The 70308-nt window shown below is 40.9% G+C and overlaps 5 protein-coding genes across 9 annotated transcripts in view; 1 reads left to right on the top strand and 4 right to left on the bottom strand.

Annotated features, from left to right (window-relative positions):
• cep83 (centrosomal protein 83) overlaps positions 1–5224 on the top strand; it is a 6305-nt gene extending 1081 nt beyond the window's left edge. The window contains exons 2-16 of the mRNA XM_029160398.3: positions 1–175; positions 254–404; positions 509–601; positions 693–824; positions 946–1197; positions 1297–1428; positions 1854–1968; positions 2055–2199; positions 2288–2437; positions 2602–2677; positions 2754–2911; positions 3011–3140; positions 3262–3365; positions 3488–3677; positions 4575–5224. The exon at positions 1–175 is cut by the window's left edge and continues 61 nt beyond it. Of these exons, the coding sequence (XP_029016231.1) occupies positions 1–175; positions 254–404; positions 509–601; positions 693–824; positions 946–1197; positions 1297–1428; positions 1854–1968; positions 2055–2199; positions 2288–2437; positions 2602–2677; positions 2754–2911; positions 3011–3140; positions 3262–3365; positions 3488–3677; positions 4575–4712 (2141 nt within the window). The 3' untranslated portion in view covers positions 4713–5224. The remainder of the gene's footprint in view (positions 176–253; positions 405–508; positions 602–692; positions 825–945; positions 1198–1296; positions 1429–1853; positions 1969–2054; positions 2200–2287; positions 2438–2601; positions 2678–2753; positions 2912–3010; positions 3141–3261; positions 3366–3487; positions 3678–4574) is intronic.
• An 11108-nt stretch (positions 5225–16332) lies between these two features.
• plxnc1 (plexin C1) lies at positions 16333–30436 on the bottom strand. 3 transcript variants are annotated; one of them, XM_029160354.3, is made up of 32 exons: positions 30088–30204; positions 29380–29563; positions 29051–29182; positions 28269–28403; positions 28096–28196; positions 27891–27996; positions 27648–27813; positions 27375–27477; positions 27134–27209; positions 26845–26886; positions 26613–26746; positions 26299–26478; positions 25136–25244; positions 24870–25049; positions 24628–24795; positions 24438–24537; positions 24219–24320; positions 23675–23778; positions 23513–23554; positions 23309–23433; positions 23025–23223; positions 22403–22549; positions 20983–21151; positions 20809–20909; positions 20124–20199; positions 19665–19699; positions 19449–19544; positions 18956–19119; positions 18725–18872; positions 18494–18634; positions 18339–18413; positions 16333–17775 (listed from the first exon to the last, which is right to left on the bottom strand). In XM_029160354.3, exons 1-32 carry the CDS (start codon positions 30093–30095, stop codon positions 17671–17673), a joined length of 3753 nt encoding a protein of 1250 aa, XP_029016187.1. In that variant the 5' UTR covers positions 30096–30204; the 3' UTR covers positions 16333–17670. The 3 variants fall into 3 exon arrangements, with proteins under 3 accessions (XP_029016187.1, XP_029016184.1, XP_029016185.1); XM_029160351.3 differs by having other exon boundaries at positions 29380–30436; XM_029160352.3 differs by having other exon boundaries at positions 29051–29173; positions 29380–30436.
• Positions 30437–31561: 1125 nt separating this feature from the next.
• On the bottom strand, positions 31562–42873 carry LOC114861308 (plexin-C1-like). Its single transcript, XM_055511372.1, has 16 exons — positions 41759–42873; positions 41437–41568; positions 40219–40353; positions 40044–40144; positions 39839–39944; positions 39596–39761; positions 39300–39402; positions 39061–39136; positions 38698–38739; positions 38486–38619; positions 37916–38095; positions 35375–35483; positions 34227–34406; positions 33972–34139; positions 33258–33357; positions 31562–33126 (listed from the first exon to the last, which is right to left on the bottom strand). The coding sequence occupies exons 1-16, from the start codon at positions 42755–42757 to the stop codon at positions 33071–33073; spliced, it is 2787 nt and encodes a 928-aa protein (XP_055367347.1). The 5' UTR covers positions 42758–42873; the 3' UTR covers positions 31562–33070.
• Positions 42874–46260: 3387 nt separating this feature from the next.
• Positions 46261–55700, bottom strand: LOC129604631 (plexin-C1-like). The gene is made up of 17 exons (XM_055511932.1): positions 55482–55700; positions 52642–53415; positions 52320–52442; positions 51794–51928; positions 51621–51721; positions 51416–51521; positions 51173–51338; positions 50877–50979; positions 50639–50714; positions 50203–50244; positions 49983–50116; positions 49695–49874; positions 48402–48510; positions 48124–48303; positions 47882–48049; positions 47205–47301; positions 46261–47073 (listed from the first exon to the last, which is right to left on the bottom strand). The coding sequence occupies exons 1-17, from the start codon at positions 55698–55700 to the stop codon at positions 47018–47020; spliced, it is 2769 nt and encodes a 922-aa protein (XP_055367907.1). The 3' UTR covers positions 46261–47017.
• A 4636-nt stretch (positions 55701–60336) lies between these two features.
• LOC114861366 (uncharacterized) lies at positions 60337–67001 on the bottom strand. Of its 3 annotated transcripts, XM_055511407.1 has the most exons (11): positions 66377–67001; positions 65226–65391; positions 64767–64842; positions 63061–63102; positions 62855–62988; positions 62533–62712; positions 61803–61911; positions 61528–61707; positions 61286–61453; positions 60602–60701; positions 60337–60522 (listed from the first exon to the last, which is right to left on the bottom strand). In XM_055511407.1, the coding sequence occupies exons 4-11, from the start codon at positions 63070–63072 to the stop codon at positions 60467–60469; spliced, it is 939 nt and encodes a 312-aa protein (XP_055367382.1). In that variant the 5' UTR covers positions 63073–63102; positions 64767–64842; positions 65226–65391; positions 66377–67001; the 3' UTR covers positions 60337–60466. The 3 variants fall into 3 exon arrangements, with proteins under 3 accessions (XP_055367382.1, XP_040928073.1, XP_055367383.1); XM_041072139.2 differs by lacking the exon at positions 66377–67001 and having other exon boundaries at positions 65226–66256; XM_055511408.1 differs by lacking the exons at positions 60337–60522; positions 60602–60701; positions 66377–67001 and having other exon boundaries at positions 61164–61453; positions 61553–61707; positions 65226–66256.
• Between the last annotated feature and the right edge of the window lie 3307 nt (positions 67002–70308).

Here is a 70308-nt window from a genome sequence, read left to right as displayed (position 1 = left end):
CTGCCCCTGTCCTGCCGAACATGGAGACTGGGATCAGGAGTTCCACAGCCTTGTTAGGGTTGTCTGCTGGTTTGGGTGGCGCAGAGATGGAGCTGCAGAAGATGCTTATTGATGAGAGGATAAAGTGTGAAAACCACAGAACCAACTACCAGACGCTAAAGGCTGAACATGCCAGGTGAAGTCACATCTCTTACTTTATTCCTCATCTGTCATGTTCAGGTTGACTGATCAGGTTGACTTATTTGTTTTGCAGCCTGCAGGATGAGTTCATGAGGGCACAGAACGAACTTAAGCGTCTACTGAGCGACAGACAGGCTCAACAGGAAAAACTGCAGCTGCTGCTGGCTGAGCTGCGAGGAGAGCTACTGGACAAAACCAGGGAGCTGGAGGAGCTTCGGCTGCAGGTACAAGAGAGGACATATGTCACGTGGTGTAGCTTAATTTCTATATTTTATAAATGTAAGTAGAAAACCTCTGTTGAATTTTTGGACACATGCATGTTGACCAGGTGATGACCCCTCAGCGGGTGGAGTTGCTCAGAGCTCAGGTGCAGCAGGAGATGGAAGCCCCTGTCAGAGAAAGGTTCAACAAACTAGAAGAGGTCTTGTGTTTTTTTTAATATATTTAATTTGTCAGATACTCAATCCTGTCACTAACTAGGGAGTAATGTGTCCAATTGTGTTTCTTCACAGGAGGCAGAGAAATACAGATCTGAGTACAATAAGCTGCGGTATGAGTACACCTTCATCAAGTCCCAGTTTGACCATCAGAGAGAAGAACATACTCGCGTCCTGGAGGAGAGGAGGATTCGCTATGAGGCAGAGGTAGTTTTGTCTTGTCTTTGTTTTTATCTTGCATTTATTATACAGAATGTGATGCAAAGCTGTTTTGAATTAATCACTGGTGTGGGGATAAATCTAAAATATTTAGGATATTGTTTTGCAGATCTCTCGTCTGCAGAAGGACAGGGAGGAGATGGTGGCCCAGTACCAGGGTTCAGACCCACTGCGTGATGGGAAACGGGTGGAAGCTCTGCTGAGGGAAAAAGCCCAGCTCCACCTTCGACTGAAGGGCCTGGAGGCAGAGGTGGCTGAGCTCCGAGCCCAGAAAGAAAACTCGGGTCAGCAGGCTGAAAATGTCCAGCGTATCCAGATCAGACAGTTGACAGAAAGTCAGGCCATAGTGAAATCACTGGAGGTGAGTCAACAATCGCCCTTGACCTGGGAATATCTGTACATTTCTTGAGGGTTTTGTATGCTGTATCCTTTTTTTTATTGATTTTCTATGGCTGGACAGGCAGAGCGTCAGTCATTGCGCTTGCAGCTGGAGCGGATGGAGAGTGAACTACATTCCAGCCAAGAGCAAAACAGCCAGCTGACTGGACGTTTGCACAAAGCTGAGAGAGAGGTCAACTCCCTAACCTGTCAGGTCTGCTGCATGTTGACCTTCCACATTATTACTGACCTATATTTATCGTCACATATATAAGACATAACTGAGCCCTGACAATTTTCCCACATTGGATTTAGTGCGAGGGAAACCTTTTGATTCTCCCTAGATTTATCAGCCAAATCTAGATGTTTATTAAAACGTGAACAATTATCTATGAAAGTGCAACATATGTATGTAAATCCCTCATATTCATCTTAGTATAATGAATATTATGACTCTTATGTCAATTGGCTCAGTGGTTACACTGTTACCTCACAACAAGAAGGTCCTGGTTTACCGTGTGTCTGTGTACTCTGGTTTTCCCCACAGACATGACTGGAGATTTTAAATTGCCTGTAGGTGTGAGTGCAAATGTGAATGCATGGCTGTGTGCCCCCTCATTATTGTTCTTTGCTTCTCAGATTGAAAGCCTGAAACATTCACACAAACTGGAGGTGGCCAGCATCAAACTGGAGTGTACCCGCTCTAAAGGGGAGGTGGAGAGGGAGAGAGACACACTGCAGGGGCAGATTGATGGTATGGTCTACACATTGAGCTTATCATATTATTATGTTGAGTTTACCTGAGTGTTATGGTAACCTGTGTATATGTGTGTGGGTTAGGTCTGCAGGGAGATGTGGAGGTGCTCAGAGCTGCAGTGGAGCGACACAAAGAAGTCCTGGTGGAGAAGGAGAGGGAGCTGGTCAGGAAGGTGCAGTCAGCCCGTGAGGAGGAGTTCCGCAAAACAGCGTCCTTGCACGAGGAAAAGTAAGTTGAGTTTCATCGACCGTGACGTTTACTCTGATCATAATGGCTTGGACTTTTCACATGAGAATATTTCTTTATCCGTCATTAGGTTGGAATTAGAGAATCGTCTTGCATCTCTAGAACAGCAGAGGGTGATGCAGGATGCTGTAGACCACGCCTACAAAGAGGAGTGGGAGGGGCGGCTCCACAGTGCCCAGCAAGGAGAGGAGTCAGTGCGTAGGGAGCTGCACAGTCTGAGGTACTAAACATTAAGAACACAAGAGCTTCTTCGTGTGTGCCAGCTCAGCACATCAGGTCTGTGATTGCTTTGCAAAAGTAGAAATGGTGCATGAAAATAAAAGGAGCCTGTGAGCCGATATAGTATTAGTAGTAGTATAGTGTTTAACTTTGTGTCTTGCACAGAACCAAGCTTCAGCAGCAGAGCTCCCAGCTTGAGGAGCTGGAGAGGCAAAAAGCAGAGATTGCTGAGCTACAGCAGGTAAGTGAACACAACCTCTGCCTTTTCAGTTCTACGGTTGAAGTGAATCCAGCAATTTTATTTCTTGCCCCAATAGCACAGCCAGGATCTGCAGGTCCAGCTGGGGACGCTCTCGCACTCTGAGAGTGACCTGATGGAGACAAACCAGCACCTGAGAGAAACGTTAGACAAAGTCAGGGAGGAGCTGAGGACAACTCGTGCCCAGGCTGAGAAGAGTCAACACGAGGCAGAAAGGTGCACCTGCTGGGTGGTCTTTCTATAAATATGCTCAAGCTTTCCTTATTCAGTTTAACGGTTAATCTCTCCTTTTTCTGTGTGGTCTTTTTCCTACAGGATGGTGGAGGAGCGTCAACTTATATGGTTGGAGCAGAAGCACAAGCTGCAGGAGCAGGAAGCCCAGCTGCTGCAGAAATACACTCAGGCAAAAGAGAAACTACAGAGGGCAGCAGTGGCACAGAAGAAGGTACCAAAACAAGCACTCTGTTGTCATTTCATGTTATTTTTGTTCTTGTTATTATTTACCCATTTGCATAGCTGGGACGTATGGAAGCTGAAACAACGTGGGTGTGTTGTCTCCCATATAGAGAAAAACGCTTACAGAGAACAAAGAGAAGAGACTGCAGGAGAAGATCCAGTTGCTGGAGGCCAAGATAGATGAGCTGGAACTGGAAGCAGCAGCAGCCAAGAAGTAAACTTCAAGTTAACTTCCCCTAAAAGAAATTATACACAAGCAAAATCATTTACTTTCCAATGGTAGGTCACCAGAAGGAAAAGCCAGACGTTTAATGACAGTATCGTTTCCCCCTCTAGACGTTTATCCTTCTCAGAAGAGCAAGCCCAACTCAACAGACGGTTGAAGGAGCTGCAGCGCCGGCATAATGAGTTCCGCCGCCTCCTGTTTGGTGGCCAAGGTGCCTTCACTGTTGGTCCCGCCCTCCTAGCCTCAACACCCACCCCTTTCCTGCAGCTTGGATCTGAGGGATTTTTATCTAACATTCCAGTAAGTATATGTGAAGACCATGTTGTCTTACATAGGATGTAATGTTGCAGGATCATCTAATCCAACCAATGAACAGAGATTTAAAAATATCTAAAGAGTCATAGTCAGTGCCACTCCTGAAGACCTTCTATGACTCTGTGGTGGCATCAGCCATCCTGTACAGTGTGGTCTGCTGGAGCAGCATCACGGTAAGGGACAGGAAGAGACTGGACAGGGTGATCAAGAGGTCCAGCTCTGTCCTGGGCTGCACTCTGGACACGGTGCAGGAGGTGGGTGAGAGAAGGATCCTGGCCAAACTGATATCCATCCTGGACCAGGACTCGCACCCACTGGAGGACTGTCTGCTCTGAAAAGCAGCTCCAGTAACGGACTAATCCACTCTCGCTGTGTGAAGGAGAGATATCGCAGATCCATCCTAACTGCTGTCGTCAGACTCTACAATCAGAACTCTTAACTGCATTTGCTTTGTTTATGGATGTGTGCTTTGTTTATGGATGTATGTTTGTATGGTTTTTCTCTTTTTTCTGTCCTTCTGCTGTTGTAAGTTGCAATTTCCCCGCTGTGGGACTAATAAAGGCATTCTGATTCTTAATCTTATTCTTAAAAACAATCTGGAAGTGGATCAGAATGTAACACTTCAGTTTTAGGGAAATTAAATCTAACACTAACAATCTAACAAACAAAAAAGCTTAAGTGCCAATAACATGAAACATTTTGACTCAAAGTTGCACCCTGTTTGTGTAATGACAAAACCAACAAGTGACCCAAGGGTGTGTATGTGTGCAATGAATTCTGATTTTGCAGCAATACAGAATTACACAAAAAGGTTTGTGTGTGGATGCCTTAATGCACAGGGTGCCAGTAAGGCTGTCTAATGTTTCCTGTCTCGTGCTGCAGGAGGAGCAGCATCAGAGGGAGGTGTCTCTGCTGCGTCGGAGGCTGGAGGACCTGGAGAGTGCCCAGCAACAGCAGCTGGAGGAACTGGGATCTCTGGTGCAGAAAGACAGGGACACAGTTTCCCATCCCGACCTCTGACCCCTACACCTCATTTTGCTGGACATTAAATGTAACTACAGGGAAGAGTGAAAGACGTCCTGTTTTTAAAAGAATATCAGGTTTTTAAAAACAGTTTTCTGACATCTTTACACACGTACAAATGTGTTTTGTTAGAGCTTGTGTCTCTAATGTACATGCAGCACCTTTTGAAAAATTTACCATGATGTCTTCAGGGTTCGAGTTGTTTTAACACTTTATTTACATTTTGCATCAGCTAATTTGTCCAGAGGAGCTAAGGACTCAGGAAATTGTAGGCTGGAAATTGTACAAAGTACTGTCTAATAGGTTTTACTTGAAATCTGTTGCAACCATTGACAGTTTATATTTGTCTTGTTTTTGGTTTTGATATTGTGTCATGTTGGTTGTGGTTTTGTTTTTTACTGTACAGAATCCATCAGTAGTTATCTGCTAGCTGACTCACTCATGTCAGTTCTGTCATTCATAAGCAAAAGAAGAAAACAGTACAAAATAAACATTTAAATTTAATGTGACGATGACTGATGATGAAATGCTTAATGCTCTTCCACGTCTATTTGTTTCTGTCTCCTAATAATTACGGTAATTAAAACTTTATTTTAAGGAATAAAGCTAGCTACTTTCTGAACAAGACTTTTGAATTGTAGAATTGAAATCTAGGGAAAAAGTGCATGTGTGTGCGTGCGCGCAAATATTATTTTTATATCCATTTGGGAAAAAAATATTCATGTAGCTACAGTTCTGCTGCTGTGTCCCATACTTTGGCAGAGCTGTGACACTTTATTCAACACATACATACCCTTACAAAGATGTTTGACTTAGCTGTCACATGGAAACTAAAAGCACATAGAATTTTAGTAGAAATCAAATTTGAAGTTTAATTTCTCTATACTTGATTTTGTAATTCTACACTCAGTTCAATGTGGTGAATATCTAAGAGCGAATGCGGCTCGAATGTGTCACCTGAGGACCTGCTAGTTTAGTCACTTTGTCTTCGGAAGGCGACGTGAGCGTCAGTTTAAATGAGTAAGACAATTACAAGAAATAAGCCTGACTCATCCACACCTCTAAAACACTGAGGCTTTAGTCTGCTCTTTTTCTGGCTCACCAGATCCCTATTCTTAGAAAATATTCTTTCATAAGGAACAGATGACGCTGGAATGCTCAGATATTTGTAGGCAAGTTTCCATAATGTAGGACATAAGGTCCTCTGTTCTGCCCAGTACATAGACCTTGCAAGATGTTGCTCTTTTACATTTCTATGAGAAAGAAATAAATGTGATAATTGAATAAAACAACTGGTGTTTCAGCAGTACTTTGTAACTCCACTGTAGCACTTGCTTGTAGCACTGCTGGTGTGGTTTTAGGTGACAATCCAGCAAAGACCACAGCGTGAGTTTTTTTTTACACTTGCACTGGCAGATGTTGCTGGATTTTCTGAGGGCACATCTGTTAACCATTGAGGCTGGCATACTCCCTTGCTAGCCTTTTAACAGCACCTTGAGCTGTGATAGCTAAACCCTATCTCAGAACTGTGGATCGAGGACTGTGGCCACAGATGGCCTGTTCACCTTTTCCAACCCACCGAATTTCTCCTTTATGTTATTTCTTAGGTGGTAAGCAAGAGTGACAGCAATACCTGGAACCATTTTAACGCATTCAATAGAAATAAGATGTTAACATTTTTACAATGGAAATAGCATTTGATCCTGATTCCTTAGCGAGCTCACTGATAGAATGGCTTTAGGACTGTCAGGCACTGGTTGACTGTTAACTGATAGTCTTCAGCAGTGAAAAGTACTATGTCATACAGTAAAGCCTCTAAAACATTGTGTAGGTGCTGTTTCATCTCTTATCCTCTTGAATGAGTTTCTTTTGTGGCATTTCTATATTATCTTGTATGGTGCATAACTTTTCATGGCTTGCATGGCTTTTAAACTAGACTTGAAATGCTCTATTTTGCGAGCCCTGTTACATTTTCCAGATCTCTTTGGGATAGGAATTTTTTCAAAATGAGATTGAGCATGGGGGCAAAGCAATAAATGTGTGTATTATTTAATTGAATAACAACACATTGGGAGCCCCATCAGTAACCATCCCACAGATCTTCTCCATTATCTCCCACTCAGCTATTAAATTTGAGGTGACTTCTGCAATATGAGCTGCTGAGTGGGTCAGAGGAAAATACTGCACACCTAAAAGCACAGAAACCAGATCAAGGTTCTTCGATACATAATGACATGTTATGCAAAGTTGTGCATCCATGTTGACTGTCCACATGTCAGCAGTCAAGCTCACAGCAGAAGCCTCCTCAATATGTGCCAAGGTAATTCAACAATTAAAACAGAAAATGTAAAGCATGACAATGTATTTTACCTTATTCGGTGATATAAGATCAAAATTATCCCAAACCTTTGAATGCCATCTACAGTCGTCATAATATTGGCCAAATATCAGTCTCCAAAGTTCTTTCCAAATCTCCTTACAACACAACATTTTTATGTATTTTTTATGCATTTTATATAGTGTGCATAGTATCAAATAAACTAAAGTTGACAGGTCAATCTCTCATTGGTTCAGACCAGATTCTAAGACTATGAGCCAATGAAACACTTCGAAACGTTTTTAAAACAAGAAAGCACAAAGTAAAACAGAGGGTGCGTTTGAAGCCATCTGTCCCGTGACAGGGGCGTTTCGGTACAAGCTCCGACACAGTGTTTGAAGCCAACCCGCTTTAAAAAGAGCTCCAAAAGTTTGGTATCATTTGCCCATTAATAGCTATATAACAAAGAAAACTTAGTTTCTGTCATTGCAGATTGAACCAACTATAGACAGGCGCCAAGAAAATGGTCAAGCTGATTGATCAATCAAACTGTCTTTGCTACACTAACCTGTATTGAAGTATTTCACACTAAACATCTGTATGTTATCACCTTTACCTTTAGATGCTAATATTGTTGCTGTCTGTTTTTCTGTCATATGTGGACACCTAATCCAAAGTAATGAAGACGTCTGTTCCTGCAAGTAACAGTTAATTTATTATTAATATTTATTTATACTATGTACAGAATTCTGGTGCTGTTTCCTTTGGTAGCTTTAATTCGTCTTGATGTTAAATCTATATTAAAAATATATTAAATGAAAGATTTCTTGTTGCTATATATTCAACTGAACTTTGTTTTTCTGTCTTTACAGATTGAACCAACTGAAAATAACAATCTGTAAAAGTGATTTCTTTTGTGCGTGTGTCCTGTCTGACAGTTCAACTAGCAGCATGTATTAGGCTGAATGTCGTATTGTGATGGACAGTTTTGCTTTTACAATAGGAATATATAAGAAAAATATATACTCCTTTTGATTAATGGTTCATTGCTTTACTTAGTCCATCCTAAATATATGTGATGTCGCTGTGTTCGTGGACATGTTGAGTTTGTGCATGTGGTGTGTGTCACACCAAATCAATGAAGCAAAAATAAAAATAGACACACAATGAATGTGTAAGGATGGAATAAGGATGTATCTTAGGCAGACACATTCATAACTAAATGACTGCTGTACTGTGGTTAACTGTTAAATTAATATTAATACTAATAGTAGTGTTAAGGTATGTGCATACACTCATACATGCATACATATATCATATACATACACATACACCTATGCATATGAATTATTACACATATAACATTGCATCTACCATAATCACACATTATTGATAGTGATAATAATAAATAACAGTGGCACTTACATCTTGTCCTTCTGTGTACCAGTCCTGGATTTCGTTTTTGACCTTGCCTTGCCTGCTCTCTGTCTGTTTTGATTTGGACTCTGCCTAGTTTGTTGAACTAAGCCTGGAGATTGACTGCTTTGCCTGATGTGTCTATGTTACCAACGTTGCCATATCTCTGCCTAGCAGTCTTTATATGACAATCTTTAAATGTTCACATTATAAATGTTTATTTTGCTAGCAATTAGCTTAGCATTTGCAGTTAGAGCCATGAATGTGTCGTGGGCTAACATTAGCAGCTAATGCAGGGGGCACTGAATGTTATTGGTTATTGTGTTATGTTTTTGTTTTCTACCTGTTTGATACACCTAAAATAAACTTCTATAGTGCTGTAGCCCATGCTATACTGTTTAACTTGATGTTAGGCATGTTTTTAGTAGGTCAAAGGGACCTAGTCTCGACCATTTCCCGCAAATTTGGAAACCAGGAACGGGAGGGAGACAGTACCAAAAATGCACAGCTTTGAGGCGGGACTTGCAAAAATAAGTCTTGAATTCAGACAGGTCTAGGAAAGGCAGGCAATCTCAAGGTCAGACAAGCAATAGATAAAAACAGTAATCCGTATTCCAGGCAGAGGTAGTGACAGGGACAAAACTAGGTAAGGTCAGAACCAGACATGAGCAAAAACGCTGGTAGGTAGTGATGTGACGTTCCGTAGTGAATGAATCTTCCCCTGTCCTATACATCATTAGCCAAGTTACACAAGCATAATCTGTGCTTCTCCTTTTCCACAAACACATTCATTGTCCCCTGCCTGATTTTGCCCATGCCCTTCTCTTAACCTGCCATATTATGATATTACCATTTCGGGAAAATGTACACACACACAATACATTTAAAAATTATGGACACGTGATTATTTATGTACAGAAATTATTTGGTCATACATTTTTTTTGTAATTCATAGATATTCCCAACTCGCGCAATTCAATGCATCACAAATTATGTGGTTCAGATATATGAAGCTTCAAGAAAATTAACCCATTCTCAAACCAATTGGTTCAAGTGGTTCAATGCCTCATGAAGCTTCAACCATCATTACTGGAATGCTGACTGACGAACACATGGGTACAGAGCAGACAATCTGGCGACTGGAACAGGTGAGTACTGGAGCTTAAATAATCAGTACTAATGATTGATTGAAAACAACTGGAAACACACATGACTTGTAATGTAAATCAAGACAGAACTAGAGAAGAAAACGGGAAGTACTGTACCAAACTAAAACCGGAAATATGAAAAACAGCACAATTCATGGCAACAGCTCTGTAGTATAGGTAATAAAAACACAAAATACTGAGCCGACTCCATAAAAAACTACTTGACATTGTGTGACATATAACACCAATAAATTTTAGTTAAAAACGTTAACACAACCACACACACATTAGCGATCGACTAGTTGAGGGTGTACATTGGACTGAGTAGTAGACGTTTCCAGTAAAGCTTCCCAGTCACGGAAACAGCTTCCCCTTTAATGGCCAATGAGAGCGAATACTGCGGTCAAGTGAGCCGTCGTTCGTTCATCCGTCGTTCAGCCAGCCGCGCTTCAGAAACGTCTTGCGCCCGTATTACGCGCTTTACAGCAGAGCACAAAACACGCTCGTCGCGACTTCCTCTTTTCATAGCGACACGTCTGGTCTGTTCAAAATATTGAAAAATACGAAACAAAATATTGCATATATAGAAAAACTGTCGCCTAATAAAGATCTGTATACTTTTACTGTAAAATTAAGCATTTATTAGTATTTAAAACTACCATGTCATACTGTGAAATTTTTATAATTAATAACTTAACTTTGGTGCATAGTTCCAGGCCCAGACCACTTTCCCCTTGTTCTACTAGAGGTGTACTATCACCACACAAAGATCTGTATATTTTTACTGTATAGTTTTGGATTTATTAAGTATTCAAAACTACCATGTCATACTGTAATACAGTCAACTTTGATCATTAATAACTTGACTTTGGTGCATAGTTCCAGGCCCAGACCACTTTCCTCTTGTTCTACTAGAGGTGTACTATTACCCCACAAAGATCTGTATATTTTTACTGTATAGTTTAGGATTTATTAGTATTCAAAACTACCAAGTCATACTGTAACTGTATGGGCCGTATAGTCAACTTTAATCGTTAATAACTAGACTTTGGTGCATAGTTCCAGGCCCAGACCACTTTCCCCTTGTTCTACTAGATGTGTACTATCACCCCACAAAAATTCATGTATTTTTACTGTATAGTTTAGGATTTAGCAGTACTTGAAAGTACTATGTCATACTGTAATACAGTCAACTTTAATCATTAATAACTTGACTTTGGTGCATAGTTCCAGGCTTAGACCACTTTCTCCTTATTCTACTAGTGATGTGCTATCACCACACAAAAATTCATGTATTTTTACTGTATAGTTTAGGATTTAGCAGTACTTGAAAGTAGTATGTTAAACTGTAATACAGTCAACTTTAATCATTAATAACTTGACTTTGGTGCATAGTTCCAGGCTCAGACCACTTTCCCCTTGTTCTACTAGAGGTGTACTATCACCACACAAAGATCTGTATATTTTTACTGTATAGTTTTGGATTTATTAGTATTCAAAACTACCAGTTCATACTGTAACTGTGTAGGCCGTATAGTCAACTTTAATGATCAATAACTTGACTTTGGTGCATAGTTCCAGGCCCAGACCACTTTCTCCTATTTCTGCTAGATGTGTACTACCATCTCACAAAGATTCGTGTATTTTTACTGTATAGTTTAGGATTTATTAGTGTTCAAAACTACCAAGTCATACTGTAACTGTATGGGCCGTATAGTCAACTTTAATCGTTAATAACTAGACTTTGGTGCATAGTTCCAGGCCCAGACCACTTTCTCCTATTTCTGCTAGATGTGTACTACCATCACACAAAGATTCGTGTATTTTTACTGTATAGTTTAGGATTTATTAGTGTTCAAAACTACCAAGTCATACTGTAACTGTATGGGCCGTATAGTCAACTTTAATCATTAATAACTTGACTTTGGTGCATAGTTCCAGGCTCAGACCACTTTCCCCTTGTTCTACTAGAGGTGTACTATCACCACACAAAGATCTGTATATTTTTACTGTATAGTTTTGGATTTATTAGTATTCAAAACTACCAGTTCATACTGTAACTGTATAGGCCGTATAGTCAACTTTAATGATCAATAACTTGACTTTGGTGCATAGTTCCAGGCCCAGACCACTTTCCCCTTGTTCTACTAGAACTGTACTATCACCACACAAAGATTCGTGTATTTTTACTGTATAGTTTTGGATTTATTAGTATTCAAAACTACCAGTTCATACTGTAACTGTATAGGCAGTATAGTCAACTTTAATGATCAATAACTTGACTTTGGTGCATAGTTCCAGGCCCAGACCACTTTCCCCTTGTTCTACTAGAAGTGTACTATCACCCCACAAAGATCTGTATATTTTTACTGTATAGTTTTGGATTTATTAGTATTCAAATCTACCATGTCATACTGTAATACAGTCAACTTTAATCATTAATAACTTGACTTTGGTGCATAGTTCCAGGCTTAGACCACTTTCTCCTTATTCTACTAGTAATGTGCTATCACCACACAAAAATTCATGTATTTTTACTGTATAGTTTAGGATTTAGCAGTACTTGAAAGTACTATGTCATACTGTAATACAGTCAACTTTGATAATCAATAACTTGACTTTGGTGCATAGTTCCAGGCTCAGACCACTTTCCTCTTGTTCTACTAGAGGTGTACTATTACCCCACAAAGATCTGTGTATTTTTACTGTATAGATTTGGATTTATTAGTATTCAAAACTACCATGTCATACTGTAATACAGTCAACTTTGATGATCAATAACTTGACTTTGGTGCATAGTTCCACGCTCAGACCACATTCCCCATGATCTACTAGAGATGTACTATCACCCCACAAAGATCTGTGTACTTTTACTGTATAGTTTAGGATTTTAGTAGTACCATGTTATGCTGAAATATGGCCCTTACAGTCAAGCATAAAACCAATAAGTACTGCACTACAAACAGTGTAGTGTGTAACTTTCTTTTTTATTGTTTTAAGTCTGTATTGTGAAGAGAGAATAATTGCATTAAATCTAATCCTGAATATTTGGTTATATACATTTTGTATTTACATTTTAGTGTTCAAAACTAGATATTACAATGTGTAAGAACAGAGACGGCAATAACTTTGATAAAACAAACTCCAGACATGGGAAATGGTTTAATGAGAACAAATAACGATTTCAGTATCCATCCATTTTCAACCGCTTTTTCTGGGGGCGGGTCGCGGGGGGCAACAGTCTAAGCAAACTCCAAACTTCCCTCTCTCCGGACACTTCCTCCACTTCAGCCCAGCCCAGGACCTGTTTGCCTTGGGAGACCCTACCAGGGGCATTTAGCCCCCGACAACATAGCTCCCGGGGTCATTCAGGCACACAAACTCCTCCACCACGTTAATGTATGTTTCACACATAAATATTCAGTTTTTGACTGTTCAATGACTTTATATTAAACATTAAACATTTAGTTTCAATATTAAAAGTCACACTTTGGAGTCCTAACAGATGGTAATAAAAGGATTTAATGTGTGTGTGCTTAGCCTCACTCAGTTTTTTTATGAAAAGTGACATAATCTGGGCCTGGCATTATGCACTAAAGTCAAGTTATTCATCATCATAGTTGAATATAAGGCCCATAGAGTATTACAGTATGACCTGGAAGTTTTGAATACTAATAAATCCAAAACTATACAGTAAAAATACACGAATCTTTGTGTGGTGATAGTACACATCTAGTAGAACAAGGGGAAAGTGGTCTGGGCCTGGAACTATGCACCAAAGTCAAGTTATTAATGATTAAAGTTGACTGTATTACAGTATGACATGGTAGTTTTGAATACTAATAACTCCTAAACTATACAGTAAAAATACACGAATCTTTGTGTGATGATAGTACACATCTAGTAGAACAAGGAGAAAGTGGTCTAAGCCTGGAACTATGCACCAAAGTCAAGTTATTGATCATCAAAGTTGACTGTATTACAGTATGACATAGTACTTTCAAGTACTGCTAAATCCAAAACTATACAGTAAAAATACACAAATCTTTGTGTGGTGATAGTACACATCTAGTAGAACAAGGGGAAAGTGGTCTGGGCCTGGAACTATGCACCAAAGTCAAGTTATTAACGATTAAAGTTGACTATACGGCCCATACAGTTACAGTATGACTTAGTAGTTTTTAATACTAATAAATCCTAAACTATACAGTAAAAATATACAGATCTTTGTGGGGTAATAGTACACCTCTAGTAGAACAAGAGGAAAGTGGTCTGGGCCTGGAACTATGCACCAAAGTCAAGTTATTAATGATTAAAGTTGACTGTATTACAGTATGACATGGTAGATTTGAATACTAATAACTCCTAAACTATACAGTAAAAATACACGAATCTTTGTGTGATGATAGTACACATCTAGTAGAACAAGGAGAAAGTGGTCTAAGCCTGGAACTATGCACCAAAGTCAAGTTATTGATCATTAGAGTTGACTGTATTACAGTATGACATGGTAGTTTTGAATACTAATAAATTCAAAACTATACAGTAAAAATACAAGAATCTTTGTGTGGTGATAGTACACATCTAGTAGAACAAGGGGAAAGTGGTCTAAGCCTGGAACTATGCACCAAAGTCAAGTTATTGATCATCAAAGTTGACTGTATTACAGTATGACATAGTACTTTCAAGTACTGCTAAATCCTAAACTATACAGTAAAAATACATGAATTTTTGTGGGGTGATAGTACACATCTAGTAGAACAAGGGGAAAGTGGTCTGGGCCTGGAACTATGCACCAAAGTCTAGTTATTAACGATTAAAGTTGACTATACGGCCCATACAGTTACAGTATGACTTAGTAGTTTTTAATACTAATAAATCCAAAACTATACAGTAAAAATACACGAATCTTTGTGTGGTGATAGTACAGTTCTAGTAGAACAAGGGGAAAGTGGTCTGGGCCTGGAACTATGCACCAAAGTCAAGTTATTGATCATTAAAGTTGACTATACGGCCTATACAGTTACAGTATGAACTGGTAGTTTTGAATACTAATAAATCCAAAACTATACAGTAAAAATATACAGATCTTTGTGGGGTAATAGTACACCTCTAGTAGAACAAGAGGAAAGTGGTCTGAGCCTGGAACTATGCACCAAAGTCAAGTTATTGATCATTAAAGTTGACTATACGGCCCATACAGTTACAGTATGAACTGGTAGTTTTGAATACTAATAAATCCTAAACTATACAGTAAAAATACACGAATCTTTGTGTGGTGATAGTACAGTTCTAGTAGAACAAGGGGAAAGTGGTCTGGGCCTGGAACTATGCACCAAAGTCAAGTTATTAATGATCAAAGTTGACTGTATTACAGTATGACATGGTAGTTTTGAATACTAATAAATCCAAAACTATACAGTAAAAATATACAGATCTTTGTGGGGTGATAGTACACATCAAGTAGAACAAGGGGAAAGTGGTCTGGGCCTGGAACTATGCACCAAAGTCTAGTTATTAACGATTAAAGTTGACTATACGGCCCATACAGTTACAGTATGACTTGGTAGTTTTGAATACTAATAAATCCTAAACTATACAGTAAAAATATACAGATCTTTGTGGGGTAATAGTACACCTCTAGTAGAACAAGAGGAAAGTGGTCTGAGCCTGGAACTATGCACCAAAGTCAAGTTATTAATGATTAAAGTTGACTATACGGCCCATACAGTTACAGTATGACTTGGTAGTTTTGAATACTAATAAATCCTAAACTATACAGTAAAAATACACGAATCTTTGTGTGATGATAGTACACATCTAGCAGAAATAGGAGAAAGTGGTCTGGCCCTGGAACTATGCACCAAAGTCAAGTTATTGATCATTAAAGTTGACTATACGGCCTATACAGTTACAGTATGAACTGGTAGTTTTGAATACTAATAAATCCAAAACTATACAGTAAAAATATACAGATCTTTGTGTGGTGATAGTACACCTCTAGTAGAACAAGGGGAAAGTGGTCTGGGCCTGGAACTATGCACCAAAGTTAAGTTATTAATTATAAAAATTTCACAGTATGACATGGTAGTTTTAAATACTAATAAATGCTTAATTTTACAGTAAAAGTATACAGATCTTTATTAGGCGACAGTTTTTCTATATATGCAATATTTTGTTTCGTATTTTTCAATATTTTGAACAGACCAGACGTGTCGCTATGAAAAGAGGAAGTCGCGACGAGCGTGTTTTGTGCTCTGCTGTAAAGCGTGTAATACGGGCGCAAGACGTTTCTGAAGCGCGGCTGGCTGAACGACGGATGAACGAACGACGGCTCACTTGACCGCAGTAGAGCGAATGGTCCAGCAGCGAACGGGCTTTGCAGATCAGACGAATAATTCATATAAGTCACGATAAACTATCGTTGTACAGTATGTGTTGGATTTATAGACAGAGACTGAACGTTGACATAACACAAAAAACACAAAACACAAAAAAAGAAAAAGGACCGTCATACATTGGCAGACATATTGGCTAAATGTGTTTGTGGTTTTGGGGGACAGAAACTGGATAAGTGAGACCTGATTGTCTTTGCATAACAAATGAAAGGATCATGTGTGCTGATATGTTTATTGTTTAATTTTAAAACTGCAACACAGCATCAGTCCTGCGGATACAGTAATTGTTATTGAAAATCCACTAGATGTCAAAATAGAGGAGCTGGAACTGGAAGATGTAAGAGGCATTTAATTTAATCTCACCAAAACATTTGACAAAACATATTACACACAGACAAAATTGTGTACCAGCAGGACAAGCCAGGCGTTTAATGACAGTGTCGTTTCCACCTGTTCTGCTCTAGACGTTTATCCTTCTCAGAATAACAAGCTCAACTCAACAGACGGCTGCAGGAGCTGCAGCAACGGCACAATGAGTTCTGCCGCCTCCCATTGGGTGGCCATGGTACCTTCACTGTCAGTCCCGCCCTCCTAGCCTCCAAACCAACCCCCTTCCTGCGGCTTGGATCTGAGGGGTTTTTATCTAGCATTCCACAAAGTATATGTGAAGACCATGTAGTTTTAAATTTTCTGTAATGCAGCTGGGTCATTTGATCTAAACAGATGAACAGATAATAAAAAATAGCTTAAGAAAAAATAGCTAAAGATCCAGTGTAAAAAATCAGGAAGTGGATCGTGGTATGTAACACTTGAATTTTACGGAAATGAAATCAACACTTGGTCTAACACACAAAATCCAACGTCTGAATGTTACAGCTCATCTGTATCAAATAAAAGCAGTCATCAGACAGAGGACGACATGAAAACAAAAAGCGCAAGAAACAATAACATGACACAGTTTGATTGAAAGTGGCACCTATATAACAAAACCAACAAATGACCCAAGGGTGTGTATGTGAAATGCATATTGATTTTGCAGCAACACCATATTACACAAAAAGGCTTGTGTGTGAGAGTGTGTGGATGCCTCAATACACAGGGTGCCAGTAAGGCTGGCTAATGTTTCCTGTCTCGTGCTGCAGGAGGAGCAGCATCAGAGGGAGGTGTCTCTGCTGCGTCTGAGGCTGGAGGATCCGGAAAGCGCCCAGCAACAGCAGCTGGAGGAACTGGGATCTCTGGTGCAGAAAGACAGGGACACAGTTTCCCAGCCTGACCTCTGACCCTTACACCACTTTTTGCTGGAAACTACAGAGTGAAGTGGCATCCTGTTTATAAAAAAACATTATTGCTGTCCATTAGGTTTTATTTGAAATCCATTGCAATAAATGACAGTTGAAGCTGTTTTTGGTTTTGATATTGTGTCATCACTGGTGTGGTTTGTTTTTTTCCACCATTAAAAATCCATCGGTTCAAGATCTGCCAGCAGATATCGATGGGCTCTGATCTATGACTCACCCACTTCTGCATCTATAAACACCACTAAAACCACTGTAACCCCGAGCTTTTAACAGAATCTGTGTCACGTGCATCTCGAGCCTAATGCTCATACTGATGTGTGTAGATTTTGACCTCCAGTCTGGGTTTGGTCATTCATAGCATGGCTGACTTTAATCAGCTCAGTTCCAGGAGCAGCTCTTCAGTCCATCAAACAAGTTTTTAACATGGTGTAGTTGCTCTGTGAGCTCAGTGGGAGCTCCATTTTGCTCCAGCTTGTCTTTTATCTGAGGAATAGAAGAAGGCAGATTAGTCTCTGTCTTTTGAATCTCATTTCACACTTGAATTAAAACGTTTCACACTTTTTCACGCTTTTTTTTCTGTCGAGTTAAGGAAGCAGAATACAGGAAATGACAGACAAGCAAAGTAAAATCAGGAGGTTGTAGGTTTCATTTCCTCTACACATGCACACAGAAGCTTGTTTCTTTCACAAACATAACGCTAGAATTGCCTCGATGCACAGTCCAGAGAGCCAAAAAACATGGCCAGACTAGTATAAATAATTCATTGTTTTACTGTTTTTATTTAAAACAATGTCATCAGTGATTCTCATACAGACATGAAGTTTTAGCTGACTTTCTTCAGCTCTGCTCTGAGACTTTGTTGTTCACACTACAGTCAAAGCTCAAGTCATCTTTGTGCCAGTTCCACTCTGTGTTGTGGTTTTTCACTGACAGCAGGTTTACAGTACTGAGAGCTAAAGGCGCCCTCCAACTCTGTCATGATCATTCGTTCTCGGTTCAGCGGGCCTGTAAACAGGGTCACATGACAACCCAAAAAATGAACTGACCTCTTTAAAGTATTTCTGAATATACTTGAAGAGCTCTTTGAGGGCGCCGGCCTCGTTGAATTCGTTTTCGTGTTTCTGAAAGGAAAAGTCACCAATTCAATGCTCCAGTCATCCGATTCCACCCTATTTAGTTTTCCATTTTAAATGGACAGTACCTTTGACTCCTCCTGTAGAAAGCATGTGAACTCAGAGTCTGTGACTGGCGACTGCTCTTTGATTCGTTTGTAGTAAACCTTCACTTCCTGCTTGAACGTGGGGATGTCTTTGGCATAGAGGAGCTTGTTGGTGGGCGCATGCTGCAACACAGTAGTATTCAACTTGTTTACATTCACGTTAGGAGAACTCCTGCAGAAAAGGAAAACTGGGCACAGTGCACGCCGTCTCACCTTCCCAAGTTGGAGCTCGCTGAGGGAGAAGGAGTCCATGAAGGCCTGGGCGATGACAGACAGGCAGCCGTCCAGATGCGGGGTTTTCTCCATGTCAAAGACAAACTGGGGGTTTTTCAGGATGTTGACCCAGAAGCGCAGAGGCAAACTGCACAGAAGCAGAGCAGCAGACATGGCTTTAGAATGAGGAAGGCTCATTACAGTACATCTTCTTCTCTGATCCTGTTGTACCTGTTGGTCTTCCAGATGTGCAGGACGTCTGAGTCAGTGATCTTCATGTTGTCTGCCTGACTGTCCAAGAAGTCAAAGAAGTATTTGACAGCGAGCGGGGCTTTGTTGAGCTGCATCCCCCAGATGGACTTGAACAGGTTCTCCACAAATGAATGCACAGCCACCTTAGACAGAGGACAAGCTACAGTCATGTGTGCTGCTCTGAAAGTTACAGGGCAGCAAACAAAAAGTCTTACCGTGGTAAGAGGTTATAGGCAGAGAACTTATCAGCCCCTGCCTATAAATGTCTGGTTTAAATAAAGACAAAATCATAAGTGGCACCTCTATGTGTGTTCTAGAAAAGCTTTCAGTTTCAGTGAAGCTCATGCTGTGGGCGTCAAATACAGTAGATGCATGCATCCTTCCTCTAGTCTAAACGCTGCTGCTGGCAGTAACTATCACTTTTGCTTGCATTGGTGGTACAGTAGATATAAAACGCAGCAGCTCTGCTTGCCTTTGTGGAGAGCAGCTTGGTGAGGTGCACTTCTTTCAGTTTCAACTTCTTCCTCTCTGGGTTCTTTCCTTGGTCCTCAACAACATCAGGATCAATCTGCAATGCAGAAGACACAGCATCACAAGTGTTTACAAGTCAAAAAACATATGGAAGGAAAATAATAATACAGAGATAGATGTCCATGCTGTGCTGTTGAACACTGTGAATGCTGCTTACCAAGTGGAAATATTTTCCAGAGAAGTTCTCATCATCTAAAAAGGAAACAAGAACAGTCAATAACAGAAGTTATTCTTAATTTTTGAGGCATCATTTCTTTCATAGCTACAATTTATGAATTTAAACATGACAGACCTAACTATTAACTATTATTAACTTAACTAACTGGTTTATTGCTAGCTACGTTAGTGAAGCGACAGCAGAGAATAAGAGCCACTGTCACTGTGACATTCTTAAGGCCATAGTATGTGAGCCAGAGCCAGTAATGCATTCTGTTTACTGTATGTTACTTCTACTTCCGCTATGGGAAAGGGCAGATGTTAAGTTCCTCATTTAGGCGGTGGCAGAGTTTTGAACTGAACCGCATGTGGCATTTCTGCAAACTCTCAGGTAGAGACCCATTTACTAATATATATAGATCCTCCTGTGTTTAGTCAGAAGAAGTGTTTTATGTCTCACCCTTCAAACTTCCCTGTGGGCTCAGAGGAGGGTGAGTGCTCTTGGAAAGCACTTTGATTGTTGCCCCATCAGGAACCTACATGAGTGCAGAGAAAGACACTGGTGGATATATTTTGCACAACACAACACAAAATTAAATGCATATCTATAGGTTGTATGAGTAAGCATTTAGTGTGTCATACAGACAACAAATAACATGATTTGAACCAACAGTACTCTGGATTGTATCTACAGTATTTGGAACTTAGGGATGATATTACATGAATTTTGCATCTCATATCTTAACTGATCCACATGGAAATCACTTTTTCTCTGATCCACTGTTTTTGTAATATGCTGGAGCAACTTTCCAGCTCCTCTCAGTTATGCACAATAGAGTGATCTAGTTAGAATAATCAACAGCAAACTACAAGGAAACTATCACCGGCTCTCACAGTCCACGTGTGTATGATGAGCTGCCATAGTTTTAGCTATGTCTTGATGCTGTGTTTTGATCCTTGGCTCCACTGTGTGAAACTGTTGTTTCTTCCAATGTCACGTGCATTTTCTATGCCAGTAATTGTGACTTTTGAGTGGGCACTGTGATACTGTAACTGCCACTGCACTATTGATGTGGGTGCCTTTTTGTTTCACCTGACATTAAAAGTGAAAAATGTGCGGTACTTTGTCACACTTTGTTTCTCACCTTGTAATGCTTGAGGGTGTTGAGCATTGTCACCTCTTCGATAACCTTAGAGCTCGCATCCACTTCCTCTAAAGGAAGAAAAGATCCATCCTTCTCGTACTCTGTAGGGATGCAGTAAAAATGGTTAGACAGCTTGAGAGGAACTCAACGAGCTCCAGCTCTGCTGCTACTGACCGATACGAATGTCTCTGAGGGCGGTGTTGTAGGGGAAACCAAACTTGGCTCTGAAGGTGGAAAGGACTTTCTCTTTGACCTGCTCTACAGTGTCACAGCTGAGGCTTTGGACCTCCAGAGGCTCGCTGACCTCTCCATCACTGCCCACTGCAAACAGCACCTTCAGCTTCTGCAGAGAATGGACAGAAAAAAAACTCTCAAATCATTATATTTTCACCAATACCACACTGCCAGCATAAAAAATACAGCTGTTTCACATCAAACAAGATGATCACGATTGGCAGCATTGTTCCAGGTTTGTGGCTGGAATGTATAATGCAGCTAAAATGCTTTCACATTGATGTTGCACAGGCTGAAGCCTCATCATTCTCCATTTCCTCTGTGCCTTGTGGGTTAATGCTCGCGGCTTCTAATGGATGTAGCTGAGCATGTGTAGATTAGATAAAGCGGTCATGTGGCCTGTGCAAGCGCACTAGCAGCGAGAGGAAACGCTGAGGATACTGAAGGCAAAAATGCAACAACTGCATGATGAACATAGTGGGGGGAACACTGAGCAGCTAAACGAAACAATGCTGAGGAGTTGGTACAGACCAAGACAGTGAAGGGCGGATGAGGAAATGCATTTTCAGGGTAAAATGACTGCAATGCATGTTTAACCATGTTATCTGAGTGACAGGTTACTGTGTGGCAACCACACTGACACATTCCTCTGCGTTTTTGTTTCACTGTGAAAACCCATAGAATTAAGAACATCATTGCAAAACAACAATATGCAGTTACATTTCTCTTCTCCATCATTTCATTTATCCCTGGATGTACCGTACATGCAATAGTGCCATGCCATCCTGTCAGCTTCCCCTAATTTGTTCATGTTCTCTAAATTATTTTCATTATTAATATGTAGTATTTAATTCTATATGCAAACTAAAGTTTTCTGGTTAAAACTAGCTGCTAATGTCATTCAGTGCCCTCTCTGTGCCCCTGATGAGTAGGGTGTGTTCAAGAAACCCACACCCTGTGTGAAAAAGGTCTCTTTGAAGTATTTAACTGTTTCGCTTTCCAGCGTTTGATAAAAACGTGGCCTCTGCCCAACGACCTGACGTAACATTTTATTTTAACTCATATACAAGAAATACACAGGGGAACCATTTTGCAATATTTAGTTTCCCGTCATCATGACGGACATGTTTGCCTATTTATATTTGTAGTTACTCTTCCTTTCTTAAAGTTGGGCTGCAAAACAGGTCTGTAGGGTAAAAACCAAAACCAGAACTAAGAATTGAGAAGCGTGACCACTGCTTCCACATGTACCAAAATAGCAAACTAAAGGTAAAAGACACTGGCACAGAACGATATGTAAATGTGCCTTTGTTGCTATTTATTTGGCGTGTGTGTAAGAGACGATGAACGGTGTGTGTACCAGTGAAGTGAAATTCGGAGCTTGCCACAGCAGCCAGTCCTCATTGAGCGTGTAGAGGGCTTTCTCTGTCACACTGTCCACAGGCCCCTTGGCGATCTGCTGCGTGAGAGCGCTGACCATGAGAAACAGGTGTTGGCCAACGCTTTCCTGTTCAGGATCACAAAACGAGAAGTCAGTACACGGTTACAAACACAGGGGCTGTAGTTAGTCACTGTGTGTACACCTTTAGCTATGAAAGCCACAGGAGAACATTTAGTTTGAGCCATATTTGTCCACCCCAGTTTAATCAGCTTGGTGGATCTTTTAACATTTGACCACAGCTATTATTCTATAGTTTTTGCATGAGAACTGCAACCACTCTAATTGTTGCCAGGGGAGGTTTAGCATTAAATGTCACTGAACTGACATCTCTAGCTTATAGAATAATGGTTAAGGCTGCTCATGAGCTCATAACATCACTCAAAGACATTAATGTTAGTGAATCAAAAGTATCTTGTGAAATTAGGACTCCTCTTTAATGACTTTAATTTCATGTGAACCCAGTCAGTATCTTGTATTGCAACAACCCAGTTGTTGCAATACAATATAAAAATGTAAAAGCAAAATGTAAACGGCAACAAACCCGGAGGAAGCCATAGAGGCATATAGACATCCAGTTGGTCAACAGCTTCTCCACCGTTGACTCTGTGCGCCGCAGCAGCAGTTTTGGCTGGCCGCTGCTGTTTTGCTGCATTAGATCCTGCAGGAGGACCTCCATCACTTCTGTCAGGTATGACAAGTTGCTGTGCAGTGCTACAGTCAGTAGAGATGCTAATGCACACCTGCAATTAGAACAGAAATGCTGGCTTCAGGTAGGCCTGCACATTATTATTATGAAATTAGTTTGAATGATGTTGTGTGACTAACTTGTCTTTGATAGTGAAGCTCTTCTGCTCTTCTAGAGCATGCACCATGGATGTGAGGAAGAGCTGGTCCTGGATCAGCCTGGACAGGTCCTGGCAACACGCCTCTAGTTGAACTGTCACTGCATCCTGATCCCACAATCAGACAGAATAATGTATTAGTGATGAATTTAAACAAACTTATACAATCACCATGGTCAAACTATACCTGACCCATGTCTTTGATACATGACGCCATCAAAAGGTCACTCTGAGAAACAATAAGATAAAGAGTCTGTTACTTCTCTTTACCTGGCAATGATAGTATATTCGATATTGTATAGCACCAGTTTGACAAACATACATCTGCTTTCACTCAGCTGTTTTGTACCTCAGGAAAGAAGATTCTGCAGGCAAAGTGCTTATAGTCAAGAAAAGGAATTGCTCCAACATTTTCCATCAGGTCAGCTTTCTCTGTCTGCAGATCCACAAAACCTGGGGAGAATATTTATTGTGAGAGCTGAGTGACACTAAACCTCATCTTAAATGGCTGAAGGAAAAATATTAAACAAGCATTTTCCTCCTGGTAATGAAGTGACAAAAGTAAGTAAGAAAGAAAAAGAGGTAGTGGAAGTGTCTACTACTGCTGCAACGCACCAACTAAGCACGTCTGTTGGCCCAAGACTGATTGCTACACAGGAAGAGACATGCTTAAAGAAAAGGAAGACGAAGGTTCAAAGGAGCGAAAGATTTTGATCTTATAATGACACTCGATGAGAAGCAGTTGTAGCTTATTGCTGGACTAGTGCAGTAATGCAGACCTAATGAATTATTTAAAGGTGTACATGAACAAACACTCATGTCAAGGAGTGAGTGAGGGTTTTTTCTATGTGGAGTCTGCCTTGGCAGATTATAGAAAAGAATGTGCTACTGACCCTGTCTGATGTCATTCCGGATGTCAAGCTCGAGGTCTTCCATCATCTTGTTCATCCTGGCAGTGAACTTCTTTTGTTTGCTACGGTAGACAATCACCACCACTGAAAGACAGAACCGGAACAGAACACATTTGCACACTGCTGTGTAATAGACAGAGCAGAAGCTCCCTGAAGGTTTGACCACAGTAATGTCTTTCTGAGGGTACGTTCTGCCCTTACCAACAATAATCAAGGGTATCAAAAGAAATACCAGCAGCATTAGAAAGAACAGTGGAGAGGAAGTTGTATCAAGTGTGATCATCTTGCCTCCATACATTATCTGTAAAAAGTAAAACAAAATACCAGAGACTTGATGGTACATTGATAAAAACATTGACTTGTTATGGTCTCTTGCAAATGGAAGCTTTACCATCAACTGCTGAAATTTGACATTAGGGGTGTTCTTAATGTGACAGTGGAAAAACTCTGTCTTGTTGCTGGTTTCTTTGCCAGTCATGATGCAGGGGTGCTGTTTTCCACCGTGAACGCCCCACACTGACAACTCTGCTGTCGTCATCTCCAGCTCATCCTTCTTTTTCTAAAACAGAATAAAATGCTGCTGTTACGCATGAATGTCCGTGTCTGGTCACGTGTGATACAAAGGTGAACTACCTCTAAGGTGATGAGCACGTAGCCCACTGTTGTGAGAGATTTAAAGGTGATGAACTCAGGGTCTGGGTGGTGTTTGAAGTTTGTGTAACAAGACAAGGTCTCATTGGCTACTTTCAGAGACACAGAGCTGAAAAAGGACTTCTGGGTGCTTTTTGCTGCAGGTGTTTCATATGTTAAATTCTGTAGGATAAAATAAAACAGATAAAAAGCAGTGATTAAGACATAAATGTAAAACAACAAGACGCTGTGCTCAGCTATGGACCTACCACAGAATTGCTGCTTCTGGGTAGTGTGACTTCTTGTGGGTTGTGGCTGTGAATGACCCCTTCCACAAATTCCAGGTTGGATCCATGGATTGTGATAGTTCTCTTTCCACTGAAGGACGCACATCAACAGACAGTCACAAAAGATCTGAATATAGACTTATAGACTTAAGTAGGCATGTAAGCCTTTGTCAGGCTGTGGTTCCTTGTAGACACTCCCTATTCTACTACTTTTAGAAGGGAGTGGTGTTGCCTTGCTTATGTCTGTCTAAAATCTCAATTAAACCTTTACATGTAACCTTTACTTACAGGTCTACACTAACAGGTCTACACTAGTCACACTTTTGCCTATTTCTTTACTTGATACAGATTCTGCTAAGGAGAGTTTTTTTGTACATATGTATACAGTACAACCATTTTGTCAGTTCGCTCATAGCGCCGCCATTCACACACCAAAGTACCAGGAAATATGATCTTGTCTCCCTAATTAGTTCAAATCTGTGAACAATGCTTCTTAAGCAAATGCTGCCTAAAGGAGAAGTTTGATGACTCCTCAGTGTCAGTAAGCTGAAAAAAAAAACAGAAGTAACATTTCAGTTGCTGCAGGAACTGTTCTTAAAGTCAAAGGTGTTTACGTGAGGAAGTGTGTCTTTCCTTAACTGATGACCCCCATTCTCTAAAGTCTTCTTACTTACTAACAATATTTCCTAAAATATGCAGCAAAATGTATTGACAAAACCGTAACAGTACATCTAAAGACAGCCTGTGGCCTGTGTCTTAATCACATAACAACAACCTGATTCAGGTTCATTTGTTTGTCAGCTGGCAGACTAGCTGTATTTTGAATGTATGTTGCATCTCTATGGAAATGTGCTTCAGAAGTGATGCAGTCTTTGACTTTTCAGTCTTATTAGTAATTAAGTGACTATTTTACAAAGAAAACACTTTCTGAAATTTGAATCACATTAACTGCTTTTCAAACTAATCTAACTTTAACACATTTTACTGCTCAACTAAGTGGGTTCTTCATTTCTACTTTTTAGGTGGACACCAAAGAAGGTAGAGACATAGTCATTAGACCATCACAGTCCTAATAATCCATATGTTAACTCTGTGGCTGATACAAAGAAACAGCAGAATAAGACTTCACACTGATTCAAACTTACCTGAACCAGGTGCTGTTCGGTTCAGTACCGATGCACGTGGGTGATGACTGGTAGGAGATTGTGCCATTGCCATGGCAACTGCCATCTGGTAGAATGACACACACTCGGACCACACCTTTATAATTTGTACTGGGAATGTGGAACGTCAGATTCACACCAGTGTTGTTCCAGACGGGAGACCTGAGCAGAGCACAGAGGAAGACACACATGCACAGACACAGTTTTGCTGTTTTTAGGGAGATGCCACACGCTGCACATGTTACATTATGTTCTATTTAAAAACCCCAAAGGTTTAGTTTGTCAGTCAAACTCACTCTTGTGCAGCACAGGCCGTGTCTCTCTGAAACCTCACTCTTGTCACATCACTGAGGTTGTAACCTGACAACACTGCATGGTTCCTGCCGTAGAAAGACACGACTCTGGGAGAGATGGAGGAGATCTCTGGGGGCTGACAGTGAAGCAATGATTACTATTTAAAACATTAGTTGTACCTTGTAGTAACTAGTAACTTGAAACAAAAGCTGTAAGTGTGAAGGGTTCACTCACAGAAAAGCTCATCTTTGACTTTATGGTTTGGCAAACACTGGCCTGTAGGAACAGACAGAGGGAAGTGATTCAGCAGAGTGGCTGCTTCACTAACTGACATTAGCTGACAACATACAACATCTCAATAGAACTATAACTTTTGAATTTGCTCTTTTATGTTATATATATGTTAAATAGAGGATGGACAAGGATTAACTTTAAAAAACAAGCGTGTGCGAAAATATTTTTTATAATTACACTGATACTGTAGGTACACATTCACTATTTTGGACCAAACAGGCATATTTACGTTTCCCTCTCCGTGATTTGCCCAGGAACAGCCAGTTTTACTCCAACCACATCCAGACTTCACACAATGCTCACACCTAAAAAAGGAAAACATTATTATATATTGTATTTAGTTGATCTTATCTGAAAATAAAAGCTAATCTGCTACTGTATAATGTTTTTCAGTAACATTTTAAAACAGTCTCTGTGAAAATATTTGAAACAGGCACGATTAAAAATCTTAATAATATAAATGATCTTACAAGAAAGAACTTGGTGATCCTCTGATGTTAGAGCAGTTGTTTAGTTTCAGTTGTTCTGTGAAATTCACGGTTCCAAGTCTAAACCGAATTGTGAGATTGAGGCCTGTTAAGAGAAGTTAAGACTCATTTGTCATTTTCACCAAAGAACATGTTATTCAAGTTTAAATTGCACATTAATGAAAAGTTTTAATATTTTTCTTTTATATACAATATTACAAAAAATGTGTGTGTGTTGTGAGATGTTCCTTTTAATAATCATTAAAACTTACTGACCTTCATCAGGAAGTGTCCCACTTTTTAGGATGCAGGTGCATTGTGGGAACTGTGGAGGAGGGTTGTTCCTATCACACATCTCTCCAAATGCTCCCACAAACTGACAGGCAAAGCCAGACGGATCCTTTTGGCTCGTAGTCAGGTGTGTCTGAACGATCAGCTTGAGCTGAGGAAGGAGGAGACATTGATGACGCACAGAAAGACACAACTGGCTCTGGGTCAAAGCCCAGATGTAACCTGTACCTGGCCAACGTGGCTCCTTTCAAGTTTGTAGGAAACTGGATCGTTATGGAAATCTTCAGGAATAGACAACCATTCTGAGTCTTTGCAGTCATCTTCAAATTCACAGCTAGAAAAACAAAACATGTTAAAAGCAAATTTAGTACTGTTTTATTCTGTCAACAGTAAAATGTCACAATCCAGACCAGTAGTTAGTGATGGTTCTGACCTGCGTTTAGACGAACACCACACACAGTTTGGATCCTGAGCAGACAAACACTCCTGTAGGTTTGTGAATGTGCTGCAGTTTGATACAGGTACACGCTTTACCTGGAACAAAACATTAAGTTAAATATGGACCATATGTTTTACCTTACACATAATACACCTGCTGTGTCCTACCTGATGTCTTAAAGCCACATACACATGTTTATGATCCACTTGATCCAGATGGATTTTGGGAAACACTGGGTGGTTGTCGTTGGCTTTGTAGAGCACTGTGAAACATGCAGGGTGGTAGTTCTTGTCCACAACAAGCTGAAGAAGAAAGAACAATAGACTTCTCCAATAAAAGATGAGCCATGCAGAATGAAAGAACATTGTGCAGGTCTAAACGACTGTTAAAAAACACCAGTAATTAAAAAAAGCTAAATCAATGAAAATAGATCCTGTAGCCTACATTTTATTTACAGTTCAACTACAAGTTTTTATGAAGTTATTTTACAACCTGTATCACTTTTTCTGACAAGCCCTCCCCAAAGACAAGGAACTAACAGTAGATGCTACAGTTTAACACACAAAAACTGTATTGACGAGATAATGGAAACACCATTTGCTACTGAAGTCAATTACTATGAGGTTATACTGTAGCTATCTTCTTGTTATGTTTCTGAGGGAGTCAGGCCACTTCTCTAAGAAATACTATGCCATTAAAGCTGCAGCAACGACTGCTGATGCTTCTCACCCAGAAGAAAAGGGCTTCAGTGTTTAAGACGAAGTTATGACAAAATAAAGTGGTCAACATGTTGATAGCATCTTACAGTTAATCTTTCACAACAATCAAAAACTCTGAATCAGAAATACACCAGCAAAAAGTCCTGTTATCTGTTTGGTCTACAGTAAATGATGGGGTTCACAAACAAGCAAGGAATTCAGGATGATGCAGTGCATCAGCTTTTACAAACCTTAATGAGCTGTCCATCTGATGTCCCCATGAAGAAAACCATCCAGGCCCTCTGCCTCACCGCCAACACAGAGGTCATGTAGTTCTGTCTGAGGAGAACTGCCTTTGGCTCCAGCCTCTTTGGCTGAGGATCCTATACACAGATAATCACATACAGTATGACTCTAAGTATTTACTTTGTCACCACAAATGCACAAAAGGTACAAATAAAAATAGGTAAATATTGGTCCCCACCTCTTGAATAATAAATACTTGTATAAACTACTTAACATTATAATAAACTGAGTCATTACAACTCACTCATCAGTAATTGTTAATTAACGGACCCACCGTCGGCTTTGACCCAGTACAGGTTCCATAGCAGAAATCTGGATCTGGATCGACCGCTCCTGTGAGATCGGGGCTGATGTCGAACACCACCAGCTCCGTGTTGGTTTGTCCTCCGTCCACACTGAACACTCCGCTCCACAGCACCGGCGGTTCACCCGGGATCACAGAGGAGGCCACAAGTCTGCTGCTTTCTGCTCCATCAGCAACGACGAGAGTCGCACCGCGCAGAGACTTCAGAGTATGAGTCTTACTGGAATTTGTTGTCAGCCAAACGAGTCGGACTTTGTTATTTCTAAGACCTGACTGTACGTTGGAGAGCAGATATACTGTTGAATTGATCTGAAATCCGTCCACGAACTCCACATCACTGTCGATCAAAGGTGTGGCTTGGGTGTCGGCAACAGAAAATATACCTCCACGTTGGTCATCACTTGTATCATAAATGTTTACAGTGTTGTAGCCGGTGTTACACTTATTGGATTGTCTTTCGTTTTTCCGTAACGCGGTCAGAATGTAAGTCCCTCCGTTCTCTATATTCATCAAAAATGCGACGGACCCGCTGCTTCGCCTCAATGGTCCCACCTGGATCCTCTCGCTATGGATAACTCTCTTTATGTTGTTTAAGTCCAGAACTTCACAATATCCACATCCATTGCCAGTCGCACCGCAGCTGACCAGAGACTTGTTCGCAACAAATGGCAACAATACGTGGACATGAAACGTTGCGTTCCGCTCCGTCGTCTCAGAAACGCGGTGAAACTGCGCTTCCTCCACGCTTTTCCCCTCCTTTAAAACCCCCCTCAGGCTCAGACTCTGGACCAGTGTCAGGCTGTGGCTCAGCTGGTACAGCGTCTCCTCTGTGGCGATGTAAACCGTGTCGGTGGTCACGGCGAACTGGCGGATGTCTCCATCCAAAGTGAAAGCTCCTTCTTCCTGCAGACACAGAGCTGGTTCTCCCGAGAGAATAACAACTAAAGCCAGTAACAGGACCATTGTCAGCAGCGCTTAACAGGGAGACACTGCGACGGTCTGCATCGCACGCTGCTCTCCACTACAGTGAAAGCCGTGCGTAAAAGCGCAGCGCTCCGCTGTCAGAAACAAGAAGTGCTCAGATTATGGTGGGAGGGAGCGCGCAGCAAAACTGTGGACACCTTATTATATCTGAAATGTTGTGATTTTAAAACGCTCACTAAGTATTTCGATATGGTCTGGACTTAGTGAACCCATTGACCTGTGTGCTTTAATAAATAAAAGTACCGTAAATATGTAAACAGGTAATAGCTTATGTTCCATTTTTGCACATTTTTCTTTATTCTGCTGTTCTCCTGTGGCTGTTGATCATTTACACTGTGTTACTCACCTCAAGAAGAATGAACCAGAGAGCCTTCATTAAAACTGCATAATGTTGCTATTGGCCTGCTTTAAAACCGTGGTCTAAACGAATGACGTCACCAACTAATAATGATGCATCCATCAAGAACGATCCAATGATGCTCCTTCACTTCCTAAATAAAGTGGTGTCTGACTGACCTCTAGTATGAGCTCTGCCGCTGCCTTCCTCATAAAAATATATCTGAAAAAATTCAATTTATGGTATAACAATTTCACTATAGTCACCATAGCAGAGTGGATCAATTGCAATAACAACAATAATGAAGAAAAATAAGCTCTTCGAGCACAGCTCGTCGGTAGATAAAAAGGAATCGGAGTGAACTTGTGTTTTATGTTGTATTTAGGTATGTTTGTTTTTTTTCTTCAGTGAAATGAAGAGTTTTGTAAGTGATTTAAAAGTATAACGTTAGAGAAGTGTTATTCTGCCATCTTGCGGTTAAGCGACACAGAGTTTAAAACCTGAATTGAAGTCAGTGGTTTCATTTTTAACTTACCCGATTTATAAAACCATGTTAAGAATAATACAGCAACATTAAAATAATACTAATAATGTAACTACATACTGTTCTTCGTTGTTCTCCTAATGTGTCCGCGTGTGTTAAAAGTAGCTAATGAAACAAGGTGTTTGGTAGCGCGCGTGCATGAGGATGTGACGCACAGGAAGCGCTGGCTAGTAATTACAGCACTTTGTGTAAAAATGATGATTGTTATTTACCAATAGCGTGTGCACCGGTTGCAACTTATATTTAAAGCAACTTTTCAACATGTATCATATTCAAAAGATTCAAGATTCAAGGTTGAAAAGACTTTATTAATCCCAGAGGGAAATTATTTTGCACACTTCGCTGTCACAGATGGAGATTCCCAAGGACAGGAGATTAAAAATAGGAATGCTAACACATCTACACACACTCACATCAAGTCTAATTACTATTGTCTAATTACTTCTATTACTAGCTCAAGTGTTATTATACATGTTATTGCATGGATGAAGATTAACCCTTACAAACAGAGGAGGAGTTGTACAGACTGATGGCACTGGTAGGAAGGATCTGCAGTGGCGTTCTGTGGAGAACCTAATACTGATCAGCCTCTGGCTGAAGGTGCTCCTCTGTCCAACCTGCACACTGTGTAGGGGTGGGAGGTGTTGTCTAGGATAGAGAGGAGTTTGACCAGCATCCTCCTCTCAGCTACAGCATGTAGGGGGTCCAGCTCCACCTCCATCTTCAGTTTGTCCAGTCTGTTACTGTCTGCTACATTCATGCTGCTGCCCCAGCAGACCACAGCATTAAACACTGGCCACCACAGACTCATAGAACATCCTCAGCATGGAGCTCCAGACGTTAAAGGACCTGAGCCTCCTCAGGAAGTACAACCTGCTCTGAGCCTTCTTGTACACAGCTAAGGAGTTCTTTTACAAGTCCAGTTTATTGTCCAAGTACACTCCCAGGTATTTGTACTCGGTCATGACCTCCAACTCTTCCTTTTTAATAGTGAGAGGGGTGACAGCACTCACAGATTTCCTAAAGTATATCACCAGCTCCTTTGTTTTACTGGTGTTCAGTTGGATGTGGCTGTCCACCACTCCCTGATACTGTGACGTCACCACCCTGGAAACGTCCTAGCAGCGTCATCAGAGACCTCCTGGAGATGACAGAACTCTGAGTTGTACATGAGGTCTGAGGGGTACAGGGTGAAGAAGAATGGAAACAGGACTGTCCCCTGTGGAGCTCCTGTGCTGCAGACCACAGTGTCAGACACACAGTTCTGCAGGTGGACGTACTGGGGATGGTTGGTAGTCCATGATCCATGAGATCAGGGGGGGCTTAACCTGCATGTCCTTCAATTTATCTCCCAGCAGCACAGGTTGGAGGGTGATGAATGCGCTGGAGAAATGAAAGAACATGAGGTTCACACAGAGCCTCACAGTCAGTTTCTTCAAAGCAGCTCTGCAGAGCAACGCCGTCCTCATCTCTCCACCTATTAACAGTTTTAATGGTGGCAGGCAGCCTTTAAACCTGAGGTGTGTATTACGGCAGCAGATTAATCAAATTGTGATCGACTTTCCTAGAGGGGAGGGCAGTGGAAGAGTAGGCATCCTTAACATTAGTATACATCAGATCCAGTGTCCCCAGCTCACAAACTGGATGAATGAAGTGACTTGTCAAGGCTGGTGTGGTTAAAGTCACATATAATGTGACCACCATTCCTAGCTCTGAGCTCTTTAATGGTGTGTAAAAATGGCTAATTAGTAAGAAAATTAAAATAAAAACTTATTAATAATAGTTGGACCCAGTGATCATAGCTTCTTCTCAGTGGTGAGCTTCTTCTGCCATCGACAGATCATCACCAACACTGAAACGTGAAAAATTAATGGTTCAAACCAAGTCAAAAATACACAATTTCTTCTATTGGCTAAACTACTGTAGCTGCACAGCTATGACAATGACTAGATCAAAATCACTGTATCAGTCAAGGATACTCACCTATGAACACACACAGTATCAGCAGTACACGCAGTATAAGTAGGACCTGGGGTAACAAAGATGGAGGCCCTAGTCTCACTGTCCTGTCACCATAATGTATCTGAAACACAGGGAGCAGTGCTACGAATTTAATTAAAATACATCTAAACATTATAATTTGGGCAAAAACAGGTCAAAATGAATGCAAGTTCTTATTCTTACAATCCAACAGAGAGATGTTTTAGTCCACTAGCTGTTATCACTGTCTTTAGTTGCTACAGACCTGACCTTTCAATAGTTAATTCCAAAGATGGTAACTGGGCCCATAATAAAACAGCATAGAGACGTCAGACACTGAATAGAGCAGTGACATAAAAGCTAATTGATAGTTCAGTTAACAATCATGTATTTACTGTAGGACCTGCTACCAGCTTAATTGAAATGAGTATATACTGTAATGTTGTATCTGAATGAACATTTTTTCTTCTTAAACACCAGATACTAGTTTAATAACACAATCACAATGATCTTGTCTTAAAGTCCAGGGGTTTAAATACTGTAGCTTTACAGTTTGTCCACATGCCAAACCTCCTACCTCCTATAATGCAATGTAAAATACAAACCCATGAGCAACAGGACGTTAGAAAGCAAACACATATGTATATACTATTACCAACTTAGTACATTGATACAAACATCTGATATGTTCTGGTCTGTTGCGAATGGAAGCTTTACCATCAACTCCTGAAATGTAACATCAGGGATGTTCTTAATGTGACAGTGGAAAAATTCCGTGTCGTTGCTGGTTTCTTTGCCAGTCATGATGCAGGGGTGCTGTTTTCCACTGTGAACGCCCCACACTGACAACTCTGCTGTCGTCATCTCCAGCTCATCTTTCTTTTTCTAAATCAGAAACAAAAAATGCTATGCTACAGTTTGTTATGCATTACTGTCCTGTGTCTGGTCACGTGCGATATAAAGTTATTGTACCTTTATGGTGACGTGAACATCGTCCACCTTTCTGAGGGGTGTGAAGGTGATGAACTCAGGGTCTGGGTGGTATTTAAAGCTTGTGTAACAAACCAAGGTCTCGTTGGCTAATTTTAGAGACACGGAGCTGAAAAAGGACTGCTTGGTGCCTTTTGCTGCAGCTGTTTCATAGGTTAGATTCTGTGGGAATTAAGTAAAATAGAAATAAAAGCAGCAATGGAGACACTGTAAAGTATAGATTCTACATATAAAACATATACTGAGAGAAATGTTGTGTAATAATTAATTTCAATTCATTCAAGTTCCGAAAGTAAATACTGTTTTACTGACTTAGATAAAGCAGGTGGGGAGGAGTGCAGCTTCTGCTGCAAGCACCTGACCTACACTAACCTGACCTTGGGAAAGTGAAGGTTTAGAGGGGAGCTGTCCCGCCCTGGGAGAAAAAGGCTGAGCAACAAGTGTCTTAACTTTGGCATTATGATTGGGTAAATATATAATAAAACAATCATAAAAAAACAATTATACAGTAGGTCAAAATGGTGATCTAATGAGCTGTATCCCACCCCGTGAGCAACAGGTATATAAGGTGATGTTGCGACCAAATATTCTCAGTCTGTCCTGTGTTCTGTCACCTTTCTGTGGACTAAATGCTTTGTTAACCCTAGATCTTACTGCTCTGGACATTTTTTGCAACCTAATTTTGGGATCTTGCTGCTGGGGCTTTTATTATATTATATATATTATTTTGAGGATTGCTGGTTGGGACTTTGGGACTTTAGGACACTTTGGGAGTTTACTGATTTTATGTAACATGACCTTAATATTGTGGATTATTTAAGCTTTTCACCTTTTTGGGAATTTAATAATTTTCTGGATTTCTGGAACTACTGTGGATTTAGTTCATTTTTCTTCCTTTTTGGATCAATCATTTAATTCCTAGAATTAACATATTTTGACCTTTAAATTTTAACAAAAGAGAATTTACACCTATTGGATTTATAAAAGTCAGAAGATCAGTCAAACTGGAATACAAAGTTTTAGTGTCGGGCACAACACTACATTAGACAAGTGATCTCAAAAAAAAGAAAAGTATGAAGTGTTAGCATTATAGATAAACAACAAGACACTGTGCTCGGCTATGGACCTACCCCAGAATTGCTGCTTCTGGGTAGTGTGACGCCTTGTGGGTTGTGGCTGTGGATAACCCCTTCCACAAACTCTAGGTGGGATCCAATAAGTGTGATGGTTCTCTTCCCACTGAAGGACACAAAGCAACATACAGTCACACATGAACAATATCACCCTGTCATGTGTGGTTTAAATTTCCCATAAACAACCAAATGAGAGAGTTTTCTTTTGTGTGATTTATTATAAATCAAAAACATGATTGTTGATCGTGCACATCAACAAACCAAAAACCAGCTAGGGGGATCAGTGCATACACCACAAAGGTGTCATGCAAAGAGTCCACAATTCTAATAATAATAATAATAATAATTAACCCTTAATAGTCCCACAGTGGGGAAATTCATTCTCTGCATTTGACCCATCCCCCTTGGGGGAGCAGTGAGCTGCCACATGAGCGGCGCTCGGGGAAAATTCTCTAGTTGCTTCTGCCTTTTAACCCCTCTGTTCAACTACGGTGGAATGTCTGTGTAGCCCAATGAAATTGCATGTACCATCCCTCTCGCCTTGTGTGTGGAGATTCTCACACCTGCATCGCTGACGTCTGACTATAAGAGAGGAAGGTCTCAAAAGACAGAGAGATACAAATCCTGGCCTTAGTCCTGGAGTGTTAGCATAGTCCTGGACCCTGTGCATTCTTCTCTCCAGTGTGCAGGTGTCTCTCCTGGGGTGCCTGGCGGTTTGTGGATGGGCATGTCTGCTCCCCTCCCTGGTGGCTCGAAGAGGATCACGTCAACCTCAGTCACTGGTGGCCTGGAGATGACCGCATGAGTCCTGGTTCCTGTGCTCTCTGCCTTCCTGTGTGCAGGTGTCTCCCCCAGAGTTTTTGGCAGCATGGTGATGGCCACATCGGCCTCGGTTTCTAGCAGTCCAGCGCCAACCGCACCATTCTTGGTTTCTGGTGATCTGGTGACAACCTCGTCTGCTTCGGTTCCTGGTGATCCAGTGACGATCGCCTCTGCTTCAGTTCCTGGTGATCCCGTCTGCCTCAGTCTCTGGTGGTCCTAGCGACTGTTCCTGGTGGCCTTGCATTCACCGGCGTCAGGGCAACGTTGGCGCTGCCTCTATCGGTTTTCAGGTCTCATCAAGTCTTATTCTGTTTTAATTCCTGTCACTGTTCTGGACTCTTAAGATATGCTCCAGCACTTACCAGAATCATTGCCACATTGTTGCGTGTAACTACCATAATCCAGCGTTCTTGACCTCGCCGCCTGTCTTGTTCTTGTAAAATCTGCCAACCCATGTGTCATTTGCCTGTTTTTGACGCCATTTGCTTGTGTGTGTGTCAGTACTTGTGCACCGACCATTACCTGTACCTTGGACCTGTCTCTGTGATTAAACCAATTTTTTACTTACCTGCTGTTCTCGAGCTGTGCATGTGGGTCATCACGTTAAGCGCCCTGACACAGCCATGGCCTTCTTGTACCAAAATGGCCTTCAATCTCTTTTAAATATTCAGTGTATGTAAAATAAGGTCACAGACTAATTTCTTGAGAAAGGGGACTGAATGACTGTATTGTAATAATAGATTTCAAGGTGGGGTATTGAAGAATGTGCAAACACTTGCTACTGAACTACTTTTAGCAGTCTGAATTAAAACACAGTTTGCTTACTTTTTGTCTACTTATTTACTTAAGACGGTTTCTGTTTAGAACCTTTTTGTCCTGCATCTGCATAAAGTTGTCACATCGCTCATACAGTGACACCCTTAACCACAAACACACGGTCCAGAAAACAGTGTCAAGTTAAAACCTGTGAACATTGCTTTTAAAATAGGTCCAGAGTAGAGACGTTAGTATCTGTATCTTAAATATTCTCAAGTTGATCTCAAGTGATCTTATCTGAAAAACTAAAGCCACTCTGATACTGTATAATGTTTTTCAGCAATAGGGAACACTTTCTAAACAGACACAATTCAACACAATATGAATGATTGTTCATAGTAAAGAACTTGATGATTCTCTGACGTTACAGTAAAACTCATCGGTTTAAGTCTAAACTTAACTACCTAAGTTAAGTTACTGTTTATTACTGTATCTACAACAGTAATGGAAAGAATGAAAGTGTGTCTTTTCATGACTGATGCCCCTTGTCCCTAAGTTCTAACACTTCTTCTACAAATATGTCGCCTTACTACGTAAATCTGCTGCAGGGGTGAAGCACTTGTTTTTCTGTCTCATTAGTAATTACTGTAAGTAATTTTTTATCTCTTTCTGGAGTTTGAAACATGTCACCTGCTGATCAGTGTAAGTTTAACACAAGTTACAAGTAAATCCATTCTTCATTTAGAGTTTTGGCAGATCCAGATCTATCCTACTAGGTGACCTTATTTACTAGAGGTCACCATAGAAAAAAAGGAGCTTTTTGGTGGACACGAGAGAAGGTAGAAGCAGAGTCCTCAGAACACACACACATCACAGTGATCATTCCTACTGTAATAATCCACATACAGTATTCATACTGAAGCATATAAAGCAACAGCAGCACTACTGATCCAAACTTACCTGAACCAGGTGCTGTTTGGTTCAGTTCTGATGCAGGTGGGTGATGACTGGTAGGAGATGCCATAGTTGCCATGGCAACTGCCATCTGGTAGAACGACACACACACTGACCACACCTTTATAATCTGTACTTGGAATGTGGAACGTCAGATTCACACCAGTGTTGTTCCACACGGGAGACCTGTGCAGAGCACAGAGGAAGACACACATGCACAGACACAGTTTTGCTGTTTTTAGGGAGATGCCACACACTGCAACAAACTGACCTAACATGGTTAACCTCTGATGTTTGCACACACACACACACACACACACACACACACACACACACACACACACACACACACACACACACACACACACACACACACACACACACACACACATACACACAAACTGTTTCGTCTTGAAATGTGTCATCTAGTGTTTGCATCCGCACAGCAGTTTATAAAAAGTATAGTGAAGTCACATCACTCAAAAAGTCATCAAGCAAAAATAAGAGTGTTTTGTTCCTCATTTCAGACATTTCTATTTAAAAACCCCAAAGGTTTAGTTTGTCAGTCAAACTCACTCTTGTGCAGCACAGGCCGTGTCTCTCTGAAGCCTCACTCTGGTCACATCACTGAGGTTGTAACCTGACAACACTGCATGGTTCCTGCCGTAGAAAGACACGACTCTGGGAGAGATGGAGGAGATCTCTGGGGGCTGACAGTGAAGCAATGATCACTATTTAAAACATTAGCTGTAATGTGAAACAAAAGTTGTACTGAAGGTTGCACTCACAGAAAAGCTCATCTTTGACTTTATGGTTTGGCAAACACTGGCCTGTAGGAACAAAGAGAGGGAAGTGATTCAGCAGAGTGGCTGCTTTACTAACTAACATTAGCTGACAACATACAACATCTCAATAGAACTGTAACTTTAGACTTTGGCTAGTTTGTTTTTGGTCTTCTATGTTTTATACATATGCTACTGTACATAGACGATGGACAAGGATTAACTTAAGAAAACAAGCATGTAAAAATTGTTTTTAAAATGACACTGATATGTACACAATAACGATAAAAGCAACAATTACTTTCATTCTTAAGAACAATAAACTATAATTTCTAATAAAACTATTTTGGACAAAACAGGCATATTTACATTTCCCTCTCCGTGATTTGCCCAGGAACAGCCAGTTTTACTCCAACCACATCCAGACTTCACACAACGCTCACACCTAAAGAGAGAAAACATTATTATATATTGTATCTAGTTGATCTTATCTGAAAACAAAAGCTAATCTGCTACTGTATAATGTTTTTCAGTAACATTATAAAACACTCTATGTACATATTTAAAACAGGCTCAATTAAAAATCTTAATAATATAAATGATCTTACAAGAAAGAACTTGGTGATCCTCTGATGTTAGAGCAGTTGTTTAGTTTCAGTTGTTCTGTGAAATTCACGGTTCCAAGTCTAAACCGAACTGTGAGATTCAGGCCTGTTAAGAGAAGTTTAGAGTCATTTGTCATTTTCACCAATGAACATGTTATTCAAGTTTAAATTGCACATTAATGATAAGTTTTATAATAATGTATAATAATGTTAAATAATGTTTTTTATATACTATATTAGTAAACAAATGTAAGTGCATTGTGAGATGTTCCTTTTAATAATCATTAAAACTTACTGACCTTCATCAGGAAGTGTCCCACTTCTTAGGATGCAGGTGCATTGTGGGAACTGTGGAGGAGGGTTGTTCCTATCACACATCTCTCCAAATGCTCCCACAAACTGACAGGCAAAGCCAGACAGATCCTTTTGGCTCGTAGTCAGGTGTGTCTGAACGATCAGCTTGAGCTGAGGAAGGAGGAGACATTGATGAAGCACAGAAAGACACAACTGGCTCTGGGTCAAAGCCCAGATGTAACCTTTACCTGGCCAACGTGGCTCCTTTCAAGTTTGTAGGAAACTGGATCGTTATGGAAATCTTCAGGAATAGACAACCATTCTGAGTCTTTGCAGTCATCTTCAAATTCACAGCTAGAAAAACAAAATATGTTAAAAGCAAAATTAGAACTGTTTTATTGTGTCAACAGTGAAATGTCACAATCCAGACCAGTAGTTAGTGATGGTTCTGACCTGCGTTTAGACGAACACCACACACAGTTTGGATCCTGAGCAGACAAACACCCCTGTAGGTTTGTGAATGTGCTGCAGTTTGACACAGGTACACGCTTTACCTGGAACAAAACATTAAGTTAAATATGGACCATACAGTATGTTTAACCTTACACATACACCTGCTGTGTCCTACCTGATGTCTTAAAGCCACATACACATGTTTATGATCCACTTGATCCAGATGGATTTTGGGAAACACTGGGCGGTTGTCGTTGGCTCTGTAGAGCACTGTGAAACATGCAGGGTGGTAGTTCTTGTCCACAACAAGCTGAAGAAGAAAGAAGAATAGACTTCTCCAATAAAAGATGAGCCATGCAGGTCTAGTCCACTGCTCAAAGACATGCTACTTAGCATTGTGACTGACTGCTGAAGATCAGATCACATATTCAGACCGACATAGCAACAAAGAAAGAAATTTGTTATTTGCAATAATGATTGCAAATGAATTACAGAGTATAAAAACAGGAAACAGCAGTAATTAAAAACTAAAATTAGTTTCCACATGGTCACAAGAGTAATATAGCATTTTTTAAGACCAGTGTCGTTGTTTCTGACAGGTCCTCTCTAAACAGAAGGAACTACAGAAGTTCCTGCAGTACTGTTACAGCATCTAAATCTGATAAGATAATGGAGACACCATTTGCCTCTGAAGTCAATTAATGTGGGAAAATGGGGTCACTTTCCTTCTATTTCTCTGACAGAGTCATTGTTTAAGTATAATGGAAATTATATTATTATAATGGAAAAAAGGAAGAAGATCTTGAACTATTTTGCAAGTTTATTTCACTGCAGGAGTCATCATAGTTCCACTTTGGAACTAGTTTGTGGTGAGCAACCTCCATGAAATCAAAATATGAAAATGAATGTATTTCATGTATGGATGATTGGGCAAAGCTTTTCGAATGTAAAAGAATTGTAAATACTTAAAAACAAACTGTCACGCTGCCACGCACTACGCCCGTATGAATTATTAATTTTTGCCATTTGATTATTGTCCTAAAAATCTAATGAACCCAGACCTGATGTGCAGAGAGGGTATATGTTCATTATCTGCACCTGATGACATACAAGTGACTACAAAATAAAATTTGTCAGTGTTCACAGGTGTACGATTGAAAGCTCAGCAGCTGCTGCATTCAGCACCTGTGGGCACTTACAGTAAAGGGGGAGGTGAGACCACAGTCTTACTGGAGACAGCGTGAACACTCCCAGCATTTCCTTTATGGAAACCACAAACCTCCACTGCACATCTCATGCGTCAGTGCAGGAGCCGCATAACTGTGTTTCCATCCCTCAACGGGTCTGCACACCCTGCGTCCAGCATGATGAAATACGTCAAGTTTTTACAAACCTTAATGAGCTGTCCATCTGATGTCCCCATGAAGAAAACCATCCAGACCCTCTGCCTCAGCGCCAACACAGAGGTCATGTAGTTCTGTCTGAGGAGAACTGCCTTTGGCTCCAGTATCTTTGGCTGAGGATCCTATACACAGATTATAACATATGACTAAGTACAGTACATACTTTATCATGACAAATGGTACAAAATGAAAATATTACTTCATTTTTATCACAATTACTTCAATAATAAATGCTATAAACTCCTGCTTAACATTATAATAACAGGGGTCATTAGAACTCACTCATCAGTAATTGTTAATTAACGGACCCACCGTCGGCTTTGACCCAGTACAGGTTCCAAAGCAGAAATCCGGATCTTGATCGACCGCTCCTGTGAGATCGGGGCTGATGTCGAACACCACCAGCTCTGTGTTGGTTTGTCCTCCGTCCACACTGAACACTCCGCTCCACAGCACCGGCGGTTCACCCGGGATCACAGAGGAGGCCACAAGTCTGCTGCTTTCTGCTCCATCAGCAACGACGAGAGTCGCACCGCGCAGAGAGGACAGAGTCTGAGTCTTACTGGATTTTGTTGTCAGCCAAACGAGTCGGACTTTGTTATTTCTAGGACCTGACTGTACGTTGGAGAGCAGATATACTGTTGACCTGATCTGAAATCCGTCCACGAACTCCACATCACCACCACTGCTGATCGAAGGTGTGATTTGGCTGTCGGTAACTGAAAATATACCTCCACCCTGTTCATCACTTGTATCATAAATGTTTACAGTGTTGTAGTCAGTGTTACACTTATTGGATTGTCTTTCTTCTTTCCGTAACGCGGTCAGAATGTAAGTCCCTCCGTTCACTATATTCATCAAAAATGCGACCGACCCGCTGCTTCGCCTCAATGGTCCCACCTGGATCCTCTCGCTATAGATAATTCTCTTGATGTTGTTCAAGTCCAGAACTTCACAGTATCCACATCCATTGTCATTCGCACCGCAGCTGACCAGAGACTTGTTCGCGACAAATGGCAACAATACGTGGACATTAAACGTTGCGTTCCGCTCAGTCGTCTCAGAAACGCGGTGAAACTGCGCGTCCTCCACGCTTTTCCCCTCCTTTAAAATCCCCCTCAGGCTCAGACTCTGGACCAGTGTCAGGCTGTGGCTCAGCTGGTACAGCGTCTCCTCTGTGGCGATGTAAACCGTGTCGGTGGTCACGGCGAACTGGCGGATGTCTCCATCCAAAGTGAAAGCTCCTTCTTCCTGCAGACACAGAGCTGGTTCTCCCGAGAGAATAACAACTAAAGCCAGTAACAGGACCATTGTCAGCAGCGGTTAACAGGGAGACATGCGACGGTCTGCATCGCACGCTGCTCTCCACTACAGTGAAAGCCGTGCGTAAAAGCGCAGCGCTCCGCTGTCAGAAACAAGAAGTGCTCAGAGTGGGAGGGAGCGCGCAGCAAAACTGTGGACACCTTATTATATCTTAAATGTTATGATTTTAAAACGTTCATTAAGTATTTAGATTTGGTCTGAACTTAGTGGATCCATTGACCTGGGTGCTTTCAAAAATAATAGTAAATACGTCTTAGAAAACATTTTTCTTTATTCTGCTATTCTCCTGTGGCTGCTAATCATTTACACTGCGTTACTCGCCTCAAGAAGAATGAAACAGAGCCTTCATTAAAACTGCATAAAGTTCTCATTTACCTGCTTTAAATCCGTCATCAGTAACAACTAAATAACGATGAATAATCAGTATTATTCGCAAGATGCTCCTTCACCTAAATAAAGTGGTGAGAGCTCTGCAGCTGTATTCCTCATAAAATAAAGAAAAATAACTTAGCTCTACTAGCACAGCTGTTTACAGTGCGTACATAACAAGAACTGTCGTAAACTGGTGTTTTATGTTGTATCCAGGATCCTGTTCTCAGTCTAATGGTGTAGGTGACGAGTTTTGAAAGCGATTTAAGGGTATAACAGTAGATAAGTGTTATGCTGCTCTCTAGCGGTTGAGCGACACAGCGTTTAAAACTTGAACTGAGCTACATTTTTAACGTACCCGTTTTATAACATAAAGTCAATAATAAAACAATATTAAAACAATACTAAAAAAAACAACTACATACTTTGCTTCGTTGTTCTCCTGGTGTGGTAACGCGCGTGCATGAGGATGTGATGCACTTTTACCTCTTGACGTGCCCGACGTGAACAGGAAGCGCTGGTTAAAAATTGCAGCAATTTGTGTAAAAAGGATGATTGTTTATTTAGCGTGTGCACCGGTTGCAATTGAATATTTAAAGCAACTTTTCAACATGTATCACATGATGGATGATTTATTATACAACCAAAGATATTTATAACATATTTGAAACATTAGACATGTGAGGTGGTGTGGAGGTATCCCCACCCACCTTCCAGCCAAGATGGGAAATAATTGGCTCCCTGGGAGGCGGGCCAGGCTGGTGCCTTTAAGTACAGGTCAACACCTGATTAGTGCTCTTTGTTGCTTGTGGCTGGTGCCCATCAGCGCAGGTGAGCACCCGAATAAGATCGTTGTGGTTTATCTGTGGCGGCAGTGCTGCGCCTGTGTATGATCGCTACAGGTAAGGGGAGCTGCTGTCTGTGTGGTGATGCAGGGTTTTAAGTCCCCCTCAGGCACAGCGCTTATGAGTGACTCTTTTTCCAGAGCCAGCTCGAGTCACGGCAGGTGGTGTTCAGCTAACGTACTGATCTTGCCTTTAAATCCCCCAGTTTCTCCCTGCCTGGTAGTTCACCGTGTCTTTTTATTTAGCGCCAGCAGCTGGAGAGCGGAGCCTCGCTGGTAAGCGACGACTGCGGGGGCAGCGACCGGGAAGCACAGCTGCGCTACAGTCCAGATTACTGCTTTGGGTCTGGATGCGAGTGACCCACGGGTTTGTGCCCTTCCCCGACGCTGCTGTTTCTGGCTTCTTTTTATTGCGTCTCAGTTTCGCCAAGGGTTCGGTCCTTCGTATCTTCGGACTGATTCGGGTTACAGTATGTCTACACATACTTTGCTTAGTCAGTTTACTTGGAAATGTATTAAGCATGATGGACTTTCCCGCACTCCAGTCCTGTCAGTCTGGCCCATGTCTTGATCTGTTTGCCTTGACTCTGGCAACCAGTTACAGGACTGAGGCAGAGCACCAGCTTCCCTGTGTGTTCCCTGCCTGTACCTCTGCCTGATGTTTTACCATGCCAACCATTGCATGTCTGACCTGCCCCTGGCTTACTGGCCTACTAAACAGTTCCTTGTCATCCTCACATCCTCCTTCAATGACAGAACAATCTGGCCACAATTGGACCCAGCCAGCCTGAGCCTGTCCGATCTTCTTGTTTGCTTTTATATTTGGTGTTTTGTGTAATGTTTTTGGAGCCATGGATTCAGCCTGGCCGGACAGAGAACTTTCCAATATGCTATGGATACTTACTGAGAGACGCCAAGGAGACGCTCATCTAACCGAGAAGCTCGGTTAGATGCTGTTAATGAACTGCATGACATCATCATGGTGGCTCGACTACCCTCGCATGAAGGAGCTTTGGTATAGACTGGGCACAATGTGTGAGGAGCTGGAACTCGCTCTGCACTCTGCGCCCGCTGAGACGCTGGCTTCACCTCCGCCTCCAGTCCATACCTCGGCCCCGGCTTCTCGTCTAACCCCAGTTCATGTCTCAGTACCAGCTTCATGTCAGACTCCAGTTCCTGCGTCCAACCATCCTCACATGGTTCCACGTCAAGTTCCAGTCTCTGTGTTGGCTACACCCTCCTGCTCAGCCTATGCTCTCGTCCATGGTGCTGCTCTTCAAGCTCCTTGTCCAGCCCAGTGCCCACAGGCCACCTCGGTTGTTGGATTCAAGCCCTTGTGAACCTCTTGATTGTGAGAATTTGTCAACGAACTCCCGGACTAAGTGAGACTCTTGAAAGATTTGATTTATTTCCTGAACTAAATGCTACAGGGGCTTCCCCAGGTTCTTTGGCTCCTCAGCGCGCTCGAGCCAGTTCCTCAGACTGCTCTAGTCACAGTTCTGCAGCCTTCTTTGGCCTTGGCCCCTCGGCTTGTCTCAGCAACGGCTTCTCGTACCGTCGCTGCAACTACCAGACCATAGTCTGCTCCAGTCCCACATCCTGCCCTTACACCACTGCAAACCGCTGTCTCTGGTCTCCAGCTCATCTCTGTGGTTCCAGCCTGCCTTTGCCCTAAGTCCTGCTGCAACTCAGCAGGTGATGTCTACCACAGAACCCTCAAGAAACTCAAGGCTCCTTACCAGTTGGTCTGGTGGAAAGGAATGCGGATCTCTCCATCTATGGCATCACCCTTCAGCCACCTCGTCCAGCCCTATTGTCTCTGCTCTTCAGCAAGGCTCTGCGTTGCATGCTTCTGCCATCCAGCCATTCTAGCCTATGCTGCCTCTGTTGCTGAGCCTCGTCTAGCTCCAGTACAGCAGTCACATCCTACTCAAGAGACCGGTCTCCTAGGCTGGTGTCCCCATGGAGGACATTGTCACTCTCTGAGTCCCTGGAGTCTTTGTTCCGACACCGGCCTCCTAAAACCTTGTGTTTGGTCCTGGGCACTAAAAATGCTGATTCGGCCCAAGGACAAGGCAAGGATTTCTTTCGCTTCCACCCTTTGCATTGTTTATAGACTCATGGACTCATTCTGTTCAGCCTTGTTTTGTTTTGACCAGCCTCCAGTCTACCCTCTGCCTACCCTGCTTGTGTTTTGGGCACCTGGGATTTGCTCTAGAGGGGTGTGTGTGGGGTGGGTGGGATTGGGTTCTGTCACAGATCAAGCACCATGATCATGTCTTGTTTAGTGTGTGATTTTATTTTTAGTACTTCCTATTGTGTTCCTGTCAGCCTTAGTTTTGTTTTACTTTAATCTGAGTCATGTGTTTCACCAGCTGTAATCAGTTAACCATTAGTTCTGTATTTACTGTAAGCCTCAGTTCTCACCTTGCTTCTTGCCAGATTTTGTGTTCCTGAGTCAACTCAACTGAGTTGACGAGTCAAAGCTGTGTAGATGGTTGGTTGAAAGTGTCTTTCTAGAATGATCAGTAGAATGTTCGGTTCTGAACTTGATTTTCTCCATGATGCTTCATCCTGCCTGGTTAAGGGGCTGAGCTGCCCAGAGTCAGCTGTTTTCCTCCAAAGACTTCCTTCTTTCGTTTTCACTCAGTTTTCGCTCAGAGTCCCTCTGCCCTGGTGTCTGTTCGTTTTTTTTTCCAACCAATCAAAACTTAGTTACTTACTTAGATTAGCTTTTTTAGAATCACCCTATAAACCTAACCCCTGTCCTCAAACATTAAACTTCATTTCACCGTGATTACAAGTTTACAAAATAAGAATATCATCACACTACTGCATTAAAAGTCATCTGAATCATCAAACATTGTCTGACTGTCTACCTTTGCTCATTCTTATGACTGCTTGCTCCTGCCTATGTTAAAATTTACAATTACCATCGATGTCCATTCTTCTGAGGTCTTTGACAGTGTGTAAAGATGGCTAATCAGTAAGAAAAAATGTGATAAAAACCATTGAATAATAGTTGGACCCAATGTTCAAAGCTTCTTCTCAGTGGTGAGCTTCTTCTGCCATCGACAGATCATCACCAACACTAAAACATAAACGATTACTGGTTCAAATCAATTCAAACATACACAATTTCTTCTAATGGCTAAACTACTGTAGCTGCACAGCTATGACAGTGACTAGATCAAAATCACTGTATCAGTCCAGGATACTCACCTACAAACATGCACGGTATCAGTACACGCAGTATCAGTAGGACCTGGGGTAATAAAGATGGAGGCCCTAGTCTCACTGTCCTGTCACCATAATGTATCTGAAACAAAGGGAGCAGTGCTACAAATTTAATTAAAATACATCTAAACATTAGAATTTACTGTTGTCAAAAACAAGTCAAAAGGGATGCAAGTCCTTATTCTTACAACCCAACAAAGAGATGTTTTAGGCCACTAGCTGTTATCATTGTATTTAGTTGTTACAGACCTGACCTTTCAATAGTTTATTCCAAAGATGGAGACTGGGCCAATAATAAAACATCATGGAGACGTCAGACACTGAATAGAGCAGTGACATAAAAGCTAATTAATAGTTCAGTTCACAGTCACGTATTTACTGTAGGACCTGCTAGCAGCTTAACTAAGGTAAGTATATAATGTTGTGTCTGAATGAACATTTTTTCTTCTTAAACACGAAATTAAGAAGAGTACTGTACAGTACTGTAGCTTTACAGTTTGTCCACATGCCAAACCTGCCACCTCCTATAATGCAAAAGTAAAAACCCATGAGCAACAAGACGTTAGAAAGAAAACACATACAGTATGTATATACTATTACCAACTTAGTACATTGATACAAACATCTGATTTGTTCTGGTCTGTTGAGAATGGAAGCTTTACCATCAACTCCTGAAATGTATTATCAGGGATAATCTTAATGTGACAGTAGAAAAACTCCATCTTGTTGCTGGTTTCTTTGCCAGTCATGATGCAGGGGTGCTGTTTTCCACCGTGAACGCCCCACACTGACAACTCTGCTGTCGTCATCTCCAGCTCATCCTTCTTCTTCTAAAACAGAATAAAAGGCTGCTGTTACGCATGAATGTCCGTGTCTGATCACGTGTGACACAAAGGTGAATTACCTCTACGATGATGAGCACGTAGCCCACTGTTGTGAGGGATTTAAAGGTGATGAACTCAGGGTCTGGGTGGTATTTGAAGCTTGTGGAACAAACCAAGGTCTCGTTGGCTACTTTCAGAGACACAGAGCTGAAAAGGGATTGCTGGGTGTTTTTTGCAGCAGCTGTTTCATATGTTAGATTCTGTAGGATGAAATAAAACAGAAATAAAAGCAGTGATTAAGACACACGATATGATAAATGTAAAATAACAAAACCGCTGTGCTCAGCTATGGACCTACCCCAGAATTGCTGCTTCTGGGTAGTGTGACGTCTTGTGGGTTGTGGCTGTGAATGACCCCTTCCACAAACTCTAGGTGGGAGCCGATGATTGTGATAGTTCTCGTACCACTAAAGGACGCACAACGACAGACAGTCACACATGAAGAATATCAGCCATTGTCTTCTTGTACTGACTTTCAATCTCTCTTCAATATTCAGTTTATGTAAGGTCACAGACTAATATCTGAAATAAAGGAACTGAATGACTGTATTGTAATAATAGCTTTCAAGGTGGGTGTTTAAGAAAGAACACTTGCTATTCAACTACTTTCAGCAGTCTGAATTAAAACATAGTTTGCATACTTTTTGTCTATTTATTTACTTGATACAGTTTCTGTACAGTTCAGAACTTTTTTGTTCATCTGCATTAACTTCTCACATCGCTCATACAGTGACTCCCTTAACCACACACACACGATCCAGAAAACAGAATCTTGTGTTAAAACCTGTGAACATTGCTGTTAAAATAGGTCCAGGGTAGAGACTACACACTATCTGTATTTTAAATATTCTCAAGTTGCAAAAACAGAAGTAACACATTTGAAATAAATTGAAATAGAACATGTACATACATGTACAGTACTGTGTGTGTTTGATCTTATCTGAAAACTAAAGCCACTCTGATACTGTATGTTTTTTTCAGCAATAGGATACAACAATATGTTCCTAGTAAAAACCTTTAGATCCTCTGATGTTAGAGCAGTTGTTTACCTTCAGTTTTTCTGTGAAACTCACCGTTCCAAGTCTAAACCTAACTACCTAGGTTGGATTGCTGTCCATTTTCTACAACAGAAATGGAAGGAATGGAAGTGCAGCTTTTCATGACTGATGCCCCTCGTCTCTAAATTCTACCATTTTCTTTGAGCTGACAGACTTCCTGTCCTCTATACAGAAAATATGTCACCTTACTACGGAAATATACTGCAGGGGTGGAGCACTTGTTTTTCAGTCTCATTAGTAATTACTGTAAGTAATGTTTTTACCACTTTCTGGAGTTTGAATAATGTCAGCTGCTAATCAGTCTAAATTATCACAATTTATTACTAAATCCGTTCTTCATATAGAGCTTTGGCAGATCCAGATCTATCTTACTGGGTGACCTTATTTACTAGAGGTCAACATAGATAAATGAGCTTTTTAGGTGGACACCAGAGAAAGTAATGGCAAAGTCATCAGAATATCACATTGATCATTCCTAATAATCCATATGTGAAGCATATAAAGCAACAGCAGCACTACTGATCCAAACTCACCTGAACCAGGTGCTGTTTGGTTCAGTTCTGATGCAGGTGGGTGATGACTGGTAGGAGATGCCATAGTTGCCATGGCAACTGCCATCTGGCAAAACGACACACACACTGACCACACCTTTATAATCTGTACTGGGAATGTGGAATGTGAGATTCACACCAGTGTTGTTCCACACAGGAGACCTGAGCAGAGGTCATTTCAGACATTTCTATTTAAAAACCCTATTTAAAAAATTTCTATTTAAAAATAGACATTTCTATTTAAAGGTTTAGTTTGTCAGTCAAACTCACTCTTGTGCAGCACAGGCCGTGTCTCTCTGAAGCCTCACTCTGGTCACATCACTGAGGTTGTAACCTGACAACACTGCATGGTTCCTGCCGTACAAAGACACAACACTGGGAGAGATGGAGGAGATCTCTGGGGGCTGACAGTGAAACAATGATCACTATTTAAAACATTAGTTGTATATTAACTTGAAACGAAAGCTGTAAGTGTGAAGGTTGCACTCACAGAAAAGCTCATCTTTGACTTTATGGTTTGGCAAACACTGGCCTGTAGGAACAGAAAGAGGGAAGTGATTCTGCAAAGTGGCTGCTTTACTAACTAACATTAGCTGACAACATACAACATCTCAATAGAACTATAACTTTAGACTTTGGCTAGTTTGTTTTTGGTCTTTTAGCTTATATATATATATATATATATATATATATATATATATATATATATATATATATATATATATATATATATATATATATATATATATATATATATATATATATATATACAAAGATTAAATTAAGAAAACAAGCATGTGAGAATCGTTTTTATAATTACACTGATAGGTACACATTCACGATAAAAGCAACGATTACTTTCATTCTTAAGAATGTTACACTATTATTTCTGATAAAACAATTTTGGACCAAACAGGCATATTTACGTTTCCCACTCCGTGATTTGCCCAGGAACAGCCAGTTTTACTCCAACCACATCCAGACTTCACACAACGCTCACACCTAAAGAAAGAAAACATTATTATATATTGTATCTAGTTGATCTTATCTGAAAATAAATAGCTAATCTGCTACTGTATAATGTTTTTCAGTAACATTATAAAACACTATGTACATATTTGAAACAGGCTTAATTAAAAATCTTAATAATATAAATGATCTTACAAGAAAGAACTTGGTGATCCTCTGATGTTAGAGCAGTTTTTTAGTTTCAGTTGTTCTGTGAAACTTACGGTTCCAAGTCTAAACCGAACTGTGAGATTGAGGCCTGTTAAGAGAAGTTAAGAGTCATTTGTCATTTTCACCAATGAACATGTTATTCAAGTTTAAATTGCACATTAATGATGAGTTTTATAATAATGTATAATAATGTTAAATAATGTTTTTTTATAGACTATATTACAAAAAAATGTAAGTGCATTGCGAGATGTTCCTTTTAATAATCATTAAAACTTACTGACCTTCATCAGGAAGTGTCCCACTTCTTAGGATGCAGGTGCATTGTGGGAACTGTGGAGGAGGGTTGTTCCTATCACACATCTCTCCAAATGCTCCCACAAACTGACAGGCAAAGCCAGACAGATCCTTTTGGCTCGTAGTCAGGTGTGTCTGAACGATCAGCTTGAGCTGAGGAAGGAGGAGACATTGATGAAGCACAGAAAGACACAACTGGCTCTGGGTCAAAGCCCAGATGTAACCTTTACCTGGCCAACGTGGCTCCTTTCAAGTTTGTAGGAAACTGGATCGTTATGGAAATCTTCAGGAATAGACAACCATTCTGAGTCTTTGCAGTCATCTTCAAATTCACAGCTAGAAAAACAAAACATGACAAAAGCGAATTTAGAACTGTTTTATTGTGTCAACAGTGAAATGTCACAATCCAGACCAGTAGTTAGTGATGGTTCTGACCTGTGTTTAGACGAACACCACACACAGTTTGGATCCTGAGCAGACAAACACTCCTGTAGGTTTGTGAATGTGCTGCAGTTTGACACAGGTACACGCTTTACCTGGAACAAAACAATAAGTTAAATATAGACCATATGTTTTACCTTACACATAATACATCTACTGTGTCCTACCTGATGTCTTAAAACCACATACACATGTTTCTGATCCACTTGATCCAGATGGATTTTGGGAAACACTGGGCGGTTGTCGTTGGCTCTGTAGAGCACTGTGAAACATGCAGGGTGGTAGTTCTTGTCCACAACAAGCTGAAGAAGAAAGAAGAATAGACTTCTTCAATAAAAGATGAGCCATGCAGGTCTAGTCCACTGCTCGAAGACATGCTACTTAGCATTGTGACTGACTGCTGAAGATCAGATCACATATTCAGACCAACATACTGTAGCAACAAAGAAAGAAATTTGTTATTTGCAATAGGCTCAACTTATGACTTATTATTAATTTTTGCCTTCTGATTATTGTCCTAAAAGACAATAATCAGACAGCGTGAACGCTCCCAGCGTTTCCTTTAAGGAAACCGCAAACCTCCATTACACAACTCATCTGTCAGTGCAGGAGCCACATAACGGTGTTTCCGTCCCTCAACAGGTCTGCACACCCTGCGTCCAGCATGATGCAATCTGTCAAGTTTTTACAAACCTTAATGAGCTGTCCATCTGATGTCCCCATGAAGAAAACCATCCAGGCCCTCTGCCTCAGCGCCAACACAGAGGTCATGTAGTTCTGTCTGAGGAGAACTGCCTTTGGCTTCAGCCTTTTTGGCTGAGAATCAGAAACACACATCATCACATATGACTAAGTACAGTCCATACTGTATCATTACAAATGCTACAAAATGAAAATATTACTTCATTTTTATCACAATTACTTCAATAATAAATGCTATAAACTCCTGCTTAACATTATAATAACAGTAGTCATTAGAACTCACTCATCAGTAATTGTTAATTAACGGACCCACCGTCGGCTTTGACCCAGTACAGGTTCCAAAGCAGAAATCCGGATCTTGATCGACCGCTCCTGTGAGATCGGGGCTGATGTCGAACACCACCAGCTCTGTGTTGGTTTGTCCTCCGTCCACACTGAACACTCCGCTCCACAGCACCGGCGGTTCACCCGGGATCACAGAGGAGGCCACAAGTCTGCTGCTTTCTGCTCCATCAGCAACGACGAGAGTCGCACCGCGCAGAGACCTCAGAGTCTGAGTCTTACTGGATTTTGTTGTCAGCCAAACGAGTCGGACTTTGTTATTTCTAGGACCTGACTGTACGTTGGAGAGCAGATATACTGTTGACCTGATCTGAAATCCGTCCACGAACTCCACATCACCACCACTGCTGATCGAAGGTGTGATTTGGCTGTCGGTAACAAAAAATATACCTCCACCCTGTTCATCACTTGTATCATAAATGTTTACAGTGTTGTAGTCAGCGTAACACTTATTGGGTTGTGTTTCGTTTTTCCGTAACGCGGTCAGAATGTAAGTCCCTCCGTTCACTATATTCATCAAAAATGCGACGGACCCGCTGCTTCGCCTCAATGGTCCCACCTGGATCCTCTCGCTATAGATAATTCTCTTGATGTTGTTCAAGTCCAGAACTTCACAGTATCCACATCCATTGTCAGTCGCACCGCAGCTGACCAGAGACTTGTTCGCAACAAATGGCAACAATACGTGGACATGAAACGTTGCGTTCCGCTCCGTCACTGCGGTCAAGTGAGCCGTCGTTCGTTCATCCGTCGTTCAGCCAGCCGCGCTTCAGAAACGTCTTGCGCCCGTATTACGCGCTTTACAGCAGAGCACAAAACACGCTCGTCGCGACTTCCTCTTTTCATAGCGACACGTCTGGTCTGTTCAAAATATTGAAAAATACGAAACAAAATATTGCATATATAGAAAAACTGTCGTCTAATAAAGATCTGTGTACTTTTACTGTAAAATTAAGCATTTATTAGTATTTAAAACTACCATGTCATACTGTGAAACTTTTATAATTAATAACTTGACTTTGGTGCATAGTTCCAGGCTCAGACCACTTTCCCCTTGTTCTACTAGAGGTGTACTATCACCCCACAAACATCTGTGTATTTTTACTGTATAGTTTTGGATTTATTAGTATTCAAAACTACCATGTCATACTGTAATACAGTCAACTTTGATAATCAATAACTTGACTTTGGTGCATAGTTCCAGGCTCAGACCACTTTCCCCTTGTTCTACTAGAAGTGTACTATCACCACACAAAGATTCGTGTATTTTTACTGTATAGTTTAGGATTTATTAGTATTCAAAACTACCAGTTCATACTGTAACTGTATAGGCCATATAGTCAACTTTAATGATCAATAACTTGACTTTGGTGCATAGTTCCAGGCCAAGACCACTTTCCCTTTGTTCTACTAGAAGTCTACTATCACCACACAAAGATTCTTGTATTTTTACTGTATAGTTCAGGAATTATTAGTATTTAAAACTACCATGTCATACTGTAATACAGTCAACTTTGATAATCACTACCTTAACTTTGGTGCATAGTTCCAGGCCCAGACCACTTTCCCCTTGTTCTACTAGAAGTGTACTACCACCCCACAAAGATCTGTGTATTTTTACTGTATGGTTTAGGATTTTAGTAGTACCATGTTATGCTGTAATGTGGCCCTTACAGTCAAGCACAAAACCAATAAGTACTGCACCACAAACAGTGTAGTATGTAACTTTCTTTTTTATTGTTGTTTTTTATTGTAAGTCTGTATTGTGAAGAGAGAATAATTGCATTAAATCTATTTAAATCTATAATCTATTTAATCTATATTAAATCTATTTTGAATACTAATAAATCCTAAACTATACAGTAAAAATACACGAATCTTTGTGTGGTTATAGTACACATCTAGCAGAAATAGGAGAAAGTGGTCTGAGCCTGGAACTGTGCACCAAAGTCAAGTTATTAATCATCAAAGTTGACTGTATTACAGTATGACATGGTAGTTTTGAATACTAATAAATCCAAAACTATACAGTAAAAATACACGAATCTTTGTGTGAAGCTGGTACACCTCTAGTAGAATAAGGGGAAAGTGGTCTGAGCCTGGAACTATGCACCAAAGTCGAATTATTAATCATCAAAGTTGACTGTATTGCAGTATGACATAGTACTTTCAGGTACTGCTAAATCCTAAACTATACAGTAAAAATACATGAATCTTTGTGTGGTGATAGTACATCACTAGTAGAACAAGGGGAAAGTGGTCTTGGCCTGGAACTATGCACCAAAGTCAAGTTATTGATCATTAAAGTTGACTATACGGCCTATACAGTTACAGTATGAACTGGTAGTTTTGAATACTAATAAATCCTAAACTATACAGTAAAAATACACGAATCTTTGTGTGGTGATAGTACACTTCTAGTAGAACAAGGGGAAAGTGGTCTGAGCCTGGAACTATGCACCAAAGTCAAGTTATTAATTATAAAAGTTTCACAGCATGACGTGGTAGTTTTAAATACTAATAAATGCTTAATTTTACAGTAAAAGTACACAGATCTTTATTAGACGACAGTTTTTCTATATATGCAATATTTTGTTTCGTATTTTTCAATATTTTGAACAGACCAGACGTGTCGCTATGAAAAGAGGAAGTCGCGACGAGCGTGTTTTGTGCTCTGCTGTAAAGCGCGTAATACGGGCGCAAGACGTTTCTGAAGCGCGGCTGGCTGAACGACGGATGAACGAACGACGGCTCACTTGACCGCAGTCGCTCCGTCGTCTCAGAAACGCGGTGAAACTGCGCGTCCTCCACGCTTTTTCCCTCCTTTAAAATCCCCCTCAGGCTCAGACTCTGGACCAGTGTCAGGCTGTGGCTCAGCTGGTACAGCGTCTCCTCTGTGGCGATGTAAACCGTGTCGGTGGTCACGGCGAACTGGCGGATGTCTCCATCTAAAGTGAATGCTCCTTCTTCCTGCAGACACAGAGCTGGTTCTCCCGAGAGAATAACAACTAAAGCCAGTAACAGGACCATTGTCAGCAGCGGTTAACAGGGAGACATGCGACGGTCTGCATCGAACGCTGCTCTCCATTACAGTGAAAGCCGTGCGTAAAAGCGCAGCGCTCCGCTGTCAGAAACAAGAAGTGCTCAGAGTGGGAGGGAGCGCGCAGCAAAACTGTGGACACTTTAAAGTGTTTACCAAGTCTTTAGATTTGGTCTGAACATAGTGGATCCATTGACCTGTGTGCTTTTAAAAATAATAGAGCATATGTAAATAGGTCTTAGGTAACATTTTTTCTTTATTCTGCTGTTCTCCTGTGGCTGTTGATCATTTACACTGCGTTACTCACCTCAAGAAGAATGAAACAGAGAGCCTTCATTAAAACTGCATAAAGTTGCTATTGGTCTGCTTTACAACCGTGATCAGTAAACGTGTGACGTCACCAACTAAATAATGATGAATTCATCAGTATTAATCGCAGGATGTTCCTTCACCTAAATAAAGTGGTGAGAGCTCTGCAGCTGTATTCCTCATAAAATAATAAAAAGCTCTACTAGCACAGCTGTTTACAGTGCGTACATAACAAGAACTATAGTAAACTCGTGTTTTCTGTTGTATTCGTGTTCTTATTCCCAGTCTAATGATGTAAGTGAAGAGTTTTGAACGTGATTTGAGGGTATAACGTTAGAGAAGTGTTATGCTGCTCTCTAGCGGTTAAGCGTCACAGCGTTTAAAACTTGAAGTCGCTTCATTTTAAACTTACCCGTTTTATAACATCATGTTAATAATAAAACAATAACATTAAACAATACTAATAAAACAACTACATTGCGGTTGCAATTTAACATTTAAAGCAACTTTTTAACATGTATCATGACCTCAATTATGGATGATTTATTATACAACAAAAGACATTTGTAACATTAGACAGGCTTTTTAGTTCACTTTTAGTTTCAGGTTTTACATTTTTTATGATTATCATTGTGTTTCATTTTGTGTCATTTCAATGAGCTTTTAGGTCTTTGTTTATTTTATTGTTTTTGGTTTCTGTGGTTTTATTAATTTTATCTTATATCATTGCAACTTCTGAAGCATTAATTTTATCTGTGAAAAATGCTATATAAATAAAGTTTGTTCAGTCCCACATCCTGCCCTTATACCACCAAGCGAATGGTGTGGGTGCGAGAATGTATCTGAGAGCGCATTGGTTCACGTATGATTGACTAGTTTGTTGTGAGAGAGTCTATGGTGTGTGTGTGTGTGTGTTGATGTGATGATGTGTGTTGCACATGTGGGTGGGTGTATGCGTCTGTGTTTGTGTGAGTTGGTATGCGTATGGTGCGGTTGAAGTGTGGGGGGTCCGGTTTTTCGCCCGGGGTACGATGATCGTCTGCCTGGGTGGTCTCTTTTCTGCTGACCCCACCAATTGCTGGCCTTGTGCTGCAGGCCGCTGTAGCGCCAGGGGATGAGGTCGGGCCGATGGGGTAGGCCCCGCTCCGCCCATGTGGGGGTGGTGGACTGGGGGCGGGCCCCACTCTGGGCGCGGGGGCATCTTCTGGCGGGCTCCCTACGGACCGTGGGTCCTCGGGCTCTACTCTTTCAGGCCGACCCTCCCGCCGGGGGGGAGTGTTTGCCCCTGGTTCTCATGGGGCGGACAGCGTTGACGCACGGTGGCCCACTCTGGCCTCGGGTGCTGTCTCTGTGGCTGCTGCAGCTCTGCCTGGGGGGCTCTGTGTGGGCGGCTTGGGTCGCAACACCTGCCCTCCTGGAACTGAAGGTGTGTGGGCTCCCTGGCTGCTGGGATTCCTTCCTCTGCTTGCTGGATGGGCGTAGTGGCGGAGCCCCTCACATCACCCTGGCTTCCACAAGTGGCATTGTTCATGCACCAACGTCTGCCTCACCCTTTGGGTGAATAATGTTAAGCTACAGCCTTACTAACCTTGTAGTGGGACACTTTCCAAATCCAACTGTAAGTATTACTGATACTTATCACTACCAATATGAATAATGTGTGAGTATGGAATTTGTGGTGTTGTATGTCATGACTTTTATTAAGTAGTATGGGATATGTATAATAATGCACATATGTATGTATATTGTATGTATATGTTTGTATTAGTATGTGCACATACCTTAGCACTATTATTGGTATTAGTATTAATCTCCAAGGTAAACCACAGTACAAAAATTGTTTAGTTATGAATGTGTTAGCCTAAGGTACATCCATGCTTCTTATTTATTTTTTTTATTTATTCATTTATTTTTTTTGCTTCGATTGTTTACTTAACAGATTTGCTTGGTTTCAGCAGCTGGTTGCACCCCTTATCCCCCCTCCCCCCCACCCTCCCGCATACACACCCTAAAGCAGAAACCTAACCTGTCCACCAACACAGCAACATCACACACATTTTGGATTAGCTAAATAAACCATTAAATAAACCATAAATCAGGAAGAGTATATATATTCTATATATACTCTTCTTGTTAAAGCAAAGCTGTCCATCACAATGTGGCATTCAGCGTAATATATGCTGCTTGCTAAACTGCTGGACAGAACAAAACAAAAAAAAAAAAAAAAAAGAGAAGTGGTATGCTGCTCTCTAGCGGTTAAGCGACACAGCGTTTAAAACTTGAAGTCGCTTCATTTTAAACTTACCCGTTTTATAACATCATGTTAATAATAAAACAATAACATTACACAATACTAATAAAACAACTACTACTACTACTGATCCATATCCGAACTCTTTGTCCCTGCCTGTTCCAGCTCTTGGTGATGACTCACAAGTTGATCCGGTGGAAAGGAATGCAGCTCTCTCTGTCTATGGCATCACCCTTCAGTCTCAGCTCTATCGCCTCAGCTCTCCAGCAAGCCTCTGCTTCGCATGCTTCTGCCTCCTGCCTTGTCTGGCCTACGCCGCCTGTCGCTGGGCCACATCTGGCCTCTGTTGCTCCTGCTACAGAGCCTAGTCTAGCACCAGTACAGCAGTCAGGTTCTGCTCAAGCTCCAGCTCAGCATCAACCTTCAGCCCTAGTTCCTGGTGGTTCGGAGTTAACAGCTGCAGTTCCTCTCCTACGTCCGGTTCTTCGTCTGGCCGCTGTCCTGCACCCAGGAACCTCTGTTCCAGTCCCTCTGCTCTTGTGTCTGTAGGCGTTCTCCTCAAGGGTCCTGACGGTAGCACCAAAGCAGGCTAACGTTCTGCCTCGGCTCTGGCACCTACAGAGACTTTCATGGGGGTCCCTCGATCTCTGCTCTGAACTCGATTTTCTCCATGATGCTTCATCCTGCCTGGATGATGGGGCTGAGCTGCCCAGAGTCAGCTGTTTTGCTCCAAAGACTTCCTCCTTTCGTTTTTACTCAGTTTTCCTTCATTGTCCCTCTGCCATGGTGTCGGTTTCTATTTTTTCCAACCAGCCAGAACTTTACTTAGATTAACTTTTTTAGGATCACCTGACCCCTGTCCTCAAACATTAAACCTTATTTCACCCTGATTACAAGTAATAGCAATAAACATATAATCACACTACTGCATTATTAAAAATCCTCTGAATAATTAAACATTATCTGACTGCCCACCTCTGCTCATTCTTCTGACTGCTTGCTCTTACCTTTGGTAAATGGAAAATGGTAAACGGTAGTTTGTTTTTTCTTCTGAGGTCTTTGAAAGTGTGAAAAAAAAACGTTCAGTAAGTATTTAGATTTAGTCTTTACAATTAATTTGGCATGAACACTGTGGATCCATTGACTTGTATGCTTTTAATAATTTGCACAAAAAATGACAATACGAAATGCAATTTAAAAAGTTTTTAATTATACTTTGAAAATAAGGAAACATAGTATTAAATTGCCAATTTTAAAATTTAATTGCAAAATGTAAAATGCATTTTCAAATTGGATGACAATGTCGCATATTAAATTGTCAATTAACAAATGTATTGCGAATTGAATTTTGCGTCTGACCTCAAATAATAGTCACACACATCTCAACAATAACCTAAACTGAACTGACGTCAGTCTTTTTATTTTCAACTTACGGTTTTATGAAGCTATGTTAATACAATAATATTAAAACAATAGTGCTAAAACTAGTAGATGAAATTAGGTTCAGAATTCAAAACATCAAAACTGAGTTTGAATGCCTGAAAACAGCATTTTGAAATTGATAAACTTGGTTTTGAATCTGAAAACTGTGACCCCAACGTTTGAAAATATGATTAGAATACCTGAAAAATGCTTACATTTTTACAGGATTATGAATTTGTCTCTGTAATGTTTTGAAACATCATTTGCAAAACTTCAGATCTACATTTTCAGTGATTTAGGTCCCGTTTTTCAGACATTCAAAATTAAGTTTCACGTGTTTTGAATATGACCCTATCGAACCTGTTTTCACAGGCAAAACCGATCCATAAGTGAAACAAAATCAATATCACTGAAAATATATTTTAAATCTGAAAAACACAAAGCAAAGGTTAGAAAATAAGTTTTTAACATCTGAATTCTTTTCAAACTATTCTTTTCAGTTTTGCAACCATTGGTCTCTGTGCTTTCAGCGTTTTTTGCAGTGTTTCGCCTCATCTTTTATCACCTTTTATTCACCTTTTATTTATCTTTGTTAATTTCAGGAGCTGTCTTCCTATGATGTGTAAACTTAGAAATGCATTGAGCATGATTGAAATACATTTAATTGAAAATTATAGAGATTTATAGAAATTATACAAAATTATAAGTGTAATTTCTTACAGATTAGCTATTTTTACACAATGAAAAACATACAATAATGCTTGGACCCGATGATCAGAGCTTCTTCTCGGTGGAAAGCTTCTTTTGCCATTGACAGATCGTCACAAGCACTGCAATAGTAACAATTACTGTTTCAAACTAATTAAAAATACATAATTACAGTAGATTGGATATTGGTTAAATACTCACCTACAAACACACACAGTATCAGTAGTAGACGCAGTATATGTAGGACCTGGTGTAATAAAGATAGGGGCCCTAGTCTTACTGTCATGTCACCATATCGTATCTGGAAAACAAAGGAAGCAGCACTATGAATTTAACTAAAATAGCTCTAAACAAAGAATTTAGTCAAAAAAGTGAAAGTGAAGGTAAGATGCAACAGACTGAGATACAGTAATGAAACATCGCCCTGAGATTTCAACAATGAGACACCATTGCCACAGATGTCAACTGCCCTTTGCCATCAGCCATGTGCTGAATAAAACCCAGCAGGAGAGATGTTTCCGGCCACTACTTATTTCTGTCTATAGTTATTACAGACCTGACATTTCAATAGTTTAGGCCAAAAATTGTTTCATTAAAAAACACCTCATTGCCGTGGAGACACCAGACACTGAGCAGTGACATAAAAGCTAATTGATAGTTCAGCTAACAGTCATGTATTGACTTTACGGTCTGTCTCTAACCTCTGACCCAGTACAGGAAGTACTAGGTCCCCGCCTCCTATTGTGAAATGTAAAGTGCAAACTCATGAGCACAAGAACAAGACTTTATTTAAAGAAAACACATGCATAATGAATATCATCAACTTAATGGTACATTAATACAAACATGTGACTTGTTATGGACTGTTTCAAATGGAAGCTTTACCATCAACTCCTGAAATTCAATATTAGGGATGTTCTTAATGTGACAGATGAAAAACTCTGCCTCATGACTGGCTTCTTTGCTTATCATAGTACAGGGGTGCTGTTTTCCATCATTAATACCCCACACTGACAACTCTGCTGTCGTCATTTCCAGTTCATCCTTCTTTTTCTAAAACAGAAAAAAATGCTGTTAGGTCATGCATTATTGTTCGTGTCTGGCCACGTGATAAATAGGTGCATTACCTCTAAGGTGATGAGCACACCGTACCCTGTTCTGAGGGATTTATACGTGATGAACTCAAGGTCTGGGTGGTACTTAAAGCTTGTGTAACAGACCAATGTCTCGTTGGCTACTTTCAGAGACACAGAGCTCAAAAAGGACTGCTGGGTGCTTTTTACTGCAGCTGTTTCATAGGTTAGAATCTGTTGGAATTAAATAAAAGAGAAATAATAGCAGTAATTGAGACACATGATATCATAAATGTAAAACAAGTCACTGTGGTCAGCTATGGACCTACACCAGAATTTCTGCTTCTGGGTAATATGACATCTTGTGGGTTGTGGCTGTGGATGACCCCTTCCACACATTCTAGGTGGGATCCGACGAGTGTGATGGTTCTCTTCCCACTGAAGGACACACAGCAACAGACAGTCAAGAATATAAGACTATAGAATACATTCTCTCACCTTTAGTCTCATTTTATTTATTCTACTACTTTTAGAAGGAATTACATATTCCCTTGCTTCTTGCTTCACTCACACACACACAGTTGATAAACAACTTAAGTTAAATTACTGCTCAGTATCTACAACTCTAATGGAAATAATGGAAATGTATTCTTTCTTGACTGATGACCCATCCATCCATCCATTTTCTAAACCGCTGCATCCCATATCGCGATATCGTGGGGGTGCTGGAGCCTATCCCAGCTGGCTATGGGCGAGAGGCACGCGTCAGTCTCAATAATTAAGTGTTTTTTTCAACTATTTAAAACAAAAACTTTCTGGCGTATGTTTTGAATCACATCCAGTGCATTTCATCCTCAGTTTAACACATTTTACTTCTCATCTAAGTAGGTTCTTCATTGTGTAGAGAGTTGGCAAAACACCAACCTCTATTCTCCAAGTGACTTTATTATTTAGGTCACCAGATGACTATGCCTTTTAGGTGATCAGCAGAGAGGGTAGAGGCAGAGTCATCAGAATAGCATCACAACTGTATCAGACTTCACACTGATCCAAACTTACCTGAACCAGGTGCTGTTTGGTTCAGTTCTGAAACAGGACGGTGATGACTGGTAGGAGATTCTGTAGTTGCCATGGCAACTGCCATCTGGCAAAGTGACACACACTCTGACAACACCTTTATAATTTGTACTGGGAATGTGGAACGTCAGATTTACACCACTGTTGTTCCACACGGGAGTCCTGAACAGAGCACAAAGGAAGACACACATGCATACACACAGTTTTGAAGTTTTTAGGGAGATGCCACACACTGCACATGTCACATTATGTTTTTTTCAAGCACCCCAAAAGTTTAGTTTGTCAGTCAAACTCTGAGACTCACTCTTGTGCAGCACAGGCCGTGTCTCTCTGAATCCTCACTCTGGTCACATCAATGAGGTTGTAACCTGACAACACTGCATGGTTCCTGCCGTAGAAAGACACGACTCTGGGAGAGATGGAGGAGATCTCTGGGGGCTGACAGTGAAGCAATGATTACTATGAGTTGTAACTTGAAACAAAAGCTGTAAGTGTGAGGGTTGCACTCACAGGAAAGCTCATCTTTGACTTGATGGTTTGACAAAAACTGGCCTGTAGGAACAGAGAGAGGGATGTGCTTCAGCAGAGCATTGACCCAAGTAACTAATTAGATAATTAACTATTTCACATAGGTAGCTGATCTGTTTGTCCTTATTTTTACTAAATACAGGATCACTGAGATCTGAATAAGAAAACAAGCACATACAAACTTTTATTATAATAACACTAACTGTTATGACTTGCCATTAAAGATGGCGGGTCAAATCCCTGGAGGTTCCGGAGACCCAAGTCAGAGCTCAACGACATAGGTAGCGTGCACTTAAAGAATTTAATAAACTGAATAACTGAACATATTCAATAAGGAACATACTGTAATAACGTGAAACCGAACGATAGTACAAGGCATGGACTACAAGCTCACAAAGGACATAAATTGCAGTGAACAGATTGCACATACAGTAAATAACTGCCAAACAATATTTTAGCTAGAAAAATTCAAGACTAGAGAACTGACAAAATAAGTGCTAATCACAGAAGAATAAACAAGCTAATCGTAGAACCTAGCAAGAAACAGCAGCAGGGCTATAGAGCACCCTGTGCATCTTAAATGTAATACATGGCGTGACTGGATAGACAAAGACATGGCATGTAGTGTAAACAGCTTGCATATGAGTTAACATAGAATGAATTATCAGCTTAGGAGAAAACTTTATTATTGCACGACAAAATGTCACACTTGCTTGGCTAACAGAAAACAAGAAGCTAAATCAAACCACAATAGCAACTGGATGTTGCATTATCCCCTTCAAAAAGATCTCTGTGCAAGCAAACAGTTCCTTCTATAAATCCTGGAGCAAAAAGTCTCTGAAACAGGAACCAGTGTGAACACCCTGTAAATAGCAACATTAATGACCCAGAACCTGACTTATTAGCAAGTTTATCAAGTTATCAATTATTTTTAATAAACCTTTGTTGTTACTAGCCGGGGTCAAACTAGACTCAGAACAGTATACTACTGTTACCACCGGGGGTCGAACTGGACTGAAAGGTATTCTAAGAACACGCTCCCTGAGCGGGGAGACAGGCTACAATGACCTACAAACTGAACTGGAGGGAGGACCCAAATACACGACCCACAGACAGGACTGACAATAAGTGATTTAATAAATAAAACATACAGACTGAGCACAATACAAACTAAGGACGCTGCGTATGCAGGATAAGCCAGAAATAAAAGATGCAAACTAACAGATAACTCACAGGTAAACTAACGATCACTGCAGAGCAGGAAACTAAATGACCGTCCTAAAACACAAAACATGCAAACTGTACCTATAAGCTCAAAACCTAAATAGCACATAACTAACAGAAGTACTCACTGGTCAACTGAAGATCACTGCCGAGCAGGAAACTAAATAAACCATACTAAGAACACCAAACATGCAAACAACAGTACCTAACACAATCAGTGAACAAACAAACAAACCTGGACAGCGCACGATGGCACGATGACATCGTAACACATAACACACTAACAAAGACTGTGCACAAACTGACCTTAAACACAAGACAAGACAGGTGAACCCAATCAAACTAATACAGGAAACACAAGACAGAAACAAGGACACAAACCCAAAAGGGTGAAACCAGGCTGCACCTGGTGGCGTGGAAGCCGAGTCACAACATTTGTTACATTAAGAAACAGGCATATTTACATTTCCCACTCCGGAATTGGCCCAGGAACACCCAGTTTTATTCCAACCACATCCAAACTTCACACAACGCTCACACCTGAAAAATTAAAACAGGTACTATCACATAATGTATCTATGTGATCTTTTGTGAAAACTAAAGCTACTCAACTACTGTCTTTTGTTTTTCTGTAAAAATAGGTAACACTTTATGTAGATATTTGAAAGAACATGATTAAAAACCTTAACCATATAAATGATCTTACAACAAGGAACTTGTTGTAAGATCACAGTTGTTTAGTTTTAATTGTGTTGTGAAACCCACCGTTCCAAGTCTAAATCTAACAGTGAGATTCAGGCCTGTTAAGAGAAGTTAAGAACACCTGTCATTTTCACCAATACAAGTTTTATTTAAGGTTAAGTTTAACAAAAATGATCAGTCTTAATTTATAGGAATATTGCATATACAGTAAACGCACTGACCTTCATCCGTAAGTGTCTAACTTTTCAGGATGCAGGTGCATTGTGGGAAATGTCCAGGAGGGTTGTTCTTATAACACAACTCTCTGGATGGTCCCACAAATTGACAGCTGAAGTCAGATGGATCCTTTTGGCTCGTAGTCAGGTGTGTCTGGACGACCAGCTAGAGCTGAGGAAGGAGGAGAGGTTGATGAAGCACAGAAAGACACAGCGCTCAACACCGGCGTACCGCAGGACTGTCTGCTGAGCTCCTTCCTCTACTCCCTCTTCACCCACAGCTGCAGGCCCATAGACGGATCGAACGCGATCATTACGTTTGCAGACAATACAGCAGTGTTGGTCTCATCCGCAACAATGATGAGACAGGGCTACAGGGAAGAGGTCCATCATCTGGCCACTTGTAAGGTCTACAATCTGCTCCTGAACACCAATAAGAACAAGGAGCTCATTGTGGAAAAGATAGGCTCACACAACACCATCCACTTTAACGAGATGGATGTTGAGCCTGTACTTATCAGTGCCTCTTCTCAAGAAAAAACAGCTGTCCTCGTTCATTCTGCTGAACTTCTACTGCTGCACAATAATGACTCCTTCATTATCCCCACAACCATTGCACAATTTAATATTGCACATTATTGCATGACTTTGTACATACCCAACACCCATGTGTGTAAACACACATACCCGTTGTATATTTACATTTGGTTAGACACTTATGTAAATTGGTGATTTTCTGACTATAGTAAATAGCAACTGTATATCATATTTGTATCTTCTATAAATCATATTCATATTTATGAATATTTATTCATTTGTATTTATATGTAAATTCTTAATTATAGTAATAGCAACATATTTAATGGCATACTCACAATTACTATAACAAGCAATATATATCTTTATCTATTTGTAAAATTGTGATTATAGTTAATAGCCAAATTTATATTTATATTATGTTCACATATATTAGCATACCCCTGATTACTAAAGCAACAGCATATATGTTATGGTTCCGGGGGCCGTTTTGTATTTCCTGCTTTATTTTGTTGGCTTCCTTTCTTTGTGTTTTTGTTCCGGGGTCGCTCCTGGTCACATGACCCCGCAGCCGGTTTCTATCATGTAATCAATCAAGGTATAAAGGCCCTGGCACTCACCTCATACCTCTGCCAGATTGTCGCGCGATATCCACCACATTCCAGCATACCTTTGATTGTCTACTTAGCTCGAGATCGTGTTTCCGTCCCTGACTTCTGCCTGTGCCCTGCCTGTACCTTTGCCTTGAACGCTGGTAACGTATCTGGTTGTCTGACCCTGAGAAAGCCTGCTCCTTACCTGGTACCTTTGCCGTGTCGAACTGTTATCGAACTCCTGTTTGTCCCTGGACCCGATTGAGCCTGTTCCTCCTGTACTTACCATTCGAGATTTTTCTGTGTATGACCTGGACCGTCTGTTCTAACCATTGGGGAATAAAGACTGAGCATTCTACGCTAACGATACGTGTCTCCTGTTGTCCGCCCTGTGCATGTGGGTCCGACATCTGCCAAAGCCTGACAATATATGCAAAATAATATGTATCTACTGTTAAGTTGAGTCTAATCCAATCTGACCTAACAGATGGCTCTGGTTTAAAGCCCAGATGTAACCTGTACCTAGCCAACGTGGCTCCTTTCAAGTTTGTAGGAAACTGGATCATAATGGAAATCTTCAGGAATAGACAACCATTCTGAGTCTTTGCAGTCATCTTCAAATCTACAACTAATAAAACATGTTAAAAACAAATTCAGAATTGTTTTAACATCACAATCCAGACCAGTAGTTGGTGATGGTTCTGACCTGCGTTTAGACGAACACCACACACAGTTTGGATCCTAAGCAGACAAACACTCCTGTATGTTTGTGAATGTGCTGCAGTTTGACACAGGTACACGCTTTAACAAAGCTGGAACAAAACATTAAGTTAAATATGGACCATATGTTTTACCTTACACATAATACACCTGCTGTGTCCTACCTGATGTCTTAAAGCCACATACACATGTTTATGATCCACTTGATCCAGATGGATTTTGAGAAACACTGGGCGGTTGTCGTTGGCTCTGTAGAGCACTGTGAGACACGCAGGGTGGTAGTTCTTGTCCACAACAAGCTGAAGAAGAAGCTTGGTTATGTTTCAGAGACTGGTCTAATAAAACTCCATTGCTTAAATGTGTGGTACTAAAAGTGATGACTCCCATTTTTTTGTTCAATTTAAGAAAGCCTTCATTCTCTAGATAGAAAGCTACAATGAAACGCTATGATGAAAATTATCTAAATTAAGAGGTTTTGCTATACTTTCTAGTATATTTTTTTAATCTATTACTTTCAATAACACTTGTATATAGCTTTTTTCTTAGTTTTGCGCAGTGCATACGCTGTTAAAAAGCAACGATGTGCGTCAGAGCCAGCGTGCACACCGTCTACACTGGAGCAGCTCGTGCAGCAGTCCTTCTCAGAGAGACACGAGATCCCTACTACTGTAAGCTTCTAGTTACAGTAAGATTCAACATGGACTCCACGCTGGAAGACGGGAAAAGACGAGACGCTTCAGACCCACTCTCCCGTCCGTCATCATGGGAAATGTGAGAGGTCTCCCAAACAAGATGGATGAGCTCACGGCGCTCACACAGCATCAACTGGAGTACAGGACGAGCAGCATTGATCATCACAATGATGCAGTGTACAAAGGACTGGTGTCAGCAGAACCACCTCCTGATCAACGTAAGGAAAACCAAGGAGATGGTGATGGATATTCACCGACGGCAGCCTGCTGTCATCCCACCGATGCACATCCAGGGAATGGACATTAAGACAGTGGACTCTTACAAGTACCTGGGTGTACATCTGAACAATAAACTGGACTGGACTCATAACACGGATGCACTGTACAGGAGCGGTCAGAGCAGACTCTATCTGAGGAGAGTGAGTCTTTTGGAGTGAGGGGGCCACTCCTGAAGACCTTCTAAGACTCTGTGGTGGCATCAGCCATCCTGTACAGTGTGGTCTGCTGAAGCAGCAGTATCACAGTGAGAGACAGGAAGACACTGGACAGAGTCATCTAGAAGTCCAGCTCTGTCCTGGGCTGCACTCTGGACATGGTGCAGGAGGTGGGTGAGAGAAAATATGTTCATTATCCTCACCTGATGACCTACTGTACAAGTGAGTAAAAAATAAAATATGTTTGTGTTCACAGATGCTCAGCAGCTGCTGCATACAGCACCTGTGGGCGCTTAAAGGGGGAGCTGAGACCACAGTCTTACTGCAGACAGCATGAACGCTCATGCACGTAGGCACCCAGCATTTCCTTTATGGAAACCACAATCTTCCGTTTCACATCTCATGCGTCAGTGCAGGAGGTGCATAACTCTTTTGTCCCTTAATGGGTCTGAACACCTTGGTAGCTGGCTGAAAAAAAAGGCTTTCACAATCTATACTGATTCACATTATGCCTTCAGTGTGACTCATAATTTGGGGCACTCTGGAAGCACAGAAAAAATTTGAAAATTTGAAAAATTTAAATTTGATGGCAATGATAAAATGGCAGCACTCCTGGGCGGCATCCTTCTGCTTTGCTACTTGCAAATGTCAGGTTCACACTTTTAACAAAGACTTTTTTTCCACAGGCAAAGCTGCAGCTCATACTAATGCCAAAGTTGTAGCATGCCGATCTTCACCTTTTACCCCCTCCACTGTGTTTCTCTCACATTCAAACACTTACCCCTCACCTCCATCTCTCTGACTGACCTTCTGTCAGGGCGGTTAACCCACATGCACAGCTCACAGGTGTCAAAAACGGGTAATGATCAAAAACTCACACAGGCTGGCAGTTACTGTATGATAAGGGTTAAGCTGGAGGCAACTGCCTCTGACAGTCTCAAGACGCAGAGTGACAAACAAACAGCAGCAATCACAGCTGACATGTTTGGTTTCTGTCTGAGCAATCATGTTGGATCATGCTGGACCCCGCATTAGTGGCGGAGCCCCCGCATCCCTACTTCATCCCCGTATTTTATTAATAAACCCCTCTCCTCTGCAGACTGTCTCTGAATCTGCTCCCTCTGTGTGCATAACAAGACCATTTCTGATTCTTTTATTCTTTCTGTCTGATGACTTTAAATGTGTCTGCTAGAACACAAAACAAATCATAATGGTCCTATAATGGCAAAATAAATCATTAATCAATTAAAATAAACAATTAATGCTCTATTTTTTTCTGTTTTGCACATAAATATGAAAAAAAAGCCGATGTTTTTAACCTAGTGTAGCAAAGGTAAATAAAGGTGGCAACAGAGCACTGAAATATATTATATGTCATTGTCAAAAATTACATTTTAAATAGGGAATTATTATTATTATTATTATTATTATTATTATTATTATTATTATTATTATTATTATTATTATTATTATTATTATTATTATTATTATTGTGCACACAAATGCACTTGCGCAGCCTACTACAGTATATTTGCAATAGTCCAAAACAAAAAAAGGTTTGGTAAATTTTAAATTTTTATTACATACAATAAAATCTAAATCAATGTCACTTGCATAAAACATGTTTATATGAATTCCTGCTTAACAAAGTAAAAAAAGGCCCCTTATAAGTTGGTCCGGTGGAAAAGAATGCAGCTCTCTCCGTCTATGGCATCACCCTTCAGAGTCTCAGCCCAGCTTGGTCAGCCCTATTGCCTCAGCTCTCCAGCTAGGCTCTGCATCGCATGCTTTTGCCCTTCTCGCTGGGCCACATCTCTGTTGCTCCTGCTGCAGTGCCTAGTCTAGCACCAGTACAGCAGTCACGTCACACTCCAATCCTGTCAGTCTGGCCCATGTATTGATCTTTGTTTGCCTTGACTCTGGCAACCAGTTACAGGACTGATTCAGAGGGAGTCTCAGCTTCCCTATGTTTTTGATAAGTACCTAAGTGTCTTAGTCATCGTCTACCTGTTCCCTGCCTGTACTTCTGCCTGATGTCTTACAGTGTACCGACCATTGCATGTCTGACCTGCCACTGGCTTCATTAAACCTACTACACAGGTCCTCGTCATCC

Source organism: Betta splendens, chromosome 9, assembly GCF_900634795.4.
Source record: "Betta splendens chromosome 9, fBetSpl5.4, whole genome shotgun sequence".
In the NCBI taxonomy this organism is placed as follows: domain Eukaryota; kingdom Metazoa; phylum Chordata; class Actinopteri; order Anabantiformes; family Osphronemidae; genus Betta; species Betta splendens.
This window is presented reverse-complemented; position numbering and strand designations above follow the sequence as displayed.

What these genes read in the sequence shown, in the direction of transcription:
- LOC114861308 (XM_055511372.1), bottom strand. Translation starts at nt 42,757, where the DNA reads ATGGTCCTGTTACTGGCTTTAGTTGTTATTCTCTCGGGAGAACCAGCT. An exon ending in CCAGAAGCAGCAATTCTGGG is followed by an intron (nt 34,407 to 35,374) that starts GTAGGTCCATAG and finishes TAATTCCCACAG; the next exon opens with AATCTAACCTATGAAACAGC. An exon ending in GATACTGTGTGTGTTCATAG is followed by an intron (nt 33,127 to 33,257) that starts GTGAGTATCCTT and finishes TTCACGTTTCAG; the next exon opens with TGTTGGTGATGATCTGTCGA.
- plxnc1 (XM_029160351.3), bottom strand. Translation starts at nt 30,372, where the DNA reads ATGGTCCTGTTACTGGCTTTAGTTGTTATTCTCTCGGGAGAACCAGCT. An exon ending in ACGGCCTGTGCTGCACAAGA is followed by an intron (nt 26,479 to 26,612) that starts GTGAGTTTGACT and finishes TGCTCTGCTCAG; the next exon opens with GTCTCCCGTCTGGAACAACA. An exon ending in GTATCAAAGACATGGGTCAG is followed by an intron (nt 23,434 to 23,512) that starts GTATAGTTTGAC and finishes TTGTGGGATCAG; the next exon opens with GATGCAGTGACAGTTCAACT.
- LOC129604631 (XM_055511932.1), bottom strand. Translation starts at nt 55,700, where the DNA reads ATGGTCCTGTTACTGGCTTTAGTTGTTATTCTCTCGGGAGAACCAGCT. An exon ending in CAGATGGACAGCTCATTAAG is followed by an intron (nt 51,929 to 52,319) that starts GTTTGTAAAAAC and finishes TTTCTTCTTCAG; the next exon opens with CTTGTTGTGGACAAGAACTA. An exon ending in TGGGACACTTCCTGATGAAG is followed by an intron (nt 50,980 to 51,172) that starts GTCAGTAAGTTT and finishes TTCTCTTAACAG; the next exon opens with GCCTCAATCTCACAGTTCGG.
- LOC114861366 (XM_055511407.1), bottom strand. An exon ending in CCAAACAGCACCTGGTTCAG is followed by an intron (nt 61,912 to 62,532) that starts GTAAGTTTGGAT and finishes TGTGTCCTTCAG; the next exon opens with TGGGAAGAGAACCATCACAC. An exon ending in GATACTGTGTGTGTTTGTAG is followed by an intron (nt 60,523 to 60,601) that starts GTGAGTATTTAA and finishes TTACTATTGCAG; the next exon opens with TGCTTGTGACGATCTGTCAA.